This window comes from Eumetopias jubatus, unplaced genomic scaffold, assembly GCF_037043125.1.
Source record: "Eumetopias jubatus isolate StellerSeaLion01/CBP00866 unplaced genomic scaffold, mEumJub1_p1.0 scaffold_10, whole genome shotgun sequence".
Classification (NCBI taxonomy): domain Eukaryota; kingdom Metazoa; phylum Chordata; class Mammalia; order Carnivora; family Otariidae; genus Eumetopias; species Eumetopias jubatus.
Genome location: NW_028274816.1, coordinates 51,488,095 through 51,558,496, shown reverse-complemented (window position 1 = coordinate 51,558,496; position 70,402 = coordinate 51,488,095). Strand labels below are relative to the sequence as shown.

The 70,402-nt window shown below is 40.8% G+C and overlaps 1 protein-coding gene and 2 pseudogenes across 1 annotated transcript; 2 read left to right on the top strand and 1 right to left on the bottom strand.

Moving 5' to 3' along the window:
• The first annotated feature begins 28,115 nt into the window (after nucleotides 1-28,115).
• On the top strand, nucleotides 28,116-29,019 carry LOC114198919 (vomeronasal type-1 receptor 1-like; annotated as a pseudogene).
• A 7,707-nt stretch (nucleotides 29,020-36,726) lies between these two features.
• Nucleotides 36,727-37,349, bottom strand: LOC114198991 (NADH dehydrogenase [ubiquinone] iron-sulfur protein 8, mitochondrial pseudogene; annotated as a pseudogene).
• A 9,700-nt stretch (nucleotides 37,350-47,049) lies between these two features.
• On the top strand, nucleotides 47,050-69,918 carry LOC114198955 (uncharacterized). Its single transcript, XM_028090665.2, is given in 7 exon segments — nucleotides 47,050-47,424; nucleotides 47,517-47,548; nucleotides 51,998-52,052; nucleotides 52,311-52,437; nucleotides 53,195-53,293; nucleotides 65,215-67,956; nucleotides 67,959-69,918. Coding segments are annotated over 7 exon segments (3,315 nt in total). The 5' UTR covers nucleotides 47,050-47,271; the 3' UTR covers nucleotides 68,066-69,918.
• The last annotated feature ends 484 nt before the right edge of the window (nucleotides 69,919-70,402 follow it).

The window sequence follows — 70,402 nt, the reverse complement described above, 5'->3', positions numbered from 1 at the left end:
AGCAGGGGGAGTGGGAGAGGGAGAGGCAGGCTCCCCGCTAAGCAGGGAGCCCAATGTGGGGCTCGATCCCAGGACCCTGGGATCATGACCTGAGCCGAAGGCAGACGCTTAACGACTGAGCTACCCAGGCGCCCCTTAAAGATTTTATTTTTACGTAATCTCCACACCCAACGTGGGGCTTGAACCCACAACCCTAAGATCAAGAGTCACACGCTCTTCGGACTGAGCCAGCTGGGCTATATTTTTTATTTTAAAAGAAAGAAGAGTGTTACCAAGATGGTTATTAAAAATCTGAAAGAAAAAAAAAGAGACACCTGGGGCAGAGTGATGGCTATGTGGATGTTCTGTTTGGATCTACACTGCACGTGGGATTATCATTTGAAAGATCCTAATCACAGGGCCACACTCCAGAGGTGGCTACTGTGGGCATTTAATGATCTTTCTCTCCAGCAATACAGAGTGTCTTTGAATTAGTGTAACAGATGTTAGAACTGCTTTCACTTTAGCAAGATTAGTCCAGAGGTAGATTGGGTAGACAGCACTAAGGAGGCTCCAGTCCTGCGAGTCAAGGAGCCTCGGCTCTTGGTGATGGCACCATAGCCTTGAGTTTCCGGACCCTGCACCCCCTGGTCTGGGGGTTGCTGCCCCCTGATCGTGATGAGATTGGCTGACCTATGGCTAGCAAACGGTTTCATCTGTTTCCAGGGAACCTTTCATACAACGGACGTGCCTCGCGTGGCAGAACCTGGGCCTCACCGATTGTATGGAGGAGGTTTATGGCTGTCATATTGTGGGTCAGCTAATCAGTGTTTATACAGTGACAGCACTCGGACAAGCCTTGTTTTGAGGAGGCACACTCCCTGGCAGTGAGCTGTGGGATGGAGACCTAGTGCTCTCAACGACGGGGTGACCGACATCTCTCGTGACTGTGGATGGCCAAGCTGGCTGTGAGGGATGCATTGTGCCCTTCTCCTCCCCTCCCTCCCTCCCCCCAACACAATGCATGTGTTGAAGCCGAACCCCCAGTTCCTCAGCATGTGGAAGAGAGGCCTTTACAGAGGTATCAAGTTAGAATGAGGTCATTAGGGTGGTCCCAACCCAGTAGGGCTGGTGTCCTTATAAGAAGAGGAGATTTGGACTCAGGTACACAGAGCAGGGAGAGGATGTGAAGAGGCAGAAGATTCTGGAACAGATCCTTCCCTCTCAGCCCTCAGAAGGAACCAGCCCTCCTGGCACCTTGATTTTGGACTTGTGTCTTCCGGAACTGTGAGGCAATACATTTCTGTTGTGTAAGCCTCCTGGTCTGTAGTCGTTTGTGACAACGGCCCCAGCAAAGTAAGACACTGGCTCAGGTGCATGTGTAGCCAGGTGACATCTGCTAACTGTGGTCCCTGGGTTGGTGACAGCCCTCCTGTCACCCAAGAACCGCTCCTTCTTCCTTAGTCCCTGTCCTTGCCAGGGTGGTGCTGGAGCAAGGTCTGACAGCAGGCTTCTCCTTTTATTACAAAGGCACTGTGACCTCTGTCACTACCAGGTCTTTGGGAGTTCAGGGCCACCCCCAAAGGCAAGAGCTGAGCCACGGCCAGGTACCTGCTGTGCTGTGGGGGCAGGGCCCTACCCTCATGCAACCTTGCAGCCGCCTGCTTGGGGACACGGATGCAGGAAGCACTGCAACCAGCAGGCCCTGGGCAGTTGGCTAGAAACCCCGAGGGGCGACCCTGCCTTGCTGCTCCTTTTAGCAGCGTTTGCTGTGATGAAACCCGAGGCGAGCACTTAACCCCGCTTAATTAGCTCTTTCCCATGAGGTGTGACCCCAAGGCCCAGGAAAGTTACTCTGGTTTTTCAAATGACTTCACAGCAAGAGTCAGAGAGATGGAGGGTGGTATGGCTGAGCAGCTCTTATCTGGGTTCTTCTTTTGGAGAACATTTTTTTTTTTTTCTGGGGGAGACACAAGAAGCAGCTGAGCTAGCTGGTCAGCAGGATGCATTTGGGGGGGTAGACAGAGCTGCCCCAGGAAAGCTAGGAGACAGAAGAAATCCGAAGTGAAGGACTTACTGAGCAAGAGCTTGTTGTATGCCAGATCACTGTTAATCACTGAACGTATTACTGCTTTTTGTTCTTAAAACTATGAAGTGAGTACCACTGACTGACCACATTTCAAAGAAAATAGTTCCAATAGTGAACATTTAAATTCTCTCTAAAGTCTCAAGCCCTGGGGCGCCTGGGTGGCTCAGTCGGTTAAACGTCTGCTGTCAGCTCAGGTCATGATCTCAGGGTCCTGGGATCGAGCCCCGCACTGGGCTCCTTGCTCAGCGGGGAGCCTGCTTCTCCCTCTGCCTCTCCCCCCTGCTTGTGCTCTCTTTCTCTTTCTCTCAAATAAATAAAATCTTTAAAAAAAAAATCTCAAGCCCTATGCTCTGGACCTAATACGCATCACCTCATGAATTCTCACTGGGATGGATGAGGTAGGAGCCATCATTACCCTCCTTGTTCTGTGGGAAAGGCAAGCAGGCCCTGGGCAATTGGGTCCTTTGCACAAGGCCACAGGTTGGGCAGCAGCTGAGCAGGGCGGTCTGGCTCTGGAGCACCCACTCATACCCACTGCACTCCACCTTCCAGTCAGCTGAGACTCACGTAACCATAAACTTGCTTGAGGTGAAATAATCATCATTTGGGGCTGCCTTGGAGCTCAGTCTTATCAAAAGTGCTGTTGCATGCATTCAACAAATGTTTGATGAGCATCCACCCTAGGAAAAGATTTTGTGTCCCCTTGAGCGCCTGGGTGGCTCAGTCAGTTAAGCGGCTGCCTTTGACTCAGGTCATGATCCCAGTCCTAGGATCGAGCCCCATGTCGGGTTCCCTGCTCAGTGGAGAGCCTGCTTCTCCCTCTCCCTCTGCCTGCCTCTGCCTACTTTTGCTCTCTCTCACTCTCTCTCTGTCAAATAAATAATAAAATCTTAAAAAAAAAAAAGATATTGTGTCCCCCTGAGGAAAGATAATGTGCAGTCAGGAGACCAAAACCCACAGTTACTGCCTAAAAGGATGATGGGCATAGCGGGAAGACAGTCATGCAGTTATAATCCCACTCAATGGAAGAAAGTGCTAAATCCTGTGGGATCCTATGAGAATCCTCGAGTTTGCCTTCAAAGTCCTCACAAATGAATTTATAATGGAGAAAAACCAAACAAGACTGGTCAGAAATCACTTGTTTACAAAAAAAAAGAGGGGGGGGCGCCTGGGTGGCTCAGTTGGTTAAGCGACTGCCTTCGGCTCAGGTCATGATCCTGGAGTCCCACGATCGAGTCCCACATTGGGCTCCCTGCTCACCGGGGAGTCTGCTTCTCCCTCTGACCCTCTTCCCTCTCGTGCTTTCTATCTCTCATTCTCTCTCTCTCTCAAATAAATAAATAAAATCTTTAAAAAAAATTTAAAAAAGGATTGCTATAGAAAGAGAGAAGAAAAGCAAAATCACTCTTAACCACATAACCATACAAGGAGCCTAATTAATAGCCTTTGAGTTTAAGAACATGCTTAGTAGGGGTGCCTGGCTGGCTCAGGGGGAAAAGCATGCAACTCTTGATCTTGGGGTTGTGAGTTCAAGCCCCATGTTGGGTGTAGAGATTACTAAGAAAGAAACAACAAGCTTAGCAAACCAGTGTTGAATCTTTTATATCATCAGATATGATTTTATAAACCATCTCAAATTTTCAAACCAACCATTGCTTTTTATCTAAAAGTGTTTGGGGCCTTAAAAAGAATTCAGGTATAAATATCTTTAACAGGAAAGAAAAACTAGCAAGTTTCATTAGCACTGGGAGTCTTCTCATTTTTTTTTCTCCTTGGGTGTTAGAAGCTCAAGAACAGTAAATACTGTGGAATTCAAAAATACATTCGCTTTGGGATTTTCTCTGGCCTTCAAATCCAGATAATGCTTTATCGATTGAAAACTAATTTCCATTCTTAAAGGGGGAAGCACATCTTCCGAACCAATATTTTTCTCTAAAAAGGGGGTTTATGTATTTTTCACCCAGATGTAAGCATAGTCTATTCAAAGCATAGCACCTTGGAAATATGATTCGCTTTAGGAAATGAAGATTTATATATTTCTGGAACATTAAGTTCAGGAAAGGGGATGAGGCTAGGCTATAATTGCAAATAACTTCGGTTTTTGTTTTGATTTTTTTTTAAAATAACTTTGAAGAGCCTTTTATGCTGCATTAAAAAGCTAGAATTCAGGGGCGCCTGGGTGGCTCAGTCTGTTAGGCATCCAACTCTTGGTTTTGCCTGGGGTCATGATCTCAGGGTCGTGAGATCGAGCTCTGCATCGGGCTCCACACTCAGCAGGGAGGCTGCTTGAGATTCTTTCCCGCTCCATCTGCTCCTTCCCCCACGCTCTCTCTAAAATAAATAAATAAAATCTAAAAAAAAAAAAAAAAGCTGGAATCCCACTGTGATTGGCTGGTAGGCAAGAAAAAGGAAAAGTTCTGTTACCCTGCCTACTCACGGCCCTACTCTCAGCACTGGTCACCAAATGTGTGGGGGATTTTCCCACAGCTGGAAGTTCTCCAGTTCTCTGGGGACACTGACTGGATGTCTTATAATTCAATCCAATTCTGACTCTATCTGTCTGGAGTTAGCATGGGACCTCACAGGTTCAGGGTTCAGTCCCACAAGGCGGGCCCCTCCCCAGATGCCAATCGCCAGTACTGGGTTGCAGGGTGCCTGCAACTTCTGTCTGACTTGGCTACAAATTGTGGTTCCTGTGACCCCCTCCTTGGAGAACCATAATTTGCTAGAACAGCTCACAGAACTCAGGAAAACAGATTAGTTACAGGATTACTGGTTTATGATAAAGGATACAACTCAGGGACAGCCACATGGAAGGGATGCATAGGGCAGGGGGTGGGGAGAGGGATGTAGAACTGCCATGCCCTCTCCAGGTGTGCCACCCTCCCAGCATCTCCATGTGTTCACCAGCCCGGAAGCCCTGAGTAAGGCTCATTACTTAGACATGACTGCTTAAATCATTGGCCTTTGGGGGGCACCTGGGTGGCACAATCAGTTAAGCATCCCACTCTTGGTTTTGGCTCGGGTCATGAGATCGAGCCCCTCAATGGGGTCCTTGCTCAGCTTGGAGTCTGATTAAGACTCTCTCTCCCTCTGCCCCTGCCCCCTTGCTCTCTCTCTCTCTCTCTCTCTCTCTCTGAAATAAATAAATAAATCTTTAAATCATTGGCCTTTGGGGATTAACTCAACCTCTAGCTTCTCTTCCCTTCTTGGATGTGAGTGGGGGTGAGGCTGAAAGTTCTCGGAAGTTGGTTCTCTAGCAAACAGCACCATCCTAGGGGCTTTCTAAAAGTCGCTGCATTAACCTAAACGCAGGTATGGTTGAAAGGGGTTTGTTTTGGGGCGCCTGGGTGGCTCAGTCGTTAAGCGTCTGCCTTTGGCTCAGGTCGTGATCCTGGGGTCCTGGGATCGAGCCCTGCATGAGGCTCCTTGCTCAGCGGGAGGCCTGCTTCTCCCTCTCCCACTCCCCCTGCTTGTGTTCCCTCTCTCGCTGTGTCTCTCTCTGTCAAATAAATAAATAAAATCTTAAAAAAAAAAAAGAAAGGGGCTTGTTTTGAATAACCAAAGACATTCCTTCCATTTTATCACTCTTACCACTTAAGGAAATCCAAGGGTTTTAGGGACACTGTGTCAGGAAGGGGGACAAAGACCAAACATGTTTTTCACTCTAAATCACAAAGTCACGGGCAGCTATTGAAAGGTTTTTGGCAAGAGTCTGAAACGATCGGTTTTACCTATGTCTAAAGTGCCCTCGATGGGGCCCCAGGGATGGACTGTGGAGGACCTGGAAGACCATGAGGAGTCGGTATCAATGATGAAGCTATTCCCTCTGAGCTCCAAACCCACCCTCCTCTGCTCTGCATTGTGATGCGGAGCTGGGAAAACACATTTCTGCTTTGCCAGATGGTTCTCTGTGAGATCCTGGCAATAGGGTTTGCTAGACTGCTGAAGTCAGATGATTAACTCATTCCGCTTGGCCCAGGACTTTTCCCTGCTTTAGCACTCAAAGTTCTGCCTCCCGGGAACCCCTTCCCCAGGATGGTTGGACATTTGTCAAACCATCCCGGGGACCAGCAAGCAGGGTCAGCAGCCCCCGGGGAACTTGTGAGACATGCAGTTTCAGGCCCCCACCCCCCAGACCCATCAGAGACTCGGACTCAGGCCCAGCAGTCTGTGTTTTAACAAGCAGGTCCTCCAGGCTATTCTTTTTTTTTTTTTTTTAAGATTTCATTTATTTATTTGACAGAGAGAGACACAGCGAGAGAGGGAACACAAGCAGGGGGAGTGGCAGAGGAAGAAGCGGGCCTCCCCCCAAGGAGGGAGCCCGATGTGGGACTCGCTCCCAGGACCCTGGGATCATGACTTGAGCCGAAGGCAGACGCTTAACAACTGAGCCACCCAGGCACCCCCTCCAGGCTGAAGGCTTAAGTTTTAACCCTCCAGGCTTAAACTTCTGCTGAAGTTTAAGAACCACTGTCCTCTTGGTACCTTCTCAGTTGCCTAGATAACAACTTTATACCAAGTTGGCAATTCCTTATGATGTATTCCATGTGTTAAAGGGCTTTCTGTTAAGGGGCACCTGGGTGGCTCAGTTGGTTAAGCATCTGCCTTCGGCTCAGGTCATAATCTCAGGGTCCTGGGTTCTAGCCCCGCATCGGGCTCCCTGCTCAGCCGAGGGCCTGCTTCTCCCTCTGCTCCTCCCCTGCTTGTGCCTTCTCTCTCAAATAAATTAAAAAAAATTTTTAAAGTAATCTCTACACCCAACATGGGGCTTGAACTCAAAACCCCGAAGTCAAGAGTCTCATGCTCCACTGACTGAGCCAGCGAGGTGCCCCTCAGTGTAGTTTTTAATTTGTGATTTTAAAAAGTTATGAGTGAGGTAGACCATGTTTTTATATCCGTAGGGGACATTGGCATTTCCTTATATGGTAAGCTTTCCGCTCATATATCCTGCCCACTCTCAAAAGGTTTCTTGGTCTTTTTCCCCTCATTTAAAAACAAATTATTTTATTTATTTATTTATTTGAGAGAGATAACGAGAGAGAGCACAAGCTGGGGTAGGGAGAGGGAGAAGCAGGCTCCTTGCTGAGCAGGCAGCCTGATGTGGGGCTTGATCCCAGGACCTGGGATCATGACCTGAGCTGAAGGCGGACGCTTAATGGACTGAGCCACCCAGGCGTCCCTCCCCTCAATTTTTAGATGCTTTTTTGTATTTTAGGGATATGAACCCTTTGTGATACAAGCTGTAAATATTTTTCTCATTTTGTCATCTGTACTTTTTAGTTTGTGTAGGGTGGGTTTAACTTTTGAAGTTGCAAAACGTTTTCATTTTTGTTTGGCCATTTAACAAGATTCTCTTTTCTTGCTTCTTTTGACAAATTTTTGGAAATTCTGGGGAATAGTTTGGAAAATTTACCCAGCTCCTGCATCACTGGGAGACTCAGCAGTGTTTTCTTATATTATTTGAGGGTTGTATTTTTTCACTTAGATCTTTGATACACTTTGAATTTAATGTGATATCCAGTGCAAGGAATGGATTCTAGCTTTTCCTCTTGGTTGTCTAGTTGCTTCAACACCAGTAGGTTAAAAAACTTCCCCAAAGTCCCTTCCTGAATTAAAAATTATTATAGTGTCATATGCATTTACATAAGCAGTTGGTTCTATTTCTGGATTTTATAATTTTTCTCTTGATCTATATGCTTATTCACTCACTAATAATACATTGTTTTATATCGGTTTTAATATCTGCTAGAGCTACTCCTTGGGTTTTTCCTTCTCCTCCTTCTTCTTTTTCAGTTTTCCCCCCAATCTTTGCATGTTGTACTTCCAAATGAACCTCATAATCAAGTCGTTTGGGTCCAGGAAGAAACCCTGATGACATTTTTATTAGGATTGTGATACATTTGTAAACTAACTCGGGTAGTTGACCTGTTTCGGATGTTGGCCGCCGCTCCGTTTCCATCCTTGGAGTCCGGGCGCCATCTCGTGGCCACTGTGCACAAAAGCAATATTTTCTCTTAAAGAGCCACTCAAAGCAATAAACATTTAATCACACACACTTTCTGTGGATCCGGTATTGGGGAGGCTTCGATGAATGGTTCCGACTCGGAGCCCTGGCAGTGAAGACATTTTCCGGGGCTGCGGTCATCAAAGGCTTGACTGGGGCTGGGGGATGTTGGTAGAAGGTCTCAGGTCTTCAGCACATAGCCTTCTCCATAGCATGCATCTAGCCTCCCCCAAAGCAGGTGGGCCCAGAGAGAGTGAGGCGGAAGCTACAACGCTAGATAATTTTAGATTTGGAGGAAAGTTGCAGATCGTACGGGGAGTTCCGCTGTGTCTCCTCACCTGATGTTACCATTATAGTACAATGATCAAAGCCAGGCGATTAGCACCAGCACCATATTATTAACTAAACTACCCACCTGATTTGAGTTTTAACAATCTTTCTACTGATGTCCTTTTTCTGTTCCAGGATCAAACCCAGTATCCCACACTGCCTTTATTTGTCACATCTCCTTGGCCTCCTGTAGTCTGTGGTGGTTCCTCTCTATTTCCTTGCCTTTCATGACCTTGACACTTTTGAAGAGTACAGCCGTTTTGTAGAATGTCCCTCAAGTTGGATTTGTCTGCTGTTTTTTATGGTTGGATTGAATTAGGCATTTTTCCAAGAATACCCCAGGAATGATGTTGTGTCCTTCTCAGTGCGTTATATCTGGGGCTTCCTGGTGTCCAGTACCGGTGATGTTGATCTTGACCACTTGGTTATAGTGCTGTCTGCTGCATTTCTCCACTATAAAGTTACTGTCTTTCCCTTTGTAATTAATAAGTAAATTAAGGGAGATACTTTGAGACTATACAAATCTGGTTCCCTCAAACTTTTGCCTACTAATTTTAGCATCTATCAGTGGATCTTGTCTGCAAGTTATTACGTGTTGTGTGCCTAAGAGAGATTTTTCGTGTATTTTTTGCTTCTACATTTACGCATTTGAATTCTATTGAGAGAAAGAGTTGTCCCTTGTCCCCATTTGCCTATTTACCGGATCCTTTCCTTAGATCAATATGGACTCATGGATATTTGTTTTATTCTATGGATTAAAACCTGATATTGATTTTAATTTTTGATGGTCATCTGGTCGTGAGATGTCACGCTATTGTGGTTTTAGTCAAAATCTTTCTTTTTTTAAAAAACATTTAAAAAATTTATTCATTTGAGAGAGAGAGAGCATGAGTGGGTGGAGGGGTGGAGGGAGAGGGAGAAGCAGACTCCCCACTGAGCAGGGAGCCCAACTTGGGGCTCCATCCCAGGACCCTGGGATCATGACCTGAGCAGAAGGCAGATGCCCAACCAACTGAGCCACCCAGGTGCCCCTGCCCAGAACTATTTGTTGAAAAGATTTATCCTTTCCCTATTGAGTTGTTTTGTATTCTTGTCAAAAATACATTGACCATTGGGCACCTGGCTGGCTCAGTCATTAAGTGTCTGCCTTCAGCTCAGGTCATGATCCCAGAGTCCTGGGATCGAGCCCCGTATCGGGCTCCCTGCTCGGCGGGGAGCCTGCTTCTCTCTCTCCCACTCCCCCTGCTTGTGTTCCCTCTCTCTCTCTCTCTCTCTCTGTCAAAAAAATAAATAAAATCTTGAAAAAAAATAAATCGACTGTAGATGTATGGGTTTATTTCTGGACTCTTAATTCTATTGCATTTATCTGTATTTATCCTTATGCCAGAATCACCTGGTCTTAATTATTATAGCTTTGTAGTCAAGTGGAATTAGAAAGTGTAAGTTCCCCAATATTGTTCTTGTTTTTCAAGATTATTTTAGCTATTCTGGATCCCTTGCATTTCCTTATGAATTTTTGGATAAGCCAGAATTTAGGTAGTATCAATAGATTTGGGTTGTATTGCCATTTAACAATAATAAGAGTCCTGATTCATGAACATGCGATGCCTATCCATTTATTTAATTCCCTTCAATGATGGTTTGTAGTTTTCAGTATAAAAGTCTTGCACTTCTTTTATTAAATCTACATCTATGTATTTGTATCTTTTTGATATTATTATAAGTAGGATTGTTTTCTTAATTTCCTTTTTGGATTGTTCATTACAAGTGTATAGAAATAAACTGATTTTTGCACAGTGATCTTGTATCCTATGCATTTGCTGCACTGAGTTATTAGTTCTAATGGATTTTTGTGGACTTCTTAAGATTTTCCATATACAAGATCATGTTATCTGCAAATAGAAAGTTTTACTTCTTTCTTTTCAATATGATGCCTTTTATTTCTCTTTATTGCCTAATTTCGCTTGCTAGAACCTCCACTACAGTGTTGACTAGGAGTGGTGAGATAGAATATTTTTATTTTGGTTCCTGTCTTGATCTTAGAGACTTTTAGTCTTTTACTGTCAAGTATGATATTATTGTGGTTTTTTTCAAATCTTTTTCTGTATCTATTGAGATGATCATGTGGTTTTAATTTCTTTATTTTTTTAATATATATTTTTGAATATTTTCCTAGCATTTGCTTCAGGCCATACATTCTTATTTCTTTGCATGTTTCATAATTTTTTTTTGTTGGAAACTGGACATTCTGACTGTTATAATGGGTAACTCTGAAAATCATATGCTCCCTTCTTCCCAGGGTTTGTTTTTGTTGCTGTTTGTTCTAGTGATTATTTTAGTGATTTTTCTAAGTTTTCTAAAAGAATTCTGCAAAGTCTATGTCCTTTCTTGTGTGTGGATACTGAAATCTCTGCTCAGTTATCTTATGGATCAGTTAGTGATTGGACAGATTTCTCAAGATGCCTGGAGCCAGTTCCCAGATTTCACCGAGGGACCTGTGTGTATGTTGGGACATGCTTTCAGCACTTAGCCTGGCAGTTTACAACTCTGCCTTCACCTTCACTTTCTGCTTGTGGAGAGCCTCAAGGTCAGCACAGTGTGCAAGCATAGGTCTTTCCTTGGCATGCACACGACCTTGGGCCTATTCATAGCTCTATGCAGGTGCGTGGCTTTCTAGATTCTCAGACTTTTGTCAGAGATTTTCAAAGCTCTTATAGACATCTCATTCTCCAGCTCATCCTTTTAAGCTTTTTGGTTCACATATTGTTTGCCTGTACTGTTATTACCCCCCTTTGGGCCCTCATAGGGTTAAACAACTGCCTGGAGCTTTTTTGACAGATGTCGCCCCCTGTGATAAGGCTTTTTCCACTGGGAAAAGCTCTAAGTCAGGTCAGATACAGAAAGCCTTGCAAATGGGGTCTTCCAAAGACCTACAGGTCAAATAATGACAACTGTTTGTGAATGTGGCTTTGAGAGAGCTTCGGCCTTGTTGTACTCCATCTGGTGACTACACGGCTGCTGGTTTCCATCTTGAATGAGAGCTGTTATCTTCCAAGGCTACTGTGGGGTTGGAGGGCAGGAGAATGGGACAAGGGTAAATTAAAATGCCACAAATCTCACTGTTCTTATTGAGATTCTGCCATTTTCCTTGAATGAATGCTCTTCACATTGCTGCAAGCCTTTGATTAATTTCCAGAATCCTGAAAATGTTATCTTCTGGACTTTTTTTTTTTTTTTTTGCAAGTTGTCTCTTTAATGTTATGGGGGAGAAAAAGATTTTGGTGGTCCTTACTCCACCATTCATGCTGATGCCACCCCTATAATTTTTCTGATGACATAGAAATATTGCTGTGTACCCTTGTCCCTATCCAATATGATGAAAGTAGATTGAGAATATTGCATGCTTCCAGAAAAACATTGTGGTAGTCACCTGGACTGCTTGTAAATAGTCTCTTCTTCACACCCTGTTAAGCATAGCCACACAACATGCTTTAGTTGACGAAATGTAAGAAGTGACAACATTTAATTTTGTTCCTTCTCTTTCCCATTGCTGTACTGATCATGGAAATAAATTTTGAGTTGAATATCCAACTGGGTCCTTTAGTGACTAGAATAAGTATAGCTTTCTGTTGACCCATGTTGGACATGTAGTATGAGCAATAAATGTATTATATGGTTTTGGGGCCATTTGTTACTGCAGCATACCTGAGGCTATCCTGAATAGTATAAATGGTGAGAGCATACTTGTTTGTGAAGGTAAAAAGTATATCCATGTTCTGTTTGCCTGGGGAGCCTATGTTAAAAGAATACAAAATAAGATATGATTATGAAATAAACCATAGTAAGAAATGATGGCCAGCAAAATACTTTAAATTCAATACGTTAAACAGGAAAGTTATAGAACCTAAATGAAATTAACTCTATAAAATCATTTCAGAGGACATAAAACAAGGTCTGAACAAATGAAAAACCAACCATGGGACATTAGAAATAGAGCCCAGAAAAGATGTGATTTTATGGGGTGCCTGGGTGACTCAGTCGTTAAGTGTCTGCCTTTGGCTCAGGTCATGATCCCAGGGTGTTGGGATTGAGCCCCGCATCGGGCTCCCTGCTCAGCGGGAAGCCTACTTCTCCCTCTCCCTCTCCCACTCCCCCTGCTTGTGTTCCCTCTCTCGCTGTGTCTCTCTTTGTCAAATAAATAAATAAAATCTTTTTTAAAAAGATGTGATTTTTATTACATGTAAAGGTGGTATTTGAGTTTGGCAGGAGGGGAATGGTTTATTTAAAAACTGGTGTTGGCATAACTGGAAGAAAATAAAGTATGATCCCCTATCATGCCTTGCAGAAAACAAATTCCAAATGGATAAAATACTTAAGGATAAAAAATCAACAAAAATTTTAGAAGAAAATTGAACAGACTTTATGTACAATTTTGTAATGGGCAGGATCCTTTAACTAAGATAAGGAATCTCAAGTCCATGTAATAAAATATTAATATATTGGGCAATATAAAAATCATATGGCAGGGGCGCCTATGTGGCTCAGTTAGTTAGGCGTCCAGCTCTTGATTTTGGCTTGGGTCATGATCTTGGGGTCGTGAGATCGAGCTCCACATCAGGCTCCATGCTGGGTGTGGAGCCTGCTTGGGATTCTCTCTTTCTCTGCCCCTCCCCCCAACTTGCTCTTGCTCTCTCTCTCTCTCTAAAAAAAAAAATCATATGGCAGATGATGTCATAAACAAGACAATGGGCAAAATTATAGCATACAAGGCAGATGAAAGATAGTTATGCAAATAAAAGAACAATAATCAACTAGAAGATTGGGCAAAGGATATACACAGAGAAATTAAAGAATTGAAAATCCAAGAAGTCAATAAACATAAAAAGATGTTTTGCCTTTAGTATCCAGGGAAATGGAACTTAAAGCAACAATGAAACATCATTGTATGACCATTCACTGGCAAGAGCAAAAATGACATAAAGCTAATGCTAATGGGAATGCTGGAAAAAAGATCCTTTCACGTCTTGCTGGTGGCAATGTGTACTGTTACAGAAATTTTGGAAATCAATCTGGCATTACATATTGAAATAAAAAATACACATACCAGGGGTGCCTGGCTGGCTCAGTTGGAGCATGTGACTTTTGATCTTGGTTTCGTGAGTTCAAGCCCCATATTGGGTGTAGAGATTAGTTAAAAATAAAATCTTAAAGAAAAATACACAGGGGCCCCTGGGTGGCTCAATCAGTTGAGCATCCAGCTCTTGATTTTGGCTCAGGTCATGATCTCAGGGTCGTAAGATCAAGCCCCCCATTGGGCACCATGCTCTGTGTGGAGTCTGCTTGAGATTATCTCTCTCCCTCTCTGCCCCCACTTGTGCTCTCTCTCAAATACATAAATAAAATTTAAAAATACTCATACCCTTCAATCCAGAAATATTCTTTGAGTCTACTCTATGGAAATAAAAGTATCACTACATAATGATGTACATGTGAGGTTTTCCTTATATTGGAGTTGGTAAAAGTAGGAAACTTACACCAGTCATGATTCCCACTAGTGAATGGTTGAATAAATTGTGGTACATGAAGTTTATCTACTATGTAGATGAATAAAAGAATGAGTTACATACAAGCCAAACTTGATATATAACCATTATGTAGTGTTGTGAGGATATCAACATCAAGAGATGGATATATGTGGCGCTATAAAACAAAGACAAAATATGTGTGTGTGTGTGTGTGTGTGTGTGTGTGTGTGTGTGTGGTGGGTATGTATAGAGATAATCAAGCACATGGTGGTAGAAAAATCCCAGCATAAGACATAAAGAACAGGACCTAGAATTATGCCTCTTATTTATACTTGTCACAGGTTATCACAGGTCTCTGAGGAGGAGGAGTTAGGTCTAATATAAGAAATTATGGGGGCACCTGGGTGGCTCAGTCGGTTAAGCATCTGACTCTTGGTTTCAGCCCAAGTCGTGATCTCAGGGTTGTGAGATCGAACCCCACGTTGAGTTCTTTGCTAGGAGGGGAGTCAGCTTGAGATTCTCTCTCCCTCTTCCTTTGCCCCGCCCCCTCCCAGGCTTGGGTTCTCTGGCTCTCAAATAAAGAAACAAATCTTTAAAAAAGAAACTATGTATAATCTTCATATTTAGTTACTTATGAATAGGCAGAGTAAATTATTTAGTGGACTCATGACCAATATATCAGAAAATGTTGCACAATGAAAAAAAATATAGCAAAGTAAAAAGTTAGGTTTTTTTTTTTTAATAGAAGCATAACATACAGAAGAATGCAGTCTTGATAAATGCACAGCTCGTTGAGTTTCTAAAGCAAACACACCCAGGTAACCATCACCCAGGCAAGGAATAGAATATTAACAGGATCTTGTGAATCCTCTCAATGAAACATTGAACCTGGGGGTGGTGATCTTAGGGACCTCTGATACAGCTGGTGTCAGAAATGGGATTTCCTGTACCCCTGACTCACTGAAATTTGGCAGGAGTGGTTTTGGGAAAAGGAAATGAAGATGAAGGGGTGCGTATAATGAACCTTTGGTGCCTGGGTGACTGTGGAGTCATCCATGGTATGAAACAGTGCTGAGCTGTAGTCTCTTGAGAGAAGTAAAAGTTACTGATGGAATATGAAAATAATACAGTTGACCCTTGAACAGTGGGGACTTGAACTGTGTGTGTCCGCTTCCATGCAAATTTTTTTCTATAAATACAGTACAGTGCTGTAAATGTCGTTTTTTCCCCTTATGATTTTCTTAATACCATTTTCTTTTCTCTAACTTACTTTATTGCATATATTATATAATTTAGTGTATAATACATAAAACAAAATATGTCTTAATCAACTTTATGTTATCAGTAAGGTTTCTAGTCAACAGTAGGCTATTAGTAGTTAAATTTTGGGGGAATCAATAGTTGTACACAAATTTTGACTGTGGGGAGGTGGGGGTCGGTGCCCCTGACCCCTGAGTTCTTCAAGGGTCACCTGTGGATCACCTCCAGGACACTTGGCTCACTGGATGCCCAGCTGCTTTCAGCATTACTGGCTTAAAGTGAGGGGGAGAAAACGCAGCCTGAGTGATGCTTCTAGTTTTTGTTTTCTCCTCCAGCAGGAGGGGAAAGGGCCCCCAAATCCCCTTTCTCCTTCCCCACTTGCATTCCAGCCAGGATTGCCCCTGGAAAGTTGTAATATTAACCTCGTAAATACTAAATTTACTGCTAGAGGTTTGAGAAAATTTTCAATGGGGAAAAAAGGGAGGGATATTTTATTTTATTTTTTTTTAAGATTTTTTATTTATTTAACAGAGAGAGACACAGCAAGAGAGGGAACACAAGCAAGGGGAGTGGGAGAGGGAGAAGCAGGTTTCCCGCGAAGCAGGGAGCCCGACGCGGGGCTTGATCCCAGGACGCTGGATTCATGACCTGAGCGGAAGGCAGACGCTTAACGACTGAGCCACAAAGGCGCCCCATGGAGGGCGGATATTTTAATTGTTTTGCATCTTGTTACTCTCGCATACGGATGTATGGTCAAAATATAAAATGTTAAATGCTTGGGGCGCCTGGGTGGTGAAGTCGGTTAAGCGTCAGACTCTTGGTTTTCGCTCAGGTCCTGATCTCAGGGTAGTGAGATGGAGCCCCGTGTGGTGAGATGGAGCCCCATGTGGGGCTCTGCCCTGAGCGCGGAGTCTGCTTAGGATTCTCTCTCCCTCTGCCCCTTCCCCCAAATCAATCAATCAATCACTCTTTCTCTCTCTCTATCTTTCTTTCTTTAAAAAATGTTAAATGCTTTTAATTTCATAAACGCTGGAGGGATCATCCTTATAGAAAAAGCTGCAAAGAAAAAAGTGTTAGCGGGACACGATTTCCTTGCTTTTTGCCACTGGTGGGTGGATTAGAATGAAATTTTTTTAGTATTGGAAACAGAACAAGTGTCCATAGCTGATGATTTTTTCCTATGATTTTTGTCTGTTGGAGTCTCAGGAAAAAAGGAGATAGCATAAAAAAGAAGGGCATTTTCCAGTTGAGATAAAACTTTTGCAGTTGTAAGGAGCAGTGTTTCAGTTTGCCGATGAGTTCTTCAAGCCCTATATCTGACAATCCTTAGAGGCTGAGGATTTCCTGGCCTGAGGTACACTGAGTGGATCAATCTGGATTCTAAGTGTGACAAGATAAAAAGGGCCTTTACTTGTCCCTTGCGCTTGGAACATGGCTGTCTGGCCCTGCAGTGTCTTTGCTGAAAAAAAATTTGCTGGCTTTTAAAAAATCCTGAATGAACAGATCCTAAATGCCTGGTCCTGATTCTAAGTGAAAACCTAATCTGAGCTGTGTTGAGTTGGGAGGTATAGGCTCAAAAAATAGAACTCAGACTCTGGGGGTGCCTGGGTGGCTCAGTGGGTTAAGCACCTGCCTTCAGCTCAGGTCATGATTCCGGGTCCTGGGATCGAGACCTGCATTGGGCTCCCTGCTCAGCAGGGAGTCTGCTTCTCCCTCTGCCTCTCCCCCCTGCTCCCCCAGCTTCCTTTGCTCCCCCTACCCCCCTGCTCCCCCCGCTCGTGTGCTCTCTCTCTCAAATAAATAAAAAAAAAATCTTAAAAAAAATAACTCAGACTCTGGGCCTGTCACAGATGTAGGCATCCCTTGGTGGGGTGTGACAACATTGTGCAAACTGGCTGGACCATCTGGGTCACCTACAGGTGCCCACAGGAAAGGGCTTATTCTCTGATACGATGATCTAAAATTGAGCTCCTAGTCAGCTCTGTATTTCTGATGCAGACTAACTGCCCTCCTAACTTGTGATTCCCATCCTAATGTTGCAGGTTGGAGGAGGACATCACCAGAACTGTGAACCCCTCCACCCACCCCTGACAGATCAGACTCTTGCCCGCTCTTTTGGGGGGAAGGTCTCATTTCTCTTGACTCATGTTCACGTTTTTGGATTAGTTTCAGTTTGCAGCCACGCACTGCTAGCCTGACTCTACCTCCCTCCCCTTTCTCCCCGGACATGTAACTTCAGAAAGCAGTGTGATTTTAGTCAATGCAGCTACCCCAGAAAGGGATCAATCCTCTGAGACTACTGACTGGATAAGGGATCAGGATGAAAGGGGTAGGAGATTATGTAAGCTACTTTGAAATATTTGAAAATTCAGGATTCCACCCTGACCAATTTCTAAACATAATGCGTCTCAAGAAGGAAGCCACTTGAGTGTTCTTGTTGATTGTAGCGGTAGACTTTTGCCCCCGGGGTAAAGTCTGAGCTCTCAGTCTGTTTCTGAGTCTAGACTGGTAAAGAACCCAAGGGAGAAAGTCACTATGGATGCTCAGGGGCAATTTGCTACCCCCCCCTAGAGAATTTCCAGATCCCACCAGCTGTCCTCAAGGACCTTCCCCCCAAGGATACTTTGTCTCCTACATACCTGGATACAATGGGAAATTCAACTCTGGTTTTCTGGGGGTTGGAGTGTAGTTATTTAGCCTCCTACTTGGCCCAGTTTTGTAATTCAGCAAATGTCTTAAGTAGGACATCATTTTTTTGAAGCTCCTCAACTCTCCAGTTGACCCCTCCCATGCTCCCACAACTTCCAAAAGCTCTGCGGGTTTCTCTGTGGCTCAGCCTGGATACACCATCTTTGGACCATACCCAGAGTTTGCAAATGACTCCAGAGAGACCTGAGGATCCTCAGCCTTTGTCCAAAGGATTCTTCCTTCTCTGGGATTTTATCTCCTTAATCTTTGTTGCTTCCATGGCCCTCTGATAACCTTTGAAATATGGTTGTAGTAATTGATCTGGCTTTTCTAGTTGTTCTGAGTAGAAACACTGGTTTGCTTCAGACAACTCCATCTTATCCAGACATGAAAGTCTTTTTCTGTTTTTCTGCTTAAGTCAACTTCATTGCAGTATAATCCACAGACAAGAAAATGCACCATTATAAGCGCATTGACTGTTATAAGGTCAATGAATTTTGCCGGATGTATACATCTATGTAACCACCACTACAGTCAAGATAGAAAACATTTCCACCATCCCAAAATGTTCTGTCATGTTCCTTTGTGGTCAGTTACATCTCCTTCCCCAGCTATGGGCAACTAGGCAACCACTGACCTGCTTTCTGTCACTATAGATTAGTTTTGACTTTTCTAGAATTTCATAGAAATGGAATCATACAATATGTAGTCTCTTGTCCCTGGTTGATTTGTTCAGCAAAATGGTTTTTTTTGAGATTTCTTGTAATTGTATCAGTTGTCTGTTCTTGAGCAGAATCCCATTCAATCCTATCATTGTTCGTTGCTGAACAGTTCTACGAGTATGCCGTAATTTGTTTATCTAGTCACTGAGTTGTTTCTTTTCTTTTTTTTTTAAAGATTTTATTTTTTTGACAGAGAGAGACACAGTGAGAGAGAGAACACAAGCAGGGGGAGAGGGAGAAGGAGGCTTCCCGCGGAGCAGGGAGCCCGATGCGGGGCTCGATCCCAGGACCCTGGGATCATGACCTGAGCCGAAGGCAGACACGTAACGACTGAGCCACCCAGGCGCCCCACTGAGTTGTTTCTAACTTTGGCTGCTATGAATGAAGCTGCTATGGACATCATGTATAAGTCTTTGTGTGGAAGTATTTTTCATTTCTCTCGGATAAATATGTAGAACTGAAGTTGCTGAGTCGTATGGTAAGTATATGTTGAGCTTTAAAAGAAACTGCTGAAACTGTCCTCCAAAGTGGGTGTTAACATTTCACATCTGCCAGCAATACAAGAGAGGTCCAGTGTTTCATGATCTTCAGTCTTCGATTTTAATAATTTGAGTACTTGTATGGTGGTATCTTACTGTGGTTTTGTGTTTCCCTGATGTCTGATGATGTTGAACATGTTTTCTTTTTTTTAAGATTTTAATTTTTTTGTATTTATTTATTTGAGAGAGAGAGAAAGAGAGTATCAGTGGGGGGAGGGGCAGAGGGAGGAGCAGACTCCCCGCTGAGTAGGGAGCCTGACTCAGGGCTCTATCCCAGGACCCTGGGATCATGACCTGAGCCGAAGGCCAATGCCCGACTGACTGAGCCACCCAGGTGCCCCATGTTGAACATTTTTTCAAGTGCGCATTGACCATTTATATATCTTTTTTGGGAAGTGACTTATATCTCACTCATTTTAAGATGGAGTTGTCTGTATTCTTCTTATAGATTTCAAGAGGTGCTTATATATTCTGGATACAAGTTAGATATAGTGCTGTAAATATTTCCTTCCAGCCCATGGTTTGCCTTTTTATATTCTTAACTGTAAATTTTGAAGATCAAAAGCCTTTAATTTTGATGAAGTCCAATTTTTTGTTTTATGGTTTGTACTTTTTGTGTTCTATTTAAGACTTCTGCACCTACTTCGGGGAAATAAATATTTTCTTCTGGTGCAATATAGTTTTAACTTTTATATTTAGTTCTCTGATCAAATTTGAGTTAATATTTGTGTATGCTATAAGGTATGGGTCCAGGTGCTCTTTCTCTCTCTCTCTTTTTTGCATATGGATGTTGAATTGTTCTATAAGTCTTTATATGAATTTTTGGAAGGAATTTCTTATGTATAGCTGATGGTTGTGTCTTGCCTTTTTATTTTTTTCAATTTTATTTATTTAAGTAATCTCTATACCCCATGTGGGCCTCAAACTCATGACCCCAAGATCAAGAGTTGCATGCCTCTCTGACTGAGGCAGCCAGGCACCCCGGGTCTTGCCTTTTTATCCAGCCTACTATTCTCTCCTTTTTAGTTGAAGTATTTATGTCATTTATAATGTGATTATTCATATCATTGAGTTTAAATCTACCTTTTTTGATATCTTCTCTCTACTTTCACCCTCTCTTATTTTTTCTCTTTTTTGCTTTTTGGGTTAATTAAGGGTTTTTTTGTTTGTTTTTAGTATTGTTATCTCTGTTACTGGCTTATAGCTATATATCTTATTTTATTGTTGTTGCTCTAAGGTTTACAATAGACAACTTATCAGTCTACCATCAAGTAATATTGGACCACTTCACATGTAATATAATAACAACAATATATTTCCATTCTTCCACTCATTCTTTATGCAATTGACATAGATTTTATTTCTACCTGTGTTATAAACCCTGTAACATATTATTACAGTTTTTTTTTAAATAATATTTTAAGGGTGTCTGGGTGGCTCAATTGGTTAAGCATCTGCCTTCAGCTCAGATCATGATCCCAGAGTCCTGGGATTGAACGCTGAGTTGGGCTTCCTCCTCAGTGGGGAGTCTGCTTCTCCCTCTCACTCTCCCTCTGTGCTCTCTCTCTTTCTCTCTCAAATAAATAAATAAAATCTTTTTTAAAAAATAAAATAAAAATAATGTTTTAAGAAATCAACAATAAAAAAATCCCTTTTGCATTTACCTGTGTATTTCCCATTTGCAGCACATATTATTCATTTGTGTAAATCTAGGTTTCCATCTGGTATCACTTTTCTTACATTTGAAGAACTTCCTTTAACTTTTCTTCCAGTAAAGCTCTGTTGGTGATAAATTCTCTGTTTTTGTTCATCAGAGAAAGTCTTTATTTTTATTTTTATTTTTTTTGGAAAGTCTTTATTTTAAATTCCCTTCAAAGAGATATTTTATTTGGGTATAAAATTCTAGGTTGACAGTTTTTTCCCCCCTTTCAGCTCTGTAAAAATATAATTCAACTCTCTTAGGGTCTGTGTAATTTCTGATAAGAAATCATTAATGTTTCTTATTTTTGTTCCTCTTCTTTTTTTAATGATTTTGTTTATTTATTTGAGAGAGAGAGTGAGAGCATGAGTTGGGGAGCCTGATGTGGGGCTCAATCCCAGGACCCCAAGATCATGACCTGAAATGAAGGCAGACGCTTAACCGACTGAGCCACCCAGACCTCCCTGTTCCTCTTCTTCTAACATGTATTTTTCTTTGGCTGCTTTTAAGACTTTATGTTTAACTAGTTTTCAGGAGTTCAGTTTTTATGAAGTGTGTTTCTTGAATCTGTGAGTTTATAGTTTTCACCAAACTTAGGAATTTATTATCTATTATTCCTTCCAAAATATGTATTCCACCCCCCTTTTTTTAAAAAGAGTTTATTTATTCATTTGAGACAGAGAGCATGAGCTGGGGAGAGGGGCAAAGGGAGAGGGACAAGCAGATTCCCTGCCGAGCAGGGAGCCCAATGCAGGGCTCGAGCCCAAGACCCTAGGATCATGACCTGAGATGAAGGTAGACACTTAACTGACTGAGCCACCCAGGTACCCCATATTTCCTCCTTTTCTCTGAGGATTTTAATTATGTGTATATTAACCTGTTTAATATTCTCACAAACAAATGAAGCTCTATTACCTTTAAAAATTCACTCTTTTGTTTCATTTTGGTAGTTTTTACTGAAAATTCTTCTAGTTTAGTGACCTCTTCTGTGTGTAATCCATTGTTAGTCCCATATAGTGACTAAACAAACAAACAAAATACACAAATGGGTCTGTTTTATTGGCTTTTTTCCTCTTGTTTAGGGGCATATTTTTTCTGGTTTATTGGCATACCTAATACATTTTAATTGAATGATGGACATTGTCAATTTTACTTCTTCTGATATACAGTTATTTTTCTTGTGGTTCAGTTTGATTCTCTCAAAGCTTACATTCAAGCTTTGTTAACTGGGTTTAGAATAACCTTCTTTGTAGGATATTTAGTCCAACCAGTAAGGCATGGCCCCTCTGGTGCCTCCACTGAATGCCCAAAGTGATTAGTGAGGACTCTCCTTTCTGGCTGGTCATAACTTGAATACCTTCCAGCTTTGAATGAGCTCTGGGAACTGTTTATTTCATAGTTACCTGTCTTTTATATGTACGACTTTATGGAATTTCACCCTATGTGTGTACAACATAGTATTCAGCAAAGACTCAGGGGGGACCCGTGCAGATTTCTGAGGCTCTTTTTCTGCATAGCTCCCTATTCTCTCTTGTTGCCTCTCGAGCCTATTACATACATATTCTTAGTTTTCTTTTTTTTTAAAGATTTTATTTATTTGAGAGAGAGAGAGGGAGTGATCAAGAGTGAGAGAGAGTGAGAGAGAGCATGAGTGGGGGAGGGGGGAGAGGGACAAGCAGACTCCTTGCCAAGCAGGGAGCCCAAGGTGGGGCTTGATCCCAGGGTTCTGGGATCATAACCTGAGCTGACGGCAGATGCTTAACCAACGAAGCCACCCAGGTGCCCTACATATTCTTAGTTTTCTGTCATGTCAATTCATCCCAATATTTCTTTTTTTCTCTCTGTAGTGTGATTTATTGGTCAATCTTTTGTAATCCTAGTATCCTTAATTCTCTTCTTATTTCATCACCCTGACCTGGAAAAACCTCAGCATTAATTGAATCTAGTGTCTGTTTTCCCTGTGGCTACACTATGGCAATTTTGTGCAGCTGAATACACAACTTGGTAGATTGGTGTGAGCATAAATATTTCATTGGAAATAACCTGAATTCCTCCTATGATTCTTCCTAGTAGATCCCTTCTACTTCATCTTTCAATTCTTTCTACCATTATCTGCCCCTGGGCTTTCAAATATTTTCAATTATCCTCAGATCTTTATGCTTCTTCCTCTCTTTTACGATATGCTTGTCTCCTGCATCATAGAGAGGTTGAAGTTATCTGTTGAGGAATCCCTGTGTTTCCTTCCATAATTCAGAATGGTCCTCATGTTACACCTATTCTTTTTTTAAGTTTTATTTATTTAAGTAATCTCTACACCCCACTGGGGCTTGAACTCATGACCCTAAGATCAAGACTCACAGGCCCCTCTGACTGAGCCAGCCAGGCGCCCCACACCCATTCTTCTTTCCTAAACTTATGTTAAGTGGGTGATGTATTCCTCTTTAAGACTAAGATTGATTTTTTTGTTAATGCATGGATCCTGTGTTTCTCCTCCTCCTCTTGCTTCTTCTTTTTACCTAGTAATGGACTTTGATCTAATTAATATTAAATATGTCTTTACTGTAATCCAACAAATCCTGATCTACCAGCTCTTACCCATCAGTATTTAAACTCTCTCTCTTCCCCAGGAAGTTCTGGTTACTATTTTACAGTTACATTTATTGATAGAGTGATCTGTACTCTCCTCCACTTCCTCACTCCCATACACTGAGTGCATAGTAAATTGTCCTTCCGTCACACAGCCCCGTCTCATTTATTTTATCTTTTATAATGGGTCTCTGTCAATACATCCTGCCTTGTTTATTTATTTATTTTTTAATTTTCATGTATTTATTTTAAATACTCTCTACACCCAAGGTGGAGCTCAAACTCAACAACACTGAGATCAGGAGTCACACACTCTTACGATTGAGCCCGCCAGGTGCCCCTCTTCTGTCTTGTTTAGATATCCCCCACACTCCTTCCTTGGAAGGCCTCTTGTTTTCCCTACCAAATCTATGATAGGTGGAAGTCATTCAAGCCTGTGGGATCTACAAATTATCTTCGAGGAAATATACCCCTCAGAGATTTTCAGAAGATAGGCAGAGTTATGTGTTATTCTCCAAGCCCTCACAGTTTAGACCTCATAATTATTTGACTTCATCCCTGTAGGGAATGCAGAAAAAATGTTTTCTTCCAGTTCCCTCTGATAGCATCTTGGAATATTCTCTTGAAACACTCATAATTAATTTGGATAATTAGTATGCTGAGAAAAAAATGTTTAGAGATTTTTTTCTTGGAGGCACTGTCATTGATGCTAGAAATAACATAATAATCACAACTCTAAAGAGATGATGTCAGTATAACCAAGCCTATAACTGAGGGCTCAGCTTTTCCCTCCCACGGCGAATCTGATAAACATTAGGTCTACCATCTTCTAACAAAAGTTACTCAGGTGAATGGAGTTTTTTTTTTTTTATCTTTTAATTTTTTACTGTTATGTTAATCACCATATATTACATAATTTGTTTTGGTGTAGTGTTCCATGATTCATTGTTTGTTCATAACACCCAGTGCTCCATGCAGAATGTGCCCTCTTTAATACCCATCACCAGGCTAACCCATTCCCCACCCCCCTCCCCTCTAGAAACCTCAGTCTGTTTTTCAGAGTCCATCATCTCTCCTGGTTCGTCTCCCCCTCTGACTTACTCCCCTTCATTCTTCCTCTCCTGCTATCTTCTTCTTTTTCTTTTTTCTTAAAATATGTTGTGTTATTTGTTTCAGAAGTACAGATCTGTGATTCAACAGTCTTACACAATTCACAGCGCTCACCGTAGCACATATCTTCCCCAATGTCTATCACCCAGTCACCCCATCCCTCCCACCCCCGACCACTCCAGCAACCCTCAGTTTGTTCCTGAGATTAAGAATTCCTCATATCAGTGAGGTCATATGATACATGTCTTTCTCTGATTGACTTATTGGTGAATGGAGTTTTATTTGAGACTTAGAAACTGTCTGGGAGAGAAAAGGGGTGAATATTCAGAGAGGGGAAACTACACAATGTCTGGACAATAATACCTTTTCATGAAAACACACAAGAATCCGTGGTAGAGCCCGCCTTACTGGGAAGGGATGTTCTCTAATCATTTGGAGATTCTCTTTCTCTTGCCCACTTGCCTACAGTGTCTCCTTGATTCTTTCCCTGCATTAGTTCTGTCCCAATTTTTACCTCTGTTCTTTGATTAAACCTTAGTCTGAGATTCCTTAAGTGTGGGATCAAGATGAATTAAATGTATAATAGAGAAAATTATAGGCCTGATTCATTGAATGTCTTAAATAAATATTAATGTCTTCTGTTTCCACTGGACCTTATCTGGACGAGACTGAATTTGGGAAATTTATTTATATGGGAGACTGCTATGTGTGTGTGTGACTGTGTACACTGCATGAAAAATTTTAAGACATTGTCTGCATCTTAATTAGATTGGTGCACTAAGAAATTATATCTTATTGTAGATTCTGACCTTCTAATAAAAATAATACACCTTGGAATACATGACAGACCCAATTATGAAGAAGGCATACTTACCAGTGAGTATCTCACAGCTGGGTTCTCATTTCCAATAGCATACTTGGGTCCAAAACCAGAATTCTGAGATGTGGTATTGGTCTTAGAATCAGACATGTGATGTGGATCCTGCCTTCTGCTCTGTGTTCCGGGTTCATAAAAATCCTGAAAGCAAGTATGACAGATCAGGGCCGTGGCTAACACAGGGTCAGTGCTCACAGGGGCTTAAAGATTTGGTGAAATCTCACTGAACCTTGGGGTACATGGACTTTAGGGAGCCATCTTCACATTTTTTTTGCTCAAGCACAGAACCCATACAGAATTCATCATCAGCCACAGTACTTTCTAGGTCAGCTGCACCTCTGCTGCTATTTCTATCTGCATGTGTGTCTGGTTCCTGCTCTTTCCAATGACATTTTTTTTTGCCCTGAAATTTATTTGTCTGTTAAGATTTGATTTGACAATCCAACTTCATACTTTCCAAATCATTCACCAATTATTCTGGTCCCTCATACCAAACAGCTATTTCCTAATTTGTTGAGTTTTCTACTTATAATTTTTTCTGGACACTTCATCCTGACCCATTGATATGTTTGACTGTTCTTCAGTTGTACCCACACTTTAATTGCTGTAATAAGTTCTAGGAAATCAGGTAGGCAATCCATTGTTATTATTATTTTTAAAAAATGAATCAGTTTCTGTATGCTTGAAAATACTGGCAATAAAGTGTTGGGGAAAATTACTTGGATTTTCTTGTACAATTATAGCTAAATTTTGAGACAAATTGCCCAGTTCCCCCCAAAATTGTCTTGCTATTTTGACTGATATTGAATTGAATCTACACATTTGAGGAAGTTTCAAGAATTGAATCTACACATTTGGGGAAGTTTCACATCTTGACATGTTATATCTTCCCATCCAAGAACATGGAATGAGTTCCACCACTTCAAGACTTTTTTGTGCTATTTAACTTTTTTTACTTTTATAGTTCCAGCACATTACTGACCTAGTTTGGTTCCAAGGTTTGAAAAGTGTTTATGCATAATATATTTTAAATTTTTGCATATTTGTGTAACATTTGAGCAAATTACTCTTATTACTTTCTAAAATATTTCAGCATATTCTTCAAAAGTTACACATAAAAATTATCTAATTTTCAAAGAGGAATAACTTTTTCCTGCCATTTTATTGACTGAATCAGAAAAATAATGAATAATTGTGTGCCTGAGATCATGTCAGTCTTTTATCCCCGTGAAATGAGATTGTTTCTAATATTCATTGTCATGTTAATCGTGGGTAGTCTTGGAATATATCTTTGTTAATGTTGTATTATTATTATGATATAAATACTGCTCGTTCAGTTTAGGTCCTTGATTCAAGAGTTTTATTTAAAAATTACATTGGGGGCACCTGGGTGGCTCAGTCGTTAAGTGTCTGCCTTCAGCTCGGGTCATGATCCCAGGGTCCTGGGATCGAGCCCCGCATCGGGCTCTCTGCTCCAGGGGAAGCCTGCTTCTCCCTCTCCCACTCTCCCTGCTTGTGTTCCTTCTCTCGCTGTGTCTCTCTGTCAAATAAATACATAAAATCTTTTTAAAAAATAAATAAAATAAATAAAAATTACATTGTTTTATAGAAAGATAACATTTGACTAAGAGTATTTGATAGGATCCAGTGCAATGTAAGATACTTGAATACCTATCTCTCAGATAGGTTAAGCATTTACATAAACAAAACCAAACAAATGCTCAAATCAAGCAAGAACATGCAGTTTCAAATAACACAACTAGTGAGCTTAACGCACTATTTTTTTTTAAAGATTTTATTTACTTATTTGACAGAGAGAGAGAGAGCACAAGCAGCGGGAGCAGGAGAGGGAGAGGGGGAAGCAGACTCCCCATGGAGCAGGGAGCTGGATGGGGGACTGGATCCCAGGACCCTGGGATCATGACCTGAGCTGAAGGCAGACACTTAACCAACTGAGCCACCCGGGTGCCCCTTAATGCACGATTTTTAACTATTAAGTAGAGAATATGCATTCTGTGTTAAGAAGTCTGTCAAGGGCGCCTGGGTGGCTCAGTTGGTTAAGCGACTGCCTTCGGCTCAGGTCATGATCCTGGAGTCCCGGAATCGAGTCCCGCATCGGGCTCCCTGCTCAGCAGGGAGTCTGCTTCTCCCTCTGACCCTCCCCCCTCTCATGTGCTCTCTCTCTCTCATTCTCGCTCTCTCAAATAAATAAATAAAATCTTAAAAAAAAAAAAGAAGTCTGTCAATGTAAAGGACATATTGAAATAACTTTTGGCATGAAAATAGTGACTCCATTCATTATTTGTTTATTCGTGTAATAGATATTAATTGACTGCCTACTAGTAACAGATTGTTCTAGACCCTGGATATGGACTGAAAACAGGTAGACAAGACCCCCTGCTTTCATGGCTCTCATAGTTCTGTTGGAGGAAACTGTCTTCCTTTGATAGAAATAAGGTAATCCAATAAGATAATTTCAGTTGTTATAAGTACCACAAGAGATATAGTAGGTGATGAGGAGAAAAAAAACTTTAGGGATGGGATTTTTATGCATGATAAGAGGATAGGTTTCCCAGAAAGGAGTTTTTAAAGAAATTATGGTGAGAACTGTAGTTTACTTGACTTGAAGACACTCATGTAACTCCTTCTGTTTCTCTCCAGGTGCTATGGACCTGTGAAAAATCATACCTCAGTCACCTAGGCAATGATTTCTGCTAACTTGTCAATAGGTTTAGTCATCCTTATTCAGACTGGAATAGGGACTGTGGGTAATGTTTTACTCCTTTGTCATTATGTCTGCTCTCTTTTTAGGAGACATAGATTGAGACCATTAGGGCAAATAACCAACCATCTTGCTTTAGCCAATACTTTGATCCTTCTTTGTGGAGGAATCCCTTTGACAATGGTAGCCTTTGGGTTGAAATATTTCCTACATGATGTCACATGTAAACTTGTCTTTTATTTTCACAGAGTGGCCTGGGGAAATTCTCTTAGCACCACCTGTCTTTTGAGTGGTTTCCAGGCCTTGAGTATTAACCCTACAAACTGTAGATGGGCACAACTCAAATTCAGATCCCCAAAACATATTAATTCTCCATGTATGCTGAGTTGGATGTTTCATTTGCTGATAAATATTGTTTCCATGAGAGTGACTGGACCAAAGAATAGCAGAAATATCAGTGTGAAATAAAATCTTGGGTATTGCCCTCATCGGTTTATTAACACAATTACAGAATCAATATGTTTAGTTATTTTCACCTCTATTGACATTATTTGTTTGGGACTCATGATGTAGGCCAGTGGATACATGATATTTTTCCTTCACGGGCACCAACAGCGAGTCTAATACATTCACAGCACTAGGCAGGCAGTCCTCCCAAATATCCCCAGAGACCAGAGCCACTAAAGCTATCCTGATACTTGTGAGCACTTTTGTTATATTTTATTCTCTCTCTTCTGTTTTTGAAATGTATGCTTATCTTTTTGACAACCAACCGTTGTGGCTTGTGAACACCAGTGTGCTTCTGGCATCTTGTTTTCCAAACCTCAGTCCCTTTTTGCTCTTAAAAAGTGACCCTCACATCTCCCGCCTCTGCCATTCCTGCTGAGGAATTTGTAGAATTTACCCAACTACTGACAGCCTTGTACAACATTCATTCACCCATTGATCTCCTACTGGGAAGCATATGAAGTATATTCTCTGTACCACTGATGTGTCAGACACAGTGGTGAACAGAAAGGGTATCTGCTCCAATAAAGTCTGTGGGGAATCCAGACATCAAACAAATAATTATATATTGCAGTTGCACAGATTGGTGCAATGAGGAACTCAGGATCGTATGTTTAAGGACTTTGCATCTGCAGATTTAGGCTACTCCCTGAACAGTTTGGAGGAAGTTTGCCAGCCATCGTGGGTGTTTTAGGTAAATGGAAAAGCATGTTTGAACACCATTTGCAGGAAGGAACATAGAACATACAAAGAACCAAAAGAAACCCTGTGTACCTTGTGTGCCAAGAACAAGGGACATTGGCCTGAGCCGAAGGATGGGATGACCATTTGCCAGGTTTTACAGATTAGGTTAAGGATTTGTACCATGAATCTCAACAGTAGTTTCAGACAATTTAAGGGTTTTGTCAAGGAGAAAGGCGGCATTTTAAAAAAAGTCCAATTTACATAACAATTATGAGCATGGTTTATTGAATTGAGCAAGAGTGAACTTGGGAAGAAGATACAGGAGACTTCTGAAGTCAATCAGATGAGAGAGGACGATGCTTCTGATAAAGATGATGAAAATCAACATGGGGGGGCGGAGCACATGGACTTGAGAAAAACTTCCTAGGAAAGAAGTGTGCACTGAACTTAGTGATCATTTTACAAATGATTATTTAAGGCTGGTGTGGACAGTGGCTCACCACTCTCTTAAGACTTGGGCAACTGGATGGATTGTGGTGGTGTTTCTCGATCTTGAGAAATTGGGAAGCTGTCCTTGGGGTGTAGAAATACCACGTATTCTTTTTGGCACGTGGAGTGTGTTACGTCTCTAAGGCATCTGTGTCATGCATGTGTCTGGTGAAGTATCACATACACGTATATACGAGTGGGGGACAGATGGAAGATTTGCTTTGGAAATACACATTTAGCTGTCAACAACATATATTGGTAATAGGGACTTAGGTAGGGTGGAAATAAGAAAGACATTTTGAGAGTGGAGAGAATATCCCTGAGAACGTAGTAACAAGTTAGCTTCATTTAAAGATCAGAGGGGCGCCTGGGTGGCTCAGTCGTTAAGCGTCTGCCTCTGGCTCAGGTCGTGATCCCAGTGTCCTGGGATTGAGCCCTACATCGGGCTCCCTGCTCCACGGGAAGCCTGCTTCTCCCTCTCCCGCTCCCCCTGCTTGTGTTCCCTCTCTCACTGTCTCTCTCTCTGTCAAATAAATAAATAAAATCTTAAAAAAAAATAAAGATCAGATAGAGGAGGTAGATCTACACGTCTACTTCATTCACTCATTTATTCATTCATTTTAACAAGAATATTCAATGCTTCCTTACTATATGCCAGTCACTTTTATAGGTGATGCTATATATAGTAATATACAGTAATACATATGATAGGAAAAAATAATGGTCCTTATGGAGTTTACATTCTACTGAGAGTGGCAGAAAATGTTAAATAGATACCATAGTATTTCAGCTGCTGCTAAGTGCTCTATTGAAAAGTAATGAGTAGGAGGGGGACAAGGAATGCCCTGGGTGATTCAGTTTTTATTTTATTTTATTTATTCATTTCTTTTAGAGAGAGAGTGTGTGTGTGCATGCACATGAGTGGGGGTAGGGGGGCAGAGAAGGAGGGAGAGGTAAATGGAGAGAATCTTAAGCAGACGTCCCCTGAGTGTGGAGCTGGACATAGGGCTTGATCTCATGACCCTGAGATCATAACCTGAGCAGAAACCAAGAGTTGGGCACTCAACCGACTGAGCCACCTGGGCGCCCCCTGGGTGATTCAGTTTTAAATAACCTGGTCAGGAGATCCCTCTCTGAGAGTGTGATATTTGAGCAGTATTGAAGGACTTGAGGGAGCAAGTAATGCATACAGCCTTTGGAAAGAATATAGAGGGTGGAGGGGATAGGTAGAGGAAAGATTGAGGAAGGACAGTTATTGATGTGTTGAGGGAATAGTAAGGTGACCAGAGGGGCTGCCGGGAGACTTGGGAATGAGCCATAGGAGGAGTTAAAAATGCCAGCTTATATTGAAGTCTTGTAGATAGTGTAACTATTTTGACTTTTTTGGGAGGCTATTAGATGTTTTTGAACAGAGGAAGGACATGATCCTATTTATTTTTCTGAAAGAATGATGATGATGGTTTTATACCGTATCAATTCCAAGAACTCCCTTACCGAATGCTTTCAGGATAGTGTTGGCAGGGACCATGTTTGTGCCATATTTAGAAGTTGGAATAGAGGAAGTAGCCATATGCTCTGAAGGGCAGTGGGGGCCCCAGGTGCTGCCACAGCTCCCCACAGTGCTTTTCATCTGCTGACTCACCCGTGGGCATGATGCCCCAGCTCCTGCCAGGTGACCTCGTTCAGCAAGCTTCTGCAGGTCACCCACATTGCAGGAGGTGGAGGTCATGAGACACCAACGCAAGTCCCAGTTTGTTTTCACTCTCTCCTATTTCACACCCAGCTTTTATATCCTGACTATGTGGCCTGCCAACCTACAGTGACCTCAGGTCCATCCCATAGACTTCTTCACCAGCTCCCACACTGGTGAAAGGTCTAATGCTTATTTAAAAAAACCTCATATTCTATACCCCTCCCAATGGTTCTACTTCTCTGATTGAATCCTAACTGAATGATATTCCTCCTGGGTTCTTGCTCAGGAGATCAAAGGTCACTAGAAGGCAAACTGTGATAATCCAGGTGTGGTGTGATGGAAGTGGTGAGCATTGTTCAAATTTGCATATACTTTTATGCATTTGTCTTTTTCCTTTTCTGAGGCAATTACAATCCTCAGGCAAACATGAGTCTTTTTTTTTTTTTGAGATTTTATTTATTTATTTGAGAGAGAGTGAGAGCAAGAGAGATCACAGAGGGAAAAGGAGAAGCAGACTCCCCACTGAGCAGGGAGCCTGATGCGGGGCTCGATCCCAGGACCTGAGATCAGGTAGCCACTTAACTGACTGAGCCACCCAAGTGCCCGAAACATGAGTCTTTATTGTCTTGTTATTTCTGTGCCAGCTTCCAACACAAATGAGATCTATAAAAATTCCAGGCTCTTGTTTACTCGGCCTGATGTCTTTTTTCCCCAAAAAATTTTATAGCAGTATAGCATTCATAAGGAAAGAGGCCCAAATCATAAGCGGGCAGACTGACATTCTCACAATTTGTGTGCTCTGATGAAACCAAAATCCAGATTAAGAACAGACTAATACCAATATCCTAGGATTGATTATTATACCGTAGTGAAGTCACCAATCCCAAAGGTAACCCCTGTCCAGATTCCTAACACTGTACATTAGTATGACTCTATTTGAGCTCTATATAGATGGAGTCAAGCAGTATGTCCATTGCACCTGAATTCTGTGGCTCAACATTATGATTCTGAAACTTACATATGTTATGGTGTGTAGTTTTAGTTTTTAAGATTTAAAATTTTTAAGTAATCTCTACACCAAATGTAGGGCTCACACTCAAAGCTCCAAGATCAAGAGCCACATGCTCTATGACTGAGCCAGCCAGGCATCCCTATAGTTGAAATTCTCTTACTCTTATGTTTTATTCTTCTTGTGTAATTACAAGGCAATTTAATCCTTTTAGTGTACATGTTCATTTGGATTGTTTCCAGACTTGGCTATTAGAAGAGTGTTTGTTATAAATATGTTATAAATATGTTTGTACATGTCTTTTGGGACATTTATACATGAATTTCTTCTGAGAATATAGTAAAAACTGCTGGATCATTTGGTAGGCATATCTTAGCTTTCATAGACAATACAAAACAGTTTTCCAAAGTAGTTGTACCAATGAATTGATATTTCCACCAGCAGTGTATGAGAATTCTGTTGCTCCAAATATTCCCCCAACATTTGGTATTGTCTATTCTCCCCCATCTTAGCCATACTGATGAGTGTGTAGTGATATCACACTGTGATTTTAATTTTCATTCCCCTGTGACTACTGAAGTGAAGAATCTTTATGTATGTTTTTTTTCTATTTGGCTGTATTCTTTTGTGAATTCTCTTTTTTTTTTAAAGATTTAATTTATTTATTTGACAGAGAGAGAGAGAGCACAGATAGGCAGAGTGGCAGGCAGAGGAGGAGGGAGAAGTAGACTCCCCGCTGAGCAGGGAGCCTGATGTGGGGCTCGATCCCAGGACCCTGGGATCATGACCTGAGCTGAAGGCAGACGCTTAATGACTGTGCCACCCAGGTGCCCCTTTTGTGAATTCTCTTTCAAAATGTTGCCTTGGGTGCCTGGCTGGCTCAGTCAATGGAGCATGTGACTCTTGGTTTTCAGTGTAGAAGTCTTACACATCATTTATTAGATGTTTTCCTAGATATTTGATGTTTTTGATGCTATTTTAAATGGCATAACTTTTTTAAAAAAGATTTTGTTTCTAAGCAATTGCTCTACCCAATGTGGTGCTTGAACTTACAACCCCATGAACAAGAGTCACATGCTCCACTGACTGAGCCAGCCAGGCGCCCCTAAATGGCATCACTTTTAAAGTTTCTTTGTTGAAAAAAAAAGTTTATTTGTTGGTAGTATTTAGAAAGTACATAGAAATAAAATCAGCATTGTATTTTGAATTTGAATCCAGCAACATTGCTAAATTATGGTATATTGCTTTAGATTCCATTTTATTTTCTGTGTGCACCATGATGTCATCTGTGAATAATAACAGGTTTACTTATTTTCATCCAATCTATATGTCTTTTATTCATTTGTCTTGCCTTAAATTCATTGGATAGAACCTCCAACAAAATGGTGAGAATGGGCATACTTGCTTAATTCTGATCTTAGGGGGGAAAGCTTTCAATTTTCACCATTAATTGTAATAATTCATCATAGTGATTGGATGTAGAAATTTTAGATTGTAAGAATAACGAGGTTTTCTTCTGTTCTCAGTTTGCTAAGAATTTTGCATTTTTTGAATAAACCCTATTTGGTTGTGATTTTTTTTATTTTTTTTCTTGATTTATTGGTATTTTGATAAGGAGTTTTGCATCTATGTTTATGAGATTCATTTTGAAATGTCCTTATCAGGTTTGGTATCAAAATTACTGGACTTTTACAATGAGTTGCAGAGTGTTTCCTTCTTTCTGTTCTCTGGATGAGTTTGTGTAAGATTAATATTATTTCTTTCTTAAATGTTTAGAATTCCCTGGTGAAGCAATTCGGGCATGGAGTTTTCTTGTGGCAAGTATTTAAAATAGTGGTCCAATTTCTTTAATAGTGCTAGGAGAATTCAGACTTTCTATTTCTTCTTGTGTCAATTTTCAAAGGTTTTATTTTTCAAGAAAATTGGTCATTGAACTAAGTTGTCAAAGAACTAAGTTGTCAAATATTGAAAAGTTGTTTATTGAATTCTCATTATCTTTAAAAATGTCTGTAGAGGGACACCTGGGTGGCTCAGTTAAGCATCTGCCTTCGACGCATATCATGATCCCAGGGTCCTGGGATCGGGTCCCATGTTGGGCTTCCTGCTCAGTGGGGAGTCTGCTTCTCTCACTCCCTCTGCCCTTCCTCCCTGTTCATGCGCTCTCTCTCACTCTGTCTCTCAAATAAATAAATAAAATCTTAAAAAAAAGAAACTATGGTCATTTATTCCATTTCTTGATGCATACTTGACAACAGCAGAATCCATATATTTCCTCCTTAATATGAAGAGTGAGTACTGTTATTATAGGAAGAGTCCTTGGAAAGCCCTTGGAAATTAATCTGACTTGCAATAGCAATTTGCAAGTGATACATATATATGGCATTGCAAAGAGAGTGACATTATCAAAGAATAAAAGATGCAAATATGGTGACTCCTATCACATCTCCACCTACTTCACTTGTTTAGCTTGTGTTGGATGGAGTTTGGATAATGACTGTAGTTTATCGTTAAATCAATCAGGATTCCTAATTTCTGTGTGTTAGATGATGGCAGGTTAAACTCATATTAGATTCCAGTAGTACAGAGGTCTCAGCTATGTCACCCAATTGAAAGTCATTGCTGCATTTAGCAACTCCTTCTACTAAGAAGCACAGAGTTAGGGGCCTCTGGATGGCTCAGTCAGTTGAGTGTCCGACTCTGGATTTCAGCTTAGGCCATGATCTCGGGGTAATGGGATCCAATTCCACCTCAGGCTCTGCACTAGGCAGGGAGTCTGCTTGGGATTCCCCCTCTCTCTCTCCCTCTGCCCACCTCTAGCCCACCCAGTTCGCTCTCTCTCTCTCTCTTAAAAAAAAAAAAAAGCACAGTGTTTATTTGGTTTTGGTTTCTATACATTTTATTTATTTTTTATTTTTTAAAGGTTTTATTTATTTATTTGACAGAGAGAGAGAGACAGTGAGAGAGGGAACACAAGCAGGGGGAGTGGAAGAGGGAGAAGCAGGCTTCCCGCTGAGCAGGGAGCCCGATGCGGGGCTTGATCCCAGGACCCTGGGATCATGACCTGAGCTGAAGGCAGATGCTTAACGACTGAGCCACCCAGGCACCCCTGGTTTCTGTACATTTCAAAATGAACATACACACCATTTAAACGTGCTGCTCTGACCCATTTTCTGAATGACTTATGAAATAGGCAGTATTGATTGGGTCCCAAAGCTAGAGAAAATTTGGCAAGTCTTTTTAAAATGTTTTTAAAAGACTTTCTTTATAAGTAACTGAATGTGGAGCACAGACTCACAACTCTGAGATCAAGAGTCACATGCTCCACTGACAGAGCCAGCATGGTGCTCCTGGCAAGTCTTTTTTTTTTTTTTAATGAGATATAATTGACATATAGCATTGTATTAGTTTTAGGTGTATACAACATAATGATTTGATATTTGCATATATTGTGAAATGATTAACCACAATAAATTTAGTTAACATTCATTGCCAAATATTTTTTCTTGCACTAAGAACTTTTAAGATCTACTATCTTAGCCACTTTCAAATATATGTTTTGATGTTATCAAATATATGATATTGTTAACTATAATCATAGTGCTGTATATTACAATCCCAGGGATTATTTATTTTATAACTTTTGAAGTTTGTACCTTTTGACTCCCTTCACTCATTCCACTCACCCCCCCATACCCCACCTCTGGCAATCCCAATCTCTGTTTCTATGAGTTTGGTTTTTCTTTTTTATTGAGATAAATTGACATTATATATATATATATATATAATAACATTACTGTTTTCTTTTAAGATTCCGCATATAAGTGAGATCATAAAGTATTTGTCTTTCTCTGACTTACTTCACCAAGTATGAGGACCTCATGGTCCATCTATGTTGTTGCAAATGGCAAGTTTTCTTCTTTTTTATGGCTGAATACTATTCGTGTGTGTGTGTGTGTGTAATTTTCTTTGTCTGTTCATCCACTGATAGACACTTAGGTTACTTCCATGTCTTGACTATTGTAAGTAATGCTGCAGTAAGCGCGGGGGTGCAGATAGCTTTTTGAGATTGTGATTGTGTTTCCTTCAGATAAATACCCAGAAGTGGAATTATGGAATCATATGGATTTTGCAAGTCTTTTTTTGGGTGGGGGGGGAGGGCAGAGATTTTTTTATTGGGCGGCAGGGGCTGCGGGCCACCCGGGCTGGGGGCGTCAGCGGTAGAGGTAGTCGGCCTGGATGTTGGCGGCGATCTCGGCCTCCCACTTGTCCCCGTTGCTGAGCAGCTTCTCCTTGTACAGAAGCTCTTCGTGCGTCTCGGTGGAGAACTCGAAGTTGGGGCCCTCGACGGGATGGCGTCCATGGGGCAGGCCTCCTGGCAGAAGCCGCAGTAGATGCACTTGGTCATGTCGATGTCGTAGCGAGTGGTCCGGCTGCTGCCATCCGCCCGCGCGCGGATCGTCCTGGATGGTGATGGCCTGGGCGGGGCAGCCTCACAAAGCTTACAGGAGATGCAGCGCTCCCCTCCCGATGGCCGACTCAGCGCATGCTCTCTCCGAAAGCAGGGGCTCAGTGGGCCCTTCTCGAATGGGTAGTTGACGCTGGCAGGCTGCCGGAACAGGTAGCTCAGGGTCATGTCCAGGCCTCGGATAAGCTCAGTCCACAGCAGGGTCTGAGCCGCTCTGTCGGTCACCGCCTTCATGTCCATCGAGGGTTCCCGCATGTTCACGAACTTGTAGGTCGCTGCCACTGTGCTGTTGTGGAGGCTCGGGCCATGGGATGCCCTGCACGTGCAGCCTGGGCCAGGGCCCGAAGTTGGTATAGTCAGGCAGCGCATCTTGAAATGCTCTCACTCCTTCCCTTGCTCGGATTTTGCAAGTCTTAACTGAAGAGCAGGTAGTGCTGCTATTTGGGCCTTAAAATACAGAAAAGTAAGGATATTTAAAGTATCTATATTATATTGGTTTGATGTGTGGAAACCGTATAAACCTCAATAACTGAACATAATAAAAAGAAGAAGAAGAAGAAGAATCATAGGGCATAGGGCATATCCCTGTGGTTGTGGAGTAAATCCATGCCATCATAAGTACATAAGTATCATAATTTTGAGAACAACTACTTGGCCCTAGTTGAAACTAAATGTCAGGGACCTTAAAATTTCTTTAAAAAGCTGTCTATAGTCACTGTTTCCAGATGTCACTTCCTTAGTTTCTCTTCAAACTCTTATATTTATTTATTTTTTTAGTAATTTCTACACCCCAACATGGGGCTCAAACTCACAACCCCAAGACCAGGAGTTGCATGCTCCTCTGACTGACCCAGCCAGGTGCCTTCTTTAAGCTCTTATAATTGAGCCTTCATCCTCTCTGCACTAAAATTGCTTTTTTTTTTTTAAAGTAATCTCTACACTGAAAGTAGGGCTTGAACTCACGACCCCAAAATAAATAATTGCGGGCTGCACTGACTGAGCCAGCCAGATACCCTCTAAGATTGCTCTTAATAAGTCATTAATGACTGCTGTTTGCACATACTTTTCTCAAATCTCAGTCCCCATATTATTTACAATCTAAGCAGAATGACAATGGGCAACTCTTTTATTCTTTTTAAAATATGACTTGTTTTATTTATTTGTTTGTTTATTTTTATGTAGGCTCCATGTCCAATATGGGGCTCAAACTCATGACCCTGAGATCAAGAGTTGCATACCCCACTGACTGAGCCAGCCAGACGCCCCTCTTTTATTACTGATGTACTTCATTCTCTTAGTTTCTGAACCACCACATTGTTTTCTGCCCCACATTCTTTGCTACCCACTTCTTTTGAGCTAGATCTCTTAATTTTGTAGTACACCAGGGGTTGTTCCTAGTTCTTCTCCTCTTCTCTACCTTCATATTCTTTTTTTTAAAATATTTTATTTATTTATTTGAGAGGGAGAGAGAGAGAAAGCAAGAGCACAAGAGCAGGGGGAGGGAGAAGCAAACTCCCCGCTGAGCAGGGAGCCCGATGCAGGGCTTGATCCCAGGACCCTGGGATTATGACCTGAGCTGAAGGCAGATGCTTAACTGACTGAGCCACCCAGGTGCCCCCATATCCTTTTTTTTTTTTTTAAGATTTATTTATTTATTTGAGAGAGAGAGAATGTGAGCATGGGGAGGGGCAAAGGGAGAGAATGTCAGGCAGACCCCTGCTGAGTGCAGAGCCCAATGTGGAGCTTGACCTCACAACCCATGAGATCACTACCTGAGCAGAAACCAAGAGTTGGACACCCAGCCAGCTGAGCCACCCAGGCGCCCCCACCTTAATGTTATTAATGTTATTTTTATGTATACACATCTGGTTATTTGGCTTTAAAAAAACAAAACAACAGCTTTGGAGGATGAGAGTGAAAATGGCGGCCTCCCAATCTCCACCTCGGAGGAGACAAGAACCAGGGGCCCCACTCCTCAGTGCGCCCCCAGAAAAAAGCAGTCAGTCACTCCTGTGTCCCCAGTCTCCGGCCGCACTCCGTGCTCACCCGGCCTGACGGACCATTTCTATCTCTGCAACATGACCCCATTTGGAGTCTCCAAACCCCGCAGTTCCCTGCGGTGCGCTCCCCCGCCACTTCTCCCCTGGGAAGAAGGAAAAAAAAAAAAAAAACTAAGAAATAAGAAACTAAAACAAAACTAAGAACTTTCAGCAGCTTTGCAGCCAACAACTTTAATGGAGCAAGTAACATGAGTCACAGACCACAGCCTCATTTCAAATGAAAAATGCCAAAGTACACCCTCTGCCTCAATCTTGTGTCAAATGCCTGTGTCCAAAAAAAGGAGCGAAGGAAGGAAGGACGTAAGAAGAAAGAAAGATCTCCTCCAAATCTCTAAAATGAACAACTGCAAACAGCCATTAAAGTTAATTAGAACGAAGTGTCAGAAACAGAACTTTGAAGATTTCACTGATGTTTACTCTAAAACCCACTCTCCCCCAAAGCTTCCATGGGCTTCTTTACTTGGTTTTATTTCTAGGACTTGGGCTTACAGCAGCAGATGTGGGAGTAAAAATGAAATCAGAAGGACTTTGGTATTCTGGAGTAAATTTCTCTCCACTGCATTAGTGAGAGAGAACAGATTGTAGCTAGGATAAGAGCAGTGTAAATAATTTTAAGTGTGCAGTAGCACACAGCATCAATTTAAATGACCTGGTAACTCGGCACCATCCCAGGCAATTATTCCCTAAGTGGGATTTATGTTGTGTGTTGTCAAAAAGCAGTCCAAACCTTGGACACATATATGTTTAGATATATGTTTGGAAGTTGCTCTTCTCAATTGGAAAAGTTCTTTGGATTACTTTGTTATAAAAATCAGAAAGGCCATTTTCTGTATCTTTTCTTTTAAATTTAATAACCCTCGGTGGTATGGAGGAATAGTTCACTTTTTTCCAGTCATTTTAATATTTTTGAAGATGCACATGCAGATTTATTTGAAAAGTATCTTCTAACAAGGATAGCATTTATCATTAAAAATATATGAATGAAGGGCGCCTGGGTGGCTCAGTTGGTTAAGCGACTGCCTTCGGCTCAGGTCATGATCCTGGAGTCCCGGGATCGAGTCCCGCATCGGGCTCCCTGCTCGGCGGGGAGTCTGCTTCTCCCTCTAACCCTACCCCCTCTCATGTGCTCTCTCTCTCTCTCATTCTCACTTTCTCAAAATAAATAAATAAATCTTTAAAAAAAATATATGAATGAAATTAAAAAAACAAAAACAAAAACAAAATCCAAGTCACTCCCAGCTATATGTAAATGACTTTTAATAATGCCTGCAATAATCTTTCTCTTTATCTTAACATTTATATTCATTGGATATTTGCTGGGATTTCTAATATGAATGTATCTAAAAATGAACAGTTTTCTTTCTACTGGCCTCATCCATTCTCTCTTTCTCTTATAGCTCAGGAAATGCCCCAGGCTCCCATAAATTTCTTCAATAAATCCTTAGAAATCAGTCTGATTACCTCTTGCGTTGGTAATTGCTGACATAAGGGATTGCTTAGAGGATTGCTGATGAGAATTCGACAAAGGGATAATATACAAATATGTGGTAGCTTAAGGCAAAACAATAAAGCATGGTACAGTGTTCTGAGGCTGGCAAGCCTAGGGGAACAATTATAGCACCCAAGTTTGAAAAAGCAAGGCAAGGAGTAGTTACTGGACACAGAGAAGTAAGGTTTACCAAGCAAAAGGTGTAATGAGACCTATGGTGTGTGTGTATGGGGGGTGGTCAAAGCCGATTGATCAGGTAGAGAGGGAGCTAGGGAAATATGTAGTCCAATTTCACTCTCTTCCTGCTCGCCAGTCTCGTACTGGGGTAGTCCATTGATACAGCCCATAATGGTTAACCTTGGAGGCACAGAGCAATGTAGAAGTGGGTAGAGAGCAGATCTGGAGGGACACAGGGAAAAGATACATTTCTCTGACCCTTTCTTTCACAATCCAACTTATTCACAAGTGCCTTTGGCTCTATGACCTCTCTATATCAATCTCTATATATTGCTTCCGCATTAGTACAACCCGTTATTTTTGCTCTGAATTACCGTGTTATCTTCCTAACTAGTTTTCATTTTCTAATTTGTGCCAGGTTTCAATTCTTTAACCTCAAATAATCCAAATCTTATATTGTAAATTATATGCAATGAAAACCTTCCTGCTTAGAATTCAGCTTCCAAATCTCATGGAACTAGAAAAGGACCATCACATCAAGCCTAAATAAATTAGAAGGAAAGAGATAATAAAGGACAGAAATCAGTGAAATAGAAACAAATGTACAATAGAGAAAAACTACATAAAAAATCTTGCTATTTATGAAATTGGTTTGTCCAAGACAAAAAGAAAACACAAATGAACAATATCAGGAACAAAAAATGAGGGATTAATATAGATCATACAGACATTAAAAACGCAAGATATTATGAAAAATGTTAAGATGGCAAATTGAACAATCTAGTGGAATAGACAAATTCACCGAAAAAAATTGCAAATTTATTTAGCAGAAGAAGAAAGAGAAAATCTATTTAAAAATTTGTCATAAAGAAAACCCTACGCCTAAACATGATGGAAGAAATTGCATCAATCTTGCAAAAATTCCTCCAGAAAACATAAAAAGGGAACACTTCCTAACTTTTTTTGTGAGCCTAAAATAAACTTGATTCCAAAATCTCATGAGGATATTACAGAAAACAATATAGACCAAGTTCTCATAATCAAAGATGCAAAAATCTTTAACAAAATATTAGCAAATCAAATTCAGTGATATATAAAAAGATATTACATCATGAGTAAATGAGGTTTATTTCAGGAATGAAAAATATTTTTAACATTGAATGCATTTTACCACACTAATAAAGAAAAAAAACCCAAATTATACAATCATCTTGGTACATAAAAAATTAGTGAGTAAAGAACATTTGACAAAATGCATGACCCATTCATGATGAAACTCATAGAAAACTGAAACCAGAAGGCAACTTCCTGAGTCTGTTGAGGGGTATCTTACCCCCCCAAACAAATCAACAACAAGCGTCATACTCAATATCAAAATGTTAAAATCATCCCCCTAACATTAGGTATAAAACAAGGATGTCTGCTGTTAAACAACCTCTACTCGACATTGTAGTGGAGGTCCTAGCTATTGAAATAAGGGGAGAAAAAGAACTAAAAGACATACAAATTAGAAAGGAAGGACTAAACTGTTATTGTTTAAATTATGTTTTATATTTATTTATTTTTAGAGTGGGGAGAGGGGTAAAAGAAGAGGGGGAGAGAGAATCTCAAGCAGACTCTGTGGCAAGCTTGGATCCCATGTGGGGCTCGATCTCACGACCCCAAGATCATGACCAGAGCCAAAACCAAGAGTCGGATGCTTAACCTACTGAGCCATGCAGTTGCCCCAAAACTATTATTACTTGCAAATCACATATTTGCTTTGGGTTTTCTAGGTACACAATCTATATAAATTCAAAATTAGTGAATTTATCAATGTTGCTATGTATAGGTCAGTAAAAAAAGCCAATTGTATTTTTATATATCTGCAATAAATTAAAAAAGGAAATCATACCATTTACATTAAAATATGACTAATACCTCAGAATGAGTTTAACAAAATGAACAATCCCACTACACTGAAAAACACAAAATTTCTCTAAGAAATTAAAGAAGCCCTAAATAAGAAAGAATATAACATTCATGGACTAGAAGGCTCTATACTGTAAATATATAAAAATTTCCCCAAATGTATGTAATGCGATACTGATTAAAAGTCACAGAAAATTTTGTGGAAATTGACAAGATGATTCTAAAACTCATGAAAATGCAAAGGGCCAAAAATAACCAAGGCAATCTTACAGAAGAATAATAAAGCTGGAGGACTTTTGCTGCCATGTATAGAAATCCATTATACTGGTACAGTGTTTAAGACAGTGAGATGCTGATGCAAGGAAAGATGAATGGACCAGTGGAACAGAATAGAGTCCAGTAATAAATCCTTACATATATGGTGACCTGATTTATGACAAATATGCTAAATGCAGTGATGCTGCCCCAAATCAATTCCAGATAGTTGGAGACTCTGTGAATATAAAATAAAATTTTTAGAGGGAACAGAAGAGAATACCCTCTTGACCTTGGAGGAGACAAAGATATATTTTTAAAAAATATTTATTTACTTTTTTTGAGAGAGAGTGTGTGTGCAAGTGGGGGAGGGGCAGAGGGAGAGGGAGAGAGAATCTCCAGCAGACTCCCCGCTGAGCACGGAGCTTGACATGGACCTCGATCTCACATCCCTGAGGTCATGACCTGAGCTGAAATCAAGAGGTGAACGCTCAACCAACTGAGCCACCCAGGCTCCCTGAGACAAAGATATTTTTTTTTAAAGATTTTATTTATTTATTTGAGAGAGAGAGAAAGTGAGAGAGAGCATGAGAGGGGAGAGGGTCAGAGGGAGAAGCAGACTCCCCGCTGAGCGGGGAGCCCGATGCGGGACTCGATCCCAGGACTCCAGGATCATGACCTGAGCTGAAGGCAGTCGCTTAACCAACTGAGCCACCCAGGCACCCGAGACAAAGATATTTTTAACAGGACACAAGAAACATTAACCATAAAATAAAAATATTGCAAGTTGTAATATATTAAAATCAAGGACAGTTTTCACCAAATGGCAACATTAAGGGAGTGAAAAATCAACCCACGAATGAGAGAAGATATTTTCTATATATATATTCAATAGATCTAGATCTATAACTGATATGGGATTTATATCTACAATCTACCAAAAAAACTTCTAAAAATCAGTAAGAAAAATACATCTCAAAAGAAAAAAACAGGCAAAAAAATATACCAACCCACTTCACTAAAGAGGATAGTCTACAGGTCAGTAAACATGGGAAAAGTTGATCAAAGAGACTGCTACCCACACATCAGAATGGCTATGCTGAGAAAGAAAGAAAATGCCAAGTACTGAGGTGGATGGAAACCAACTGGAACTCTATGCTTTCCATAAATGTGTAAATTAGTACAATTACTTAAAAAAACTTTATTGAGGTATGATTGACATGTAAAAAGCTGCACATACTTACTGTATACAATTCAATGAGTTTGAGGATAAATATACATCTGTGAAGTCATCACTACCATCAGGGCCATAGACATATCCATCACCTACCAGAGTTTCCTCCTGCTGCCTTCTCCTTCTTTTCTCCTCCTCCTCCTCCTCCTCCTCCTCCTTCTTCTTCTTTTCTTTCACTTTGAGATCTACCCTCTTAGCAAATTTTAAATATACACCACAGCATTGTTAGCTAGAGACAGTATGCTGTATAGATTTCCAGAATTATCTTTATCAATACAATTTAACAATATTAATTATTTCTTTTAAAGATTTTATTTATTTACTTGAGAGAGAGAGAGAGAACATGAGAGGGAAGAGGGTCAGAGGGAGAAGCAGACTCCCCGCTGAGCCGGGAGCCCGATGTGGGGCTCGATCCTGGGACTCTGGGATCATGACCTGAGCCGAAGGCAGTCGCTTAACCAACTGAGCCACCCAGGCACCCTAATAATATTAATTCCTGATAATGTATCTTGCATAACTGTAACTTTGTACCTCTTGACCATCACCTCCCTCTTTCCCCCTCCCCAAGCCCCTGGCAACCACCATTTTACTCTTTGCATCTATGATCTTGACTATTTTGGATTCCACATTAAGCAAGAGAATATTTGTCCTTCTCTATCTGACTTATTTCACTTACCATAATGTCCACCAGTTTTTCAATGTTGTCACAAATGGCAAGATTTCCTTCTTTTTAAAGGATGAATAATATTCCATTGTATGTATGTGCCACACTGTACATCCCTCCATACTGTTTTCCATAGTGGCTGCACCAATTTACATTTCCACCAACAGTACACAAAGATTTCCTCTTCTCCACATTTTCATCAACACTTGTTATCTTTTCCTTTTTTTCTTTTAATAATAGCCACTCTCACAGATGTGAGGTAATATCTCATTGTGTTTTGATTTGCATTCCCCTGATGATTAGTGTTGTTGAGCACCTTTTCATGTACCTATTGGTCATTTGTATGCCTTCTTTGAGAAATGTCTATTCAGGACCTTTGTCCATTTTTAAATTAAATATATTTAGATTTGAGCTATTAAAAATTATAGGAGTTCCTTATTGTTTTGGATATTAACCCTTTATTGCATATATGGTTTACGATTTTTTTTTCTAATCTGTAGGTTGCCTTTTCATTTTGCTGATTGTTTCTTTTGCTATGAAGAAGGTTTTGAGTTTGAATTAGGCTCACTTGTTTATTTTTGCTTTTGTTCCTTGTGCTTTTGGTGTCATATCCAAGAAATCATTGCCAAGACCAACAGCAACAAGATTTTTCTCTGTTTTCTTCTAGGGGTTTTGTAGTTTTAAGCCTTATGTTTAATTTTTAACCTATTTTGAGTTGATTTTTGTGTATGGTATAAGGGTCCAATTTAATTCTTTTGCATATGGATATCCTATTTTCCCAGCATCATTTATCCAAGAAACTATCCTTCCCCATTATGTAGTCTTAGCTCCCTTGTTGAAGATTGTTTGACTGTATATGTGTGGGTTTATTTCTGGGCACTCTATTCTTTTCCACTGATCTATGTGTCTGTTTTTATCCCAGGACCATACTGTTTGATTACTAGGGCTTTATCATATAATTTGAAGTCAGGAAGTGTGATGCCTCCAACTTTATTCTTCTTGCTCAAGATTGCTTATTCCAAGTCTTTTGTGCTTCCATCTGAATTTTAGGATTTTTTTTCTATTTCTGTGAAAAATGCCACTGGAACATGATAGGGATTGCATCAAATTTGTCGATCACTTCAGGTAGTATAGACATTTTAACAATATTGTTCCAAACCATGAACACGAGCTGTTCCTCCATTTATTTTTGTGTCTTCTGCCATTTCTTTCATCAAGTATAATTCATGCACCTCCTTGGTTAAATTTGTTCCTAAGTTTGTATTGGTTTTAATGCTATTGTGAATGAGACTTTTTTTTTTAAGATTTATTTATTATTTATTTTTGAGAGAGTGAGAATGAGAGAGAGAGAGAGAAAGAGTACATGAGAGTGGGGAGGGTTAGAGGGGGAAGCAGGCCTCTCGCCGAGCAGGGAGCCCGATGCGGGACTTGATCCCGGGACTCCAGGATCATGACCTGAGCCGAAGGCGGTTGCTTAACCAACTGAGCCACCCAGGCGCCCGAGACTGTTTTCTTAATTTGTTTTTCAGTCTGTTGTTAGCGCACAGAAACACAATTGAGTTTATATCCTGCAACTTTACTAAATCCCTTTATTCCACGTTTTTTGGTGGAGACTGTAGGGTTTTCTATATATAAGACTGCCTTCTTTAATAGTTAAGGTCGCTTGCATTTTTCTCCAAGATGAGAAAAGTAAGTTACAGAGGCTCTAACAAGCAACGCTCTCTCAGGGTACTCCTCAGTTACCAGCAGCCTGCACCTGCGCACTCCTGGGGGCGGCGGGGCTGGAACTCCCACAAACCACTGGGCTGGGCTCCGTTAGGGGCAGGCCTAAGTTGCATGCCGGGAACAATCTGAGCCGCAGAACTCTAGGCTTCCGAGGCATTTCCTCTTTGAGACTGCGTTTCCCAGGGGCCACCACGCCGAATTAGCCGCCACTTCCGGCACCCGAGGGTCGATGTCCTGGTGGGGTGAGGCCCCGAGGTCGAGGAAGGACGCCGTGGCTGCCAGAGGCCTCTACTGAGCAGGACCCCAGCCGGAGGGACCCGCCAGTGTGGGTGGGCAGAGAGAGGCGCTCAGGACAGGGCGCTGACAGGCACCCGAAGGAGTTTCGGCAGAGCGCGCGCGCGCAGCGAGCAGAGGGATTGTGCGACCGCAGTGTGGGTGGGGGGGTGTGCGTGAGGGCGCGCCTGGTGCAGCGGTGCTGCGGTGACGGGGACGGGGGGCGTGTGGACGCTGAGCGCGCTTTGCTATGGGTGTGTGTGTGTGTGTGTGTGTGTGTGTGTGTGTGTGGACGCTGAGCGCGCTTTGCTATGGGTGTGTGTGTGTGTGTCTGTCTGTCTGTCTGTCTGTCTGTCTGTCACGGGGACCTGTGGCCCGCCTCTTCGTCCGTCTTCTCTCCTCCCAGCCACGTGGCTGCAGCATACCAATGGCCCCAGTAGGGAGGCCAGATGCTGAGCCTAGAATGAAAGCTCCCCCCCAGAAAGCCTGGGCCTGGACTTGGGATGGGAGTTTTAGAGCTGCAAGTGCCTGTCTGGGGCCCCCACGGGGGCAGCTACATGTTCAGAACTACCGCATTCTCAGAGTTCTGTCCCCAGGAACCAGCTTCGAACTCGGGGATCGAGTCCTCCTTTTACTCCCATCCCATTTTGTGCGAAGTAAGGGAGGTGTGGCCCTGGAGGGTGCTTTCAAATTTAGTCTGCGCTTCAAGAAAAGCCTGGGGTCTCATGCTCTCCTTCTCCTTCCCCAGTCGCACCATTATCCAAAAGGACCCCGAGAAGGGTGAGAGTATTATTGCTGCACCTCTAAAGTCAAGGGTGAGTTCCTGCTTTGTTTTGCATAAGAAATGCGGTTTTGTTTTTAGAATATAGAGGTTCCAGTAAATTTTCAGGAAATGTAGGGAGACGTGCAAATTGATACCCCACCATTTGGTCCCCCATTGCCCCTCACCTCTTCACTTAATATTCACTTGGTAAATAATTTGGTAAATACCAAAAGCAGTTTGGTAAATTGTTCATATCTTCTTGAGCACTCCCTTTTTCTAAGATGACACGGAAATAAAACTCCAGTGATTAATGCTAAAGCTTTATAAATAGACTCTGATTTGGTAAGAAGGAAATTAGTGTTTAGGTGGAATCACACACTGGATATCTTTTGGTCTTTAAGGGCCTGCTTTCCAAAGCAAGGGAACAAGGGAGATGGTTAGTTGATTTTAGTCAGTCTGAGGCTTTCAGAAATGGGAAAGTGATAGCAACAGAAGTTGGTATCAGTAAGAGCCAGGATTTTTCCAGGGCATTCCATCAGTTGAAATTTGTATTATTGGCCATGTCTGTTTGAAGTTTGGCAGCTCGAGTTGTGTGTTGGGCTTCCTTTTGTGTGGATTGAGAATCATTATAGTGTGGTTGAGAGTAGGGGCTGTGGATCCAGAGTATCTGGGTTGAAATATTTCTCTCTCTGGCTGTCTCAGGTTTGTAATTAACGTCAGATGAGTTAATACGTATAAAGCCCCTTAGAGCGGTGTCAGACATACAGTAAATGCTTGATATGTTTTAGCTGTTGTTTATGTGTGTTTTAGCTCATTCCTCTCAATTTCTATACAGCAGGGGCATTAGGAATATGTGATCCATGGTGATTGCTGCCTGCATATTAAGAAAACAAGTGAGATGCTCAAGTGATATAGATTCTTGGGCTGCCAGGGTGGCTCAGTTGGTTAAGCATCTGACTCCTGATTTCAGCTCAGGCCATGGTCTCAGTGTTGTGGGATCAAACCCCGTGTGGGGCTCTATGCTGGTCATTGAACCTGCTTAAGATTCTCTCCTTCTGCCCCTCCCTCCCCCTCTCTCTCCCTCCAAAAAAAAGGAATAAAAATGCTTAACCTGAGTTGTTGTGATTCCATTTATGGTCTCGGAGGACCACAAATCCCTTGAAATAGCATACCAAAGTGTTATGGTGGACTTTATGGGGAAAGTATATAATTTCATGAGATTATTCAAAGTGTGCATGACCTAGAAGGCCTGGATTCATCAGTGCAGATCAGTAGTTCTTAACAGGGGGTGATTTCGCCCTCCAGGGGATGTTTGGTAATATTTAGAGGCAACTTTGGTTTCCACAGTGGGGGGCAGTGATAGAGGACAAAGATGCTACTAAACATTCTACAATGTACAGGATAACCCTCCCCACCATTCTCCCCCACAACAAAGAATTATCTGGCTTAATATGGCATTCATGCTGAGGATGAGAAACCCTGGTCTAGCATTAAAAGACTGGGATACTTGGAGTGATATTTAAAATGATCTTGTACAAATTGAGTAGTTAAGCAAATCACACTAGACTCATGTGATGGGGTATTACGCACTTAAGAAAATTATGTTCATAAACAATCATGAAAAGAGAAAACATTTGATCTCGTGTTAAGCAGTATTCATGTTAGGAACGGTAGTACCCAAGATGTTGTATATGAATCGCATTTACTAAGGGAGGGCAATCTATAAGGATTCTCTCCAAAATTATGTTTTCATAGAATGAAGAAGAGAACCGAGCATGGTACTGTGTATATCCCATGCATTTCCTTACTCAGTCTGCAGGTGCCACTTACCTGCATTATGTTCTTTAGGAGAAGAATCTTGAACATGAAAATTTCTAATTATATTGGTGAGATACAGCCAAAGGATGTTAGAACTGGTCGCTGTTACTTGTTATAGTCACATTGATATCTTTGTTGACTCTCATGACAAGCTCGGTTCTTTAATGATTGGAAGTACCCACTTCCTGATAGCTCTGTTTTTATTTTTATTTTAATTTGGAAGTAACTCTTTTGTGGGGTTTTGTTTGTTTGTTTTGGGGTTTTTTGTTTTTTTATTTAGAGTGTGTGAGCAAGGGGAGGGAGGGGCAGAAAGAGAGAGAGAAAATCTTAAGCAGGCTCCATGCTCAGTGTGGGGCCCGATGCGGGGCTTGATATCACAACCCTGAGATCATGACCTGAGCCGAAATCGAGGGCTGGACACTTAACTGACTGAGCCACCCAGGCGCCCCTTTGTTGTGTATTTTTGATGATGGAATAGTGCAAAACTATTTTCTTTTTTTTTTTTTAAGATTTTATTTATTTATTTAAGAGAGAATGAGAGATAGAGAGCACGAGAGAGAAGAGGGTCAAAGGGAGAAGCAGACTCCCCGCCGAGCAGGGAGCCCGATGCGGGACTCGATCCCGGGACTCCAGGATCATGACCTGAGCCGAAGGCAGTCGCTTAATCAACTGAGCCACCCAGGCGCCCAAAACTATTCTTTTTAAGGAACCTAAGAAGAAAGTTAAAATTATAGTACCACCGTCTAGAGGTAGTCATTATTGATGCTTTGGTTTATATTTTTCCAATTATTTTTTCTGTGTGAATACAAGAGTTTTGTTTCTGTAGAATAGAATCAGAATCAGTTCGAAAAACAAATCTAATCAAGTCATCGTTTTCATTCATTTCTGGGTCTGTGAGAGAGAGCATAATACCATTGCCTCTCCTTCTGAGGCTTCTGTGCTGAAAGGCTCCTTTTCTCCTTGTCTCTTTGCTAATGTGATTCTTTAAGAATTGCATTCTCCAGGCTAAGCTCTGAATATTCTAAGAAAGAGCAGGCCTTACACTATATTTTATGACTTACACAAGAAAAAGGGAAACAGTGGAGTTAAGTTTCTTTAACAAATGTAATCTTCTTTATCCTCAGCAATAATGATGACACATATTAACTGCTAATATTAAGCAGTTAATATGTCATGTGTCATTATGTATGTGTCATTATGTACTTCCATTGAATTTTCTTAGTGTTCTTTTAGGTTTCTTATTTCTCCAGCACAGAAGGTGAAGTCTGAACAAGAATAAGTGTATAGCAGGGGATGACAAAGCCTATCAGAAAAAGTCATTTACCGTACTTTGAGAGTTTACGGGAAATATGCCTCTTTTGGTCTATAGAGTCACCACGCTTTGACCAAATTATAAGCCCATGGGATTTGTATAGAATTAAAGAAACTGTTGGAAATTCTAAATCTGTTAAATGCAAAGTGACTAATAGTGGAAGATGATACAGTGGCTGTTGAGGGAATACTGTGGCTGAAATGATAGGTTTAGAAGAGGATGTGTGAGACTATCAAATGTATGTAAGACATTGCTCAGACATTTTTTCTAGAAATTATTGTAACCTGCTCAGATAAACGTAGACATCTTAGTGTTGGTTCAAGAACTGGGAAATGAAACAAACCCGTTAAGTGAAAACAAGAGTTTATTAGAATATCCTGAGTTTTTCCACGTTTGTAGGGAAGTTGTCTAAGTAAAAAGTTGCCTTTCATCTGATTTGGAGAACAGCTTCCTCATAGGAAAAAACATACATATATTTAAACATACACATACATATATGTATGTGTTTACAAATATAACTGTATATACATTCCAAGTTAACGCCTTGCCATACAATTATGAAGCACTCTTGAGCAAAAAGTAGAGAATTGGGGCCACAATACAGTGACAAGAACTGTTAACATGACATATAATTTTCTAGAATTTTTTTCTGTCAATGTCTGTTAGTCTTCATATATATACATATATATTTTATAGATGTAATCATACTCTGCATCCTATTTTGTAACCTGAGTTTTCTGCTGACCGTGTATCTTGAACATGTAATGACTACTTAGTATCCCATTACACGGATGCCCTGCCATATTTAACCAGTTGGCTTCGGTGGACTTGGAAAGCCAAACGCTGCCTGAGCAATCCCATCTACATCCTTCCAATTTTCATGCCTTGCCCCACTTCTTCCAATCCTGAATTCACAAAGAGGTTCTGATTTGGATAATGTGACCCCTTCTCAGGCCTGCAAGGTGGGACAGGGGGAGGACAATCTGCACCGAGCAGGATGGGGAGCCCAGCCCTAGGCCTAGTCATGTGTCCCAAGAATGGAGGATCCCTCATGCTCCCTCATATTTTGGAGGATGGGTTCCCCAGGCCTTGGGGGAGAGCTTGTTTTGTTCAGGCTGCTCATGTTTCATGCCAATTTGTATGGGGGGGGTAGGAGGAGAGGTGGAGGGAGGAAGGGAAAGGGAGATTGTGTGAAGCAGAGAGGGATGGAAGAGGAATTTTAGGGAGTAGTTGGGACATAGAAATGGAAGAAAAAAATGTTGTATTAATTTGAGTCCCTTAGAGAGCACCGAGGCACAGCTTGGCTTAAGCCCTTCTTTTTTTTTTTTCTATCTAGGAGGGGAAGCATGAGGAAGATGGACCAATTTTATCATCCTAAAAACATGGCCTATGTAAGTTGGTATTTCTTCTCCTGAAATATGATGACTTCACATTTTTTTTTTAGCCATTCTCTGCCCTGCGGGGATCAGTAGGTTATCTCACAGCACACAGCAAGTTTGCTGTGCAGCAGCAAGATTCTTCCAGAACTTGCAGGCACCCTGCAAAGCGCCATATTGCTCTTGTCCTGCCCCGCGGTTCTTCACCTCCTCTCTGTTCACCGCAAGTAATTTCCTTCAGTGTCCTGGTAATGCGTGTGTGTGTGGTTTCAGGGATCTCTGTCATTTGGGGAAGTGGCCATCAGCTTCTCCCAGGAGGAGTGGGAGTGCCTGGACCCTGCTCAGAGGGCCTTGTACAGGGACGTGATGTTGGAGACCTACAGCAACCTGGTCTCTCTGGGTAAGACTATCTCCCCCAGTAGTAGTTCATTCTAAAGATTAATTAAAATTACAATAAAGGGGTGCCTAGGTGGCTCAGTCAGTCAAGCGTCTGCCCTTGGACCTCAGTTGAGGTCCTGATCCCGGGGTCCTGGGATCAAGCCCCGCATCAGGCTCCCTGCTCATCGGGGAGCCTGCTTCTCCCTCCCCCCACCCCGTTCATGCTCTTGCTCGCTGTCTCATTCTCAAATAAATAAATACAATCTTTAATTAACATATACAATAAAATTAGTATTGAACAGTTATAATTAATAATTTAAATTTTAATTTCATAATTTAACTTAATTTAAAACAATAATTTAATAAATTATTAGTGTCTCTTCTCTGGAATATTGGCTTTCTTCACTGTGAGTTTCAGGGCTTTTAAGAAATAGCTGAGTTTCTTCTTATTCCCAAGGAAATCGTTTGGAATTTGTCATGTTGAAAACGGGCATGTCCGTTTTTATAAATTTAGGGGCGCCTGGATGGCTCAATTGGTTAAGCGTCTGACTCTTGATTTCAGCTCAGGTCATGGTCATGAGATTGAGCCCCGCATTGGGCTCCACACTGGGTGTGGAGTCTGCTTGAGATTCTCTCTCTCCCTCTCCCCCCTCCCCTCTAAAAAAATATTACTACAAATTTAACCAGATCTCAACCATTCTGTGGGGCTTTTTTTGTATATTTAAAAAATTTTTTTTCTACATCATGTGTCATGTCATTTCTTTTTTGTTGTTTTTAAGCAGGAAGTTCCATTTCTAAGCCAGATGTGATTACCTTACTGGAGCAAGAGAAAGAGCCCTGGGTGGTTGTAAGGAGAGAAACAAGCAGATGGTATCCAGGTGAGTAGGGGAGAAGCCAGCAGAGGGGGTCAGAGAGGGGTCATACCCTTGAGATGTGGTTTGGGAAAATGCCATCAAAGACCCAAGGCCTGTTGGATAAAAATGCCCGAGATCTGAGAAGGAAATAAAGATCACACAGTGTGGGCTTTCAAAGGAACTCCATCTTTTACTAATCATCTCTAATTTTTGTTCTTTTATTTCCTCTCCTTTTAGTGGAGTGAGTGCCCTCTTTCCCAGTGTAACCTTTTTTTTTTTTTTTAAAGATTTTATTTATTTATTAGCGCGTGCCCATGAACAGGGGCAGAGGGAGAGGGAGAGCGAGAACCCCACGCAGACTTCCACGCTGAGCATGGAGCCCGTCGTGGGGCTCGATCCTACAACCCTGAGACCATGACCTGAGCTGAAATCAAGAGTCAGACACTTAACTGACTGAGCCACCCAGGCGCTCCCCTCCCCCAGTGTAACCTTTTAACATATATTTTGCATCCAGCTGCTTTCCAGCTCTGCTTTTGCATTTAAATTTCTGTATGTGTTTCCAGTGTCTAAAAAATGTTTTCATATATTCAGCAAATATTTATCGAGGGTCCACTCCAAGCAAAGCACTGTGCTTGGCACTGTCTGTATGGTGAAATGAACATGACTGATAGACTCATGCTCTCATGGACTTTACCTGCAGTTGGCAAGACATGGATCAATCAAGTAAGCAGATGAGTAAATCAGTACTGTCAGGAATGATGCTGTGCAGACAAGTATATAGGAGCAATGAAGTGAGAATGACAGGCTTGGATGGTTAAGGCATGTCTTGAAGTGGGCGTGCTTGCACAGAGTCGTGAAGGAAAGGTTCAGGCCACAAATCGGGGCAAGAGCAGTCTAGTGTGAGCGGGACACCCAGAGGCCCTGAGCGGGAGCAATAAGAAGTTTCGAGCAGAAGAGGTGAAGGGATGGTGGGAAAGGACGTCAGGGAGTTAGGCCAGGACCAGATCCTACAAGGTTCTGATCGTCACTGTGAAGAACATAGAATATTTTCCAAGAGTTACTTAGAGCCATGTTCTGATCTATGTTAAAAGTTTTCCTCATTTCATTTTCAAACAAACTAAGTATGACAAGAATACAAAAAGCCACATAACACAAAGAACTGCATGATTAAATATCCTAAGGTACCCGTACACCTTTAACCACCAGGTCGTGAGTTACGGTTTTGCCAGCTCTCCCGGAAGCCTATTGTGGTCTCTTTGCAGGAAAGGTTTTTCTCTAGAGCTTTGTTGTCTGAGTGAACTTCTCCAGTTTGATTTTGTTTTCCCTGTCATTTTAAAAAGTCTTTGAAGTCTCTTTTAGATTAAAGGTTCCTCTTGAATTTTTTTTAAAGATTTTATTTATTTATTTATTTAATTTATTTTTTTTAAAGATTTTATTTTTTATTTATTTGACAGAGAGAGACATAGCCAGAGAGGGAACACAAGCAGGGGGAGTGGGAGAGGGAGAAGCAGGCTTCCTGCGGAGCAGGGAGCCTGATGTGGGGCTCGATTCCAGGACCCTGGGATCATGACCTGAGCCTGAAGGCAGTCTTTTAACCAACTGAGCCACCCAGGCGCCCTTGATTTTTTTGTTACCAGGTTTTTCTTGATTAAATTAGATCATTTGTCACATAGTTTCACACCATCTGGATTTTGCTGATGGCATCTTGGTGGTATGGAGGAACATGTACCTCTGTCTATTTCCTGTAAAATGATAGTTGGGTCTAGAAGCTTACTCAGACTTTTGGGAAACTTTTTTTTCCCCTAGGTGATGATGATATTCTTCAGTCCACTGGCATGTGATATCTGGATTTCTCATTTTAGTAATATCTGCAGCCACTGACAGGCAGTTACTATGTCCCTTAATTCATTAGAGGTTGTAAATTGGTGGATATTCGAATTCCGTCATTTATTCTTAATTAGCTGGAATGCACCTGTAAAAAGAAACTTTACATTAACTGTTACTCAGTTATACAGATCATTTGGAAAATTGAAGATAAATATTCTTTTCCTTGGTTTACTAATTTTCTGAATAATGAGTTGGTTTCTGACATCCTTTCAAAGGTGACCCATTTTGGGGGCACCTGGGTAGCTCAGTTGGTTAAGCAGCTGACTCTTGGTTTTGGCTCGGGTCATGATCTCAGGGTCCTGGGATCACACCCCGTGTTGGGCTCCCTGCTCAGTGGGGAGACTACTTCTCCCTCTGCCCCTTCCCCCAACTTATTTTCTCTCTCTCTCTCTCACTCAAATAAATGAGTAAAATCTTTAAAAAAAAAAAAAAGAAAACTAGATTCACCAGTTGTGAACATTTGGCCACCTTTGCTATATGTATTTATCTAAATGTTTGAAACCTTTTTTGCTGGACCGTGTGTAGGTCTAAGTCACTGATGTTGTGACACGTGTTACCTAAACATTTCACTTTGCATCTTCTAAGAATAGGAAAGGTCCTAATAACCTTTCATTATTCCTAATTAGCTTCATTATCTTAACCCAAATAACATCATTGTCACACCTCAGAAAATCACCATATTTCAGGAGTATCGTCTACAATACAGTTCACAGTTAAATTTCTCCCATTTCTCTTTAAAAATTTTATTCTGTTTGTTTGGTTTTGTGGGAGTGTTTTTCAGTTTAAGATTCAGTCAAAGTTCATGAATTGATTTATGGATAGGTTTCTTTTTAAAACATTTTATTTTTACTAATTCTTTTTATTAGTAGGTTTCTTTAGTCCCTTTTTATCTAAAGAGCTTTTGTGCCTTAAAATTTATTTTAACTAAATTAAATTTTTTTTTTTTTTTTACTTTGGCTTCTCTCTCTCTCTTATTTTTGAGTCTAAGTCCAGGCTAGTTTACTTAAACCATGACATTCTGAATTTATGTGATTTAAAATTTTTTCTCATGATTTGGTTTTGAAAGCGCCACAATAGATTCTAGTAGCATCATGTGAAGAATCACATAACGTCATGTCTCTGTATAGATTACTGTGATTTTGGTCAACCAAGTATGGCTTTCCATTTCCAAAGAAATGAATAATCTCTGATATTGAGTTTTATAATGATTTTATTGTGGCCAGAGAATATATTGATATATCATTATATATATATCACGATATTATATAATATAGGATATGATCATATATAATATAAATGATTTCACTCCTTTGGAGTATGTTGAGAGTGCTTTATTTTATAGCCCAGCATATGGTCAGTTTTTATAAATGTTCTATATGAATGCAAAAGGAACATGTGGGGCGCCTGGGTGGCTCAGGCGGTTAAGCGTCTGCCTTCGGCTCAGGTCATGATCCCAGGGTCCGGGGATCAAGCCCCACGTCAGGCTCCCTGCTCAGCGGGGAGCCTGCTTCTCCCTCTGCCCCTCCCCCTGCTCGTGCTTTCTCTCTGTCATTCTCTCTTGCGCTTACTCTCTCAAATAAAATCTTAAAAAAAAAAAATGTAACCCTCAGTCACACTCTCCAGTAATTCCCACCTGACCGCTTATATTTCCACACTTTACACATACACATTTAGCTGTTTTATGTTGTTGTTTCTGTTGTGCTCACAAAAGATCATACTGAAGTTGCTGTTTTATTGCCTGCCTTTGTCAGTCAGTGGTTCTCACCTATCACTATGTAGTGTCCTCTGTGCTGTCACTGTCTTAACGTTTGTGCTAGAGCAGCATTGCTTCTCCAGACACCAAAAACGCAACAGTACAATTCTTCTTCCAGCTGTCAAATGGGTTCTAAAGAACTCGAGAGGAAAAGATGGTCTATTGTATTGATGTTACTGTTTCTTTTACTCTTATTTCATTCCTGATACTCCAGATTTTTTTTTTTCCACTTTGTTCTAGAGAACTTTCTTTATCAGGTCTTTTATCTTAGTTTTTTTTTTTTTTTTTGAGAGAGGCGGGGAGGGGCAGAGGGAGAGGGAGAGAGAGAGAGCGAGCGAGAATCTTAAGCAGACTCCAGAGCCTGTGTCAGGCTCAATCTCATGACCCTGAGATCATGACCTGAGACAAAAATCAAAAGTGGGACGCTTAAGTGACTGAGCCACCCTTGCTCCCCTTCATCAGGTCTTTTAGACTCAGTCTGCTGGGGACAAATTCTTGTAGTTTTCTGTCATTTAAAAATGTCTTTATCTCAGGGGCGCCTGGGTGGCTCAGTTGGTTAAGCAACTGCCTTCGGCTCAGGTCATGATCCTGGAATCCCAGGATCGAGTCCCGCATCAGGCTCCCTGCTCAGCAGGGAGTCTGCTTCTCCTGATGCTCCCCCCTCTCATGTGCTCTCTCTCTGTCTCTCATTCTCACTCTCTCAAATAAATAAATAAAATCTTTAAAAAAAAGTCTTTATCTCATCTTTATTTTGGATTCATATTTTATCAGGATAGAGAATTCATGGCTGGATTTTTCTTCTGGTACTTTAAAACATTGTGCTACTTCCTTCTCATTGAAGCCTGTAGGCACGGAATCATTGTTCAGGAATTATGTAGGCAATGTGCCGTGGTGGTGGTTTTTAGGTGTTTTCAAGTAAATTTTCATTTGTTGTTTGTTTTTAGCAGTTGATTATGATAAGTTCGGGTGTGGAATTTTGTTAGGGGCTCAGTAAGATTTTTGAGTCTGCAGGTTTATGAATTTTGCCACGTTTGGGAAGGTTTTTGCCCTTTTTTCTGCAGTATTTTTCCAGCTGTGCACACTTTTCCTCTCCTGGGACTCGGGCAGTATGAATGTCAGCACTTCCAGCATTGTCCTCCTGCTCCCTTCTTGCTGTGTTTCTTTGGTTTTTATTCTTTTCTCTTTCTCTTGTTCAGGTTGGATGAATCTTTTGTTCTATCTTAAGTTTATTGATTCTTTCCTCTGCCTTTTCCATTCTGCTACGGGACCCCACAATATTTTAATTTTAATTATTATAGTTTTCAGTTCTAAGTTTTACTTCGTTCTTCTTTATATCCTCTGTATATTTCTCTTTCTCTTTTTTAAAGTATAATTAGCATACAGTGTTGTATTAGCTTCAGGTGTACAGTATAGTGATGCAAGAATGCCGTACATCACCCAGCACATCACAGTAAGTGTGCTCTTGATCCCCTTCACCTGTTTCACCCATCCCCCTCCCACACTGCCCCTCTGGTAACCACCAGTTTGTTCTCTATATTTAAAGAGTCTGGTTTTTTGGTTTGGCTCTTTTCTTCTTTGTTCATTGTTTTGTCTCTTAAATTCCACATACGAATGAAATATGATATTTGTGATATGATCATATATATATCATATATAATATAAATGATTTCACTCCTTTGGAGTATGTTGAGAGTGCTCTATTTTATAGAAATTATTTATAGAAATAAGAAGGACTTATTTCACTTAGCATTATACCCTCTAGCTCCATCCATGTTGTTGCAAATGGCAGGATCGCACTCTTTCTTACAGTAGAGTAACATTCCAGGGTATCTAGGGATGCCTGAGTGGCTCAGTCAGTTAAGCTTCTGCCTTTGGCTCTGGTCATGATCTCAGGGTCCTGGGATTGAGCCCCACATCAGACTCCCTGCTCAGCGGGGAACCTGCTTCTCCCTCTCCACTCGTGCTCTCTCTCGCACTCTCAAATCTTTAAAAAAAATAGTCCAGTATATCTATAAACCACATCTTCTTTACCCATTCATCTGTGGATGGACACTTGGGTTTCTTCCATGTTTTGGCTATTGTAAATAGCACTACTATGGTAAACATAGGGGACCATATATCTTTTCAAGCTAGTGTTTTCATATTTGGGTAAATACCCAGTAGTGGAATTGCTGGACCCTATGGTAATTCTATTTTTAATTTTTTGAGGAACCTCTGTACTGTTTTCCACAGTAGCTGCACCAATTTGTGCACAAGGGTCCCTTTTTGTTCACATCCTCGCCAACACTTGTTATTTCTTGTGTTTTTTTATTTCAGCCCTGATAACAGGTGTAAGGTGATACCTCATTGTGGTTTTGATTTACGTTTTTCTGATGAGAGTAAGGTTGAGCATCTTTTCATGTGTCTGTTGGCCATCTGTATATCTTCTTGGGAATAATGTCTATTCAGGTCCTCTGCCCACTCTTTAATTGCATTATTTGTCTTTTTGGTGTTGAGTCATATAAGTTCTTTATGTATTTTGGATATTAGCCCCATATCGGATATATTATTTGTAAATACGTTTCTAGGAATTTATTTCTTCTAGGTTTTCCATTTGTTAGCATATAATTTTTCATAGTATTCTTTTATACTTCTGTGATATTTGGTGTTACGTCTCCTCCTTTGTTTCTGATTTTTTTATTGGAGCCCTGTCTCTTGTTTTTCTGGGTGAGTCTGGCTAAAGGTTTATCAATTTTGTTTCAAAGAACCAGCTCCTGGTTTCATTGCTGTTCCATTATTTTTTAGTCTCTATTTCATTTATTTCTGTTCTAATCTTTATTATTTCCTTCTTTCTGCTGGCTTTGGGTTTTGTTGGTTCTTCTTTTTCTGGCCCCTTTAGGTTTAAGGTTAGGTGGTTTATTTGAGGTTTTTCTTTTTTCTGGAGGTAGGCCTGTATTGCTATTATCTTGCCTCTTAAAACAGCTTTTGCTGCATCCCAAAGATTTTGGACCATTGTGTTTTCATTTTCATTTGTCTCCATGTATTTTTTTATTTCCTCTTTGATTTCTTAGTTCACCCATTCATTGTTTAGTAGCATGTTATTTAGCCTCCATGTATTTAGTTCTTTCCAGATTTTTTCTTGCACTTGATTTCCAGTTTCATACCATTGCAGTTGGAAAAGATGCATGATGTGATTTCAGTTTTTTTGTATTGAGATTTGTTTTGTGGCCTAACATGTGATCTGTTCTGGAGAATGTTCCATGCGCACTTGAATGTGTATTCTGCTATATTTGGATGGCATGTTCTGAATATATCTGTTAGGTCCATCTGGTCCAATGTGTCATTCAAAGCCACTGTTTCCTTGGGTTGATTTTCTGCCTGAATGATCTATCCATTGATTTAATGGGGTGTTAATGTCCCCTTCTGTTATTGTATTACTGTCAGTTTCTTCCTTTATGTCTGTTAATAGTGGCTTTATGTATTTAGGTGCTCCTATGCTGGGTGCATAAATATTTACAGTTGTTAAATCCTGTTGTTGAATTGTTCCCTTTATCATTATATAATGTCATTCTTTGTTTCTTGTTACAATCTTTATGTTAAAGTGTATTTTGTCCAATATAAGTATTGCTACCACAGCTTTCTTTTCACTTCTGTTTGCATGGTAGATGTTTTTCCATCCCTTCACTTTCAGTCTGCATGTGTCTTTATGCCTTATGTGAGTTTCTTGTAGGCAGCATATAGATGGATCTTGCTTCCTTATCCATTCAGTCATCATAGTCTTCTGATGGGAGCATTTAGGCCATTTACATTTAAAGTAATTATTGATAGATATGTACTTATTGCCATTTTGTTACTTGTTTTATGGTTGTTTTTGTAGTTCTCTGTTCCTTTCTTCTTCTCTTCCTCTCTTCCCTTGTGGTTGGATGGCTTTCTTTAGTGTTATGCTTGGATTCCTTTCTCTTTATTTTTTTGTGTATCTATTATAGGTTTTTGATTTGTGGTTACCGTTAGGTTCATATATAACATCTTATGTATATAGCAGTGTATATTAAGTTGGTGGTTGCTAAAATTTAAATCCATTCTAAAAGAACTAAATTTTTACTCCCCCCATTCCATTTTATGCATATGATGTCATATTTTACATCGTTTTATTTTGTGACTCCCTTAGCTGATTTTTTATAGATATGATTGATTTTACTACTTTTGTGCTTTAACCTCCATACTGGTTTTATAAGTGATTAATCTGCTTTTATTATATGTTTGCATTTACCTGTGAAATTTTTTCCTATCATAATTTTCTTACTCCTGATTATGGCCTTTTCTTTCCATTCAGAGAACTCCCTTTAACATTTCCTGTAAGGCTGGTTTAAGTGATGAACTCCTTTAACTTCTGTTTGTATGAGAGACTATTGCTCCTATTCTGAATGATAGTCTTGCTGGGTAGAGTATTCTTGGTTGCAGGTTTTCCTTCCAGTACTTTGAATATATCATGCTGTTCCATTCTGGCTGCAGTGTTTCTGCTGAAAATCAACAGAATAGCCTTAGAGAGTGTCTCTTGTATATAACTTTTCTTTTCTCTTGATGCTTTTAAAATTCTCTATCATTACTTTTTGCCATTTTAATTACCACGTGTCTTGGTGTGGACCTTGTTCGGTTAATTTTACTGGGGGCTCTCTGTGCTTCCTGGATCTAGATGTCTGTTTCCTTCTCCAGATAGGGAAGTTTTCAGCTATTATTTCTTTTCTTTTCTTTTCTTTTCTTTTTAAGATTTTATTGATTTATTTGACAGAGAGAGAGTGTGTGCACAAGTAGGCAGAATGGCAGGCAGAGGGAGAGGGAGAAGCAGGCTTCTTGCTGAGCAGGGAGCCCAATGCAGGGCTTGATCCCAGGACCCTGGGATCATGACCTGAGCCAAAGGCAGACATTTAACTGACTGAGCCAACCAAGCACCCCTCAGCTATTATTTCTTCAAGTAAATGTTCTGCCCCATTTTTCTCTTTTCTCCTTCTGGGATCCCTATAATGCAAACGTTATTATACTTGGTGTTGCTGAGTTTTTTTAATCTATTCTCATTTTTTATTATTATTTTTATTTTTGCTGTTCAACTTGATTGCTTTTCATTACCCTACCTTCAAGGTCCCTGATCCATTCTTCTGCTTCCTCTAATCTGCTATTGATTCCCTCTGGTGTATTTTTATTTGTCATTTAGTTTTTCATCTCTGATTAGGTCTTTTTAATATTTACTGTTTGTTTTCAAAGGTCTCACTAAGATCATCCACTCTTTTCTCAAGTCCAGTGAGTATCTTTAGGATGATTGCTTTGAATTCTTTATCAGATACATTGCTTATCTCTGTTTCATTTAGCCCTTTTGCTGTGATTTTGTCCTGTTCTTTTGTTTGGGACATTTTCCTCTGTCTTCTCATTTTATACAACTGTATTTGTTTCTGTGTATTAGGAAAGTCACTTACAGCTTTTGATCTTGAAAGTAGTGACCTCGGGGCACCTGGGTGGCTCAGTTGGTTAAGTGTCTGCCTTTACGGCTCAGGTCATGATCCCATCAGCCCCACATCAGGCTCCCTGCTCAGCAGGGAGTCTCCTTCTCCTTTTCCTTCTGCTGCTCCCCCTGCTTGTGCTCGCTCTCCCTCTGTCAAATAAATTAGTTAAATATTTTAAAAAAGAAAGAAAGAAAGTAGTGACCTTATGAAGGTCCTATGGTGCCCTGGGGTACAGTGTCTGTCATTCACCAGAACGAGGTGCTTCAGGGGTGTCTCCTATGTGGGTTGCCTGTGCTCTGCTCTTGTGGCAGAACCTGTTTTGCCTTCAGCCCATTGGCTGCAATGGCCCATTTTGCCTGTTCTGGGCAAGGTTTGGTCTCTGTGCTGTTAAGGGGTCTGTTGGGGGCCACTGGGGGCTTGCAGTTCGGTGGTGTCAGCAGTCAGACTAGATGCCTGCTCTCAGCCTGTCTGCTGGGGCTGTAGTTGTACCAGCTTGCAAGGCACTCTCCCTGCCTTGCCCTCTGAGAGGGGGCAGGTCCTGTTGTTCACTGGTGGGCAGGGCTGGCAGTCAAAGTGCCTACTCCTAATCCATCTGCCAGGGCTGAAGTCGCACTGATCAGCAGGGTACTCTCTGTACTGCTGACTATAAGGTTCAGTTGCTGGAACTGTGGGCACACCGGTGTGTGTGGTTATCCTTCCGCTCTCCACAAAGCGAGAGTCACTTTGGAGTGGCACTGGTCCCAACTGGTGCTGCTTGCATGGTGTGTTGGGGCTGGAGCCCCTTCAGAGTGGGGTGGGTTGGATGGGGCAGATCCTCGGGAGAATGTGAAGGTGGGGCATGCAGTGCTAGCAAGGTAGGTGCTGTGTGTTTGCACTGGTTCCCTAAAGCTTCCAGCTATCTAGGCAGCGGTTGGGGGTGGGCAGGGAATGGTTCCACCAGCTTTTTTGTTCTTGGGGAGGTTTCCTAAAGATTCCCATCCCTCCAGCACACATTATGAGATTAGTAAATAAATGTTCTTTGTGTATACCCTAGGCGCTTTTCAAACTGCTGCTTCTCTGCTGTTTTCTCAGCAGGTTGGTTGTTATGCTGGCTCTTAAAGGATAGGGACTCAAGTTTCCTGTCACCCTCTGGCTCTCCCAGAACCTAAGCCTACTGAAGTACCCAGAGTTAAGCCCCACTGGTTTTCAAAACCAAATGTAATGGGACTCATCTTCCCAGTGTGGGTCCCCCATACCTGGGGTGCCTGGTGTGGAATCTGATCCTCTTGCTTCTTTGTGTTTGTGGTGTCCCTCCTGTTTGTGGTTATTCTTACTGGGGTTTCGTTCCCAACTGCATCTCCACCCCACTCTCTGCGATTGCCTGTGGGAAGTCTGTTCTGCCATTCTCAGGTCATTTTCATAGTTACACTAATGTGGCTGTTATCTAGGTGTGTCTGTGGGAGGAGGTGAGCCCAGGATCCTTCTACTCCACCATCTTTTCAGAACTCTCCCTATATGCTCTATATTTTTGTTGAGATTCTCTATTTTTCCATTTGTTTCAAGAGTATTTGTGTTTGCTTATTGAAACATTTGCACAATTATGGGTTTAAAGTCTTTGTCAGGTAATGCAAACATCTGTCATCTCAATGTTGTTATCTGTTGATTTTCTTTACCTTTGTGATATATTTCAGCAGGCAGTCAACCTAGTTAAGGTTCAAGCTTCAAGTTTCTACCTGTTTACTGTGGTTTGTTTTCCCATTGTGACATGTACATGACCACTTGGGCTCAGATACGCATCTGTTCCCATTTGAAACAAGTAATATGAGAATGGTTCTATTTATCAATTTTAGTAGTTTTGAATGAATGATTATTATGATAAGCCTTTCCCAGTGCCTCATTTTTGCATTATATACCTTTATTCTCAGCCTTACTTCTTTTATCAATAGTTTTCCAATTACTTAACACCTGTTGTGTGCTATGGGCTTATTATTTCAGTGGTGAATGCTATCAGGATTGTATCTGCTCCTGGGCAGATTTAGGAATAAGAAAATACACAGAATGAAAAATGAGCTAATGAATGAATGAACGTATAATTAAAACAGAATTGTGAAGGCAAGGAATGAGACTCTTGAATAGAGAATAGAGGAGAGGGATATAGATTAGATGGGGCCAGCAGGTATAGCTGTTCTGAGGAAGACATTTCTTTTCAGTCTTAAAAATGAGAATGTTGTCTCCTACAAGCAGCTCAGGCCACAGGATTCTTGGGTGATTAAACAGTCTGACCAAAGCATGAAGATATTGAAGAAAGGTTATATGTTTGAAGCACTGAAAGAAGGCAGTGTGGTAGAGATAGGGTCCAAAGGATGACAGTGGCTTCATAGGTGGTCTTGTTATCCGTGGTAAGGGTTTTGGATTTTAGTATAAGAGTAAAGACAAACCATTCAAAACAGTTTTAAGTATGGATCTTTGAACTTTGATCTGCATCAGAATTATCTGATAGAGATGTTAAAAATACAGCATCTGATGACTTATTCCTAAAAATTCTGATTCTGTGCATCTGAGTTGCTTGAATATCAATATTTGTAACAAGTCTCCCAAAGGATTTTGATTAACACCTAAATTTCACAAAGTTAATCTCTTCCCCTATTATGAGCATCACCATCTAACATAAACTTTCTTCATTTTTGGAGCTCTTCTTATCCTTTTTCAAATTCTCTGAAAGTGTATTATGTATACTTCAATATATAAAAAAATTTTTTCTGTATGTATATTTTTAGAGTTATATATTTAGTGGATTTTGTGCATGTGTGTACAGGAAGATAAAATGTGTTTGCTTTCTCCTTTTCTTTCAGATTTGGAGTCAAATTATGGAGCTGAGAAGTTATCTCCAGAAAATGATATTCATGAAATAAATTTGCCTAAACAGAGTATAAAGCAAATAAGTAAAACTCTTGACCTTAAAACCTCCAATTTTAGAAATGACTCAAAATGCAGAAATAGATTTAGGGGACAACAGGGACATCAAGAGGGGTATATCACTCAAAAGATAATAAGCTATGAAAAGATGCATACTTCTACTCATCATACTTCTCTTATTCACACTACAGATAAGCCATATGAATGTAAGGAGTGTGGGAAGTACTTTAGTCGTGGTTCAAATCTTATTCAGCATCAGAGTATTCATACTGGAGAGAAACCCTATGAATGTAAGGAATGTGGGAAGGCCTTTAGACTTCTTGTCCAACTTACTCGACATCAGAAATTTCATAGTGGTGAGAAACCCTTTAAATGTAAGGAATGTGGGAAAGCTTTTAGTCTTCCTACCCAGCTTAATCGCCATGAGAATATTCATACAGGTGAGAGACCATTTGAGTGTAAGGAATGTGGGAAGTCCTTTAATCGTAGCTCAAACCTTGTTCAACATCAGAGTATTCATACAGGCATAAAACCATATGGATGTAAAGAGTGTGGGAAAGGCTTTAATCGTGGTTCGAATCTTGTTCAGCATCAGAAAATTCATTCTAGTGAGAAGCCCTTTGAATGTAAGGAATGTGGGAAGGCCTTTAAATATCATTACCAACTTATTGAACATTGTCGAATTCATACTGGTGAGAAACCCTTTGAATGTAAAGAATGTGGGAAGGCCTTTAGTCTTCTGATAGAGCTTGCACGACATCAGAACATTCATACTGGCAAGAAGCCATTTAAATGTAAGGAATGTGGCAAGGCCTTCAGTCGTGGCTCGAATCTTGTTCAACATCAGAGTATTCATACGGGTGAGAAACCATATGGGTGTAAGGAATGTGGAAAGGCTTTTAGACTTCACCTACAACTTTCTCGGCATCAGAAGACTCATACTGGTGAGAAACCCTTTGAATGTAAGGAATGTGGGACAGCCTTCCAATATCAGTACCAACTTATTGAGCATCAGCGAATTCATACAGGTGTGAAACCTTATGAATGTAAGGAATGTGGGAAAATGTTTCGTCGTGGTTCAAACCTTATTCAACATCGGAGTGTTCATACTGGAAAGAAACCATTTGAATGTAAAGAATGTGGGAAGGCCTTTAGACTCCATATACAACTGATTCGACATCAGAAATTTCATACTGGTGAGAAGCCCTTTAAATGTAAGAAATGTGGGAAAGCCTTCAGTCTTCTCACCCAGCTGAATCGCCATGAGAATATTCATACAGGTGAGAAGCCATTTGAATGTAAAGAATGTGGGAAGTCCTTTAATCGTGTCTCAAACCTTGTTCAACATCAGAGTATTCATGCTGGCGTGAAACCATATGAATGTAAAGAGTGTGGTAAAGGCTTTAATCGTGGTTCAAATCTTGTTCAGCATCAGAAAATTCATTCTAGTGAGAAACCCTTTGAATGTAAGGAATGTGGGAAGGCCTTTAGGTATCATTACCGACTTATTGAACATCATAGAATGCATACTGGGGAGAAACCCTTTGAATGTAAGGAATGTGGAAAGGCCTTTACTCTTCTGACACAGCTTACTCGACATCAGAACATTCATACTGGTGAGAAACCATTTAAATGTAAGGAATGTGGCAAGGCCTTCAATCGTGGCTCGAATCTCGTTCAACATCAGAGTATTCACACTGGTGAGAAACCCTATGGATGTAAAGAATGTGGAAAGGCTTTTAGACTTCACCTACAACTTTCTCGACATCAGAAAACTCATACTGGTGAGAAACCCTTTGAATGTAAGGAATGTGGGACAGCCTTCAGACATCAGTACCAACTTATTGAACATCAGCGAATTCATACAGGCGTGAAATCCTATGAATGTAAGGAATGTGGAAAGAGCTTTAGTCGTGGTATAGACCTTAGAGTACATCAGAGAATTCACACTGGTGAGAAACCCTTTGAATGTAAAGAATGTGGAAAGGCCTTTCGACATCACTACCAATTTCTTGGACATTACCGAATTCATACTGGTGAGAACCCCTATGAATGTAAGGAATGTGGGAAATGTTTTACTTGTGGTAGCGAACTTAGAGTACATCAGAGGATTCATACTGGTGAGAAACCATATCAATGTAAGGAGTGTGGGAAGGCCTTTAGTCGTAGCTCAAACCTTATTCAACATGTTAAAATTCATACTGGTGAGAAGCCCTATGAATGTAAGGAATGTAAAAAGGCCTTTAGCAATAATTATGAACTTACTGTACATCAGAGAATTCATACTGGTGAGAAACCTTATGAATGTAAGGCATGTGGGAAAACTTTTAGACTTAGTTCAGTCTTTACCGCTCATCAGAGAATTCATACAGGTATGAAACCCTATGAATGTAAAGAATGTGGAAAGACCTTTAGTTGTAACTCAAACCTTATTCAGCATGAGAGGATTCATACTGGTGAGAAACCTTATGGATGTAAGGAATGTGGGAAGGCCTTTAGACTTAGGTCAGTTTTTATTGCCCATCAAAGAATTCATACAGGTCTGAAGCCCTATGAATGTAAAGAATGTGGGAAAGCCTTCACTGTGAATGGTCAGCTTACTCGACATCAGAAAATTCATAATCGTCAGGAGTCCTATGAATATGAGGAATGTGGGAAAACCACTGGATATGAACAACTTAACATCAGAGAGTTCATAGTGGCAAGAAATTCTATGAATATAAAATGTGGGAAGACCTTTCATCGTGGACTGAGATTTGCTCAACAGTACAGTATTCCTACTGGTGAGGAATTTTGATTATGAGTGACATGGAAAGATTTACAGTCATAGCAAACACCTTAGTGTTGAGAGGACATTCTGGTGAGAAAGTTTATAAAGAAATACAGAGTAGCCTTCATGTTCACAATTTACTAATCATAAAAGATATTTTCCTAGGTATGTTAATTTCATACACTTAGAAAAGCCTTCAAACTCAAACTGGAGGAAAACTGTTGTTGGAACAAATGTAAGCTAACGTCTACCTGAGGCAGATGCTTTATCACCATTGCCATTTCACTACCTGTGTGACATTAGGTGCCTATCCTCTTTGTGCATCATTTGTAAATGGCAACAAAAGTGAGTACATACTAATGCAATTACGGGAATAAAGGTGTTCTAGTACACACAAAATCCTTGAAAGAGTATTTGGCACATGCTTGTGTTCATAAAGAACAGCTTTTATGTTTCATTAGCATTGTTGGTGACAGGGAAATTGCATTATTGTGAATAGTTTAGAAAAACCTCATCCATTCCTTAATTATTAAATTTTAAATAACTTGTTCTGTATAAGATTTCATGGGAAGTAAAGAATACAAGAGGATTTTCATTAAGAGTTTATTCCTTAAGTTACATCAAAAAGTTAATTTTGGAAAGAAACCCTAGGGATTTAGTGAGTGAGGAAATGTTCAAGAATCAGGGAGAGTTCATTTGAAGTGATTTGTCTATAAAAATATCAACTGGCAGAAAATGTGTAATTTATGTCTCTGTCCAGGAGCTAAGATAAATATTAGTAAAAGAATAGCAAAATAAAACCTACCCATTTATATATTCTTCAACTTTATCTTGAAAATTGCTGCACATATGAAAAAGTTGAAAGAATGAACACCCATATACCCCTTTGTAGATTCAGAGTTGTTAACAATTTGACATTTTTCTGTATATTTTATGTTGTACCATTGAGAATATGTTTTAGACACCAGGATACTTTCCCCTTTATTACATCAGTGTGTATCTCCCGAACATAAAGACAACCTCATATATAGCCATAGTACCATCATCACCCTTAAGGAAATTTTCCATAATTCCACAGTATCTTATCTCATCAGTTTCTTCATTGGCCTCTAAGATGCCATTTACAGGGGTTCATCTTCTAAGAAGGCATTCCAGATTCTGTACTGTATTTGGTTGTTAGCGCTCTTTATTCTTTTTTTAGTCTGCAACAGTGACTCACATTTTCTTGGGTATCAGAATCATCTGTGGATCTTAGTAAAAATACAAAGGTCCACGTCCACTGAACCTCTGTGTTTGTTCTAGCTTTCCAGGGGATTTTGGTATGCACTATAGAGAGCCACGGATCTAGAACATTTCTTTTTCAAAAATTCTTAAATAATGTTGACTTTCTGAGACGTCCAGGAAAATTGTCTGCCATTTGTTTAGATTTTATGTTTCTGTATAGTGTCATTTAGCCACCTTCTATCCTTTGTATTTTCTGTACAAAGGAGACTGGGGGGATGGTGCCTGGGTGTCTTAGGTCATGATCTCAGGGTCCTGGGATCAAGCCCTGCATTGGGCTCCTTGCTCAGCGGGGAGCCTGCTTCTCCCTGTCCCTCTGCCTGCCACTCTCCCTGCGTGTGCTCTCTCTCTCTCTGTCAAATAAATGAAATTTTTAAAAACAAAGGAAATTGGGTCTAGGGGCTCCATTAGGTTCAGATTAAATGTTTTAAGGGGAGAATACTTTGTAGGTTATGTTTGTATGTCATATTGCAACAAGTCAGAAAGCGTGTAATGACAGGTCATTGCTTTGTTAGTAAAACTAAGTTTGATCATTTGGATAAGATGATACCATTGTAAAGATCTCCATTGTAAAGATCTGTGGAGAGACTGTCACCTCTTTGAAAATTTATAATCGTGTATTTAAATCCTGAATCAATAGAAAATTAAAAATGAAATTGACTTTTCAGGAATGAATTGCATTAAAATGCAAACATGATTGAACTTGTGGAATGTGGCTGGAGCTAAACTCTGTACAGAATTAATATCCTTAAGAGAGATAGGATATAAGATATAAGAAACCAAGATTGCCTTGACCAGAACCTTCTTTTGTTGTTCAGCACTTTGTCCCCCGTCCCTTTATTGTGTCTGGCACATAAGAAATTGATAAACCTTAGGGGGGAGAAAATTGAACCTTCTGGTCAAGAAGCTATAAGACAAAACAGAATAAACCTTAAGCTAATATAAGGATCAGGACAGTAAAAATGAGGATTAATTTGTATTTCCCTGATGCCAAGTGATGTTGAGCATTTTTTCATGTGGCTGTTGGCCATTTGTATGTCTTTGGAGAATCATCTGTTCGTGTCTTCTGCCCA